The sequence below is a fragment of the Rosa chinensis genome, chromosome 7 (assembly GCF_002994745.2).
Source record: "Rosa chinensis cultivar Old Blush chromosome 7, RchiOBHm-V2, whole genome shotgun sequence".
Lineage (NCBI taxonomy): Eukaryota > Viridiplantae > Streptophyta > Magnoliopsida > Rosales > Rosaceae > Rosa > Rosa chinensis.
Window position 1 is genome coordinate 11,254,213 of NC_037094.1, and position 71,364 is coordinate 11,325,576.

General features: G+C 37.5%; 6 protein-coding genes across 10 annotated transcripts; 5 read left to right on the plus strand and 1 right to left on the minus strand.

Annotated features, from left to right (window-relative positions):
• The first annotated feature begins 798 nt into the window (after positions 1-798).
• LOC112179779 (putative pentatricopeptide repeat-containing protein At1g64310) lies at positions 799-5,655 on the plus strand. Of its 4 annotated transcripts, none has more exons than XR_002927890.2 (4): positions 807-1,146; positions 1,261-3,356; positions 3,955-4,845; positions 4,952-5,655. XR_002927890.2 is itself a non-coding variant. In XM_024318261.2 (3 exons), exons 2-3 carry the CDS (start codon positions 1,706-1,708, stop codon positions 3,972-3,974), a joined length of 1,671 nt encoding a protein of 556 aa, XP_024174029.1. In that variant the 5' UTR covers positions 807-1,146; positions 1,261-1,705; the 3' UTR covers positions 3,975-5,655. The 4 variants fall into 4 exon arrangements, 2 of the variants coding, with proteins under 2 accessions (XP_024174030.1, XP_024174029.1); XR_002927889.2 differs by having other exon boundaries at positions 4,955-5,655; XM_024318261.2 differs by having other exon boundaries at positions 3,955-5,655.
• Positions 3,975-4,984, minus strand: LOC112177404 (disease resistance protein RPM1-like). Its single transcript, XM_024315697.1, has 2 exons — positions 4,077-4,984; positions 3,975-4,029 (listed from the first exon to the last, which is right to left on the minus strand). Exons 1-2 carry the CDS (start codon positions 4,982-4,984, stop codon positions 3,975-3,977), a joined length of 963 nt encoding a protein of 320 aa, XP_024171465.1.
• Positions 5,656-11,342: 5,687 nt separating the features above from the next.
• LOC112179719 (protein LATERAL ORGAN BOUNDARIES) lies at positions 11,343-13,572 on the plus strand. 2 transcript variants are annotated; one of them, XM_024318192.2, is made up of 2 exons: positions 11,343-11,546; positions 12,508-13,572. In XM_024318192.2, exon 2 carries the CDS (start codon positions 12,537-12,539, stop codon positions 13,116-13,118), a length of 582 nt encoding a protein of 193 aa, XP_024173960.1. In that variant the 5' UTR covers positions 11,343-11,546; positions 12,508-12,536; the 3' UTR covers positions 13,119-13,572. The 2 variants fall into 2 exon arrangements, with proteins under 2 accessions (XP_024173960.1, XP_040367770.1); XM_040511836.1 differs by having other exon boundaries at positions 12,511-13,572.
• A 49,052-nt stretch (positions 13,573-62,624) lies between these two features.
• On the plus strand, positions 62,625-63,693 carry LOC112180811 (oleosin H2). Its single transcript, XM_024319375.2, has one exon. It carries the CDS (start codon positions 62,782-62,784, stop codon positions 63,448-63,450), a length of 669 nt encoding a protein of 222 aa, XP_024175143.1. The 5' UTR covers positions 62,625-62,781; the 3' UTR covers positions 63,451-63,693.
• Positions 63,694-64,540: 847 nt separating this feature from the next.
• LOC112179847 (lysM domain receptor-like kinase 3) lies at positions 64,541-67,408 on the plus strand. The gene is made up of 9 exons (XM_024318332.2): positions 64,541-65,233; positions 65,314-65,508; positions 65,591-65,814; positions 65,938-66,043; positions 66,149-66,300; positions 66,399-66,496; positions 66,659-66,797; positions 66,904-67,002; positions 67,079-67,408. The coding sequence occupies exons 1-9, from the start codon at positions 64,600-64,602 to the stop codon at positions 67,241-67,243; spliced, it is 1,812 nt and encodes a 603-aa protein (XP_024174100.1). The 5' UTR covers positions 64,541-64,599; the 3' UTR covers positions 67,244-67,408.
• Positions 67,409-67,892: 484 nt separating this feature from the next.
• Positions 67,893-71,274, plus strand: LOC112177120 (AP-1 complex subunit mu-2). The gene is made up of 11 exons (XM_024315332.2): positions 67,893-68,285; positions 68,433-68,579; positions 68,687-68,749; positions 68,840-69,016; positions 69,101-69,204; positions 69,595-69,702; positions 69,900-69,996; positions 70,100-70,197; positions 70,446-70,587; positions 70,700-70,822; positions 70,913-71,274. Exons 1-11 carry the CDS (start codon positions 68,157-68,159, stop codon positions 71,009-71,011), a joined length of 1,287 nt encoding a protein of 428 aa, XP_024171100.1. The 5' UTR covers positions 67,893-68,156; the 3' UTR covers positions 71,012-71,274.
• The last annotated feature ends 90 nt before the right edge of the window (positions 71,275-71,364 follow it).

Below are 71,364 nucleotides of genomic sequence, written 5' to 3' on the forward strand. Positions count from 1 at the left end.
TGGGGGGCTTTCCAGCAACTTCTGCACTAATTAAAGATGGTAATCATCTATGTACTGTAATAGTACCTTAATTCTTAGCATCGTTTTTTCTCCAAATTCAAACATAATATATAACAGTGTCCTTCATGGTACGAGTAGATCCACTTGGTTTACATATTGTTGCTATTGCTCAGTACTGATATGCATATTAATCATTTCATGGCATGAAATCAATTAGGTGGTAAGGGATATGATGGCACAACAAAAAGAACATTTTCAAGAAGAGAAGGTTGCTTTGGAACGGGGTGTCAAACTATGGACCTCTTTCATAGCAAAGGCAGCCAAATGTTGGGGCGGAGGTTGAGGAGCCTACAACCACCACCTCCACCCTCCAAAAGTCAAACTCATAGCCCAGCTCCACCTCCAGCACAGTAGCTAGCTCTTCTATTTTTGTTAGAATATTTCTTCCAGTGTACTTATTTTCTGTAACATTTTCCTTCAATGGATTAAAAGTACCATATTTATATCAATCACACTCCACTATTTGATTGCTTTTTTATAGTTACTACTCCCTCCCGGTTATAGTTTTAGAAAATTATCTGAACCTATAATTAGTATGATTTCATAAAATAAAATAAAAAATATATAAATAGTATGGTGCATGAGTGCATGACATAAATGATTGTAAGGATAAAATCCTTGTTACATATTTTTTTTTTTTATCAAAGATAATTCTAAGATATATATGATGATGCCATGCATGCTAGTTGCATCTACATGGGTTCCTTGTGGACAAGTTATCTGTAAAACTTGGTTGTGATTTGTGAAAGCATTTATTGAAGGGGAACATAATGAAAGGGACGGAACTAAAAGCTGAGGATTGAATTCATCATTTTGAAAATATCTAAACCACAGCAGTAGGCAAAAGCAAAACTCCTCTTCAGGCTACAGCAGCCATCCATGTATATATTGATATGCAAAGTCTATAAATCTAGCTTTGCTTCCCCATTCCTTCTTGTTTTCACACAGTGCGAGTTGAGGCATATTAAAGTTGCTTTTTCGCTGTCCAACGCCGATGATGAATGTTTTTTCCGGCAAAATCTGCGGTGATTGCAGCCCTACTAGTATTGTTGCTTCTTATGGGGGCATCTGCATTGAGGCCAGTTGGTAATACAACCTCTTTCATATGATGTTTATAATTAGATCAAATCCAATTATGTCAAAGGCCTAGCTTCAAAGGCTTATATGCAGTAATCTTTTCATGGCATGAAATTCAAATAGGGGGTGAGACATATGGCTCAAGAACAACATTTTCAAGGAGAGAAGGTTGCTTTGGAAATGGATGTCAAAGAATGTACATTTTTCATAACAAAGGCAGCCAAATGGTGGGCTTGAGTTTGAGGAAGCTGCAGCAATCTAGACTTCAGCCACCACCTGCGCCATCCAAAAATAAACCTCATATATGGTTTGTTCCCCCAGCTCCACCACCTCCACCACAATTAGCTCCCTAAAAAATGTGCTTATGTATTTATTGTAATATTTTCCTTTAGTGGAATAAAGAGACCCATTTATAAATCAATCATGCAATTTGCTTTTCAATAAGTACTACTCTTCGTATATCTTCTATTTTCACAACAATAATTATCACAACCCATGTCTCAAGTTTGTATCTTTGCCATAACCCATGTGTCAAATTGAATCTCCAAGCCTCTAACTTAGAGGTTCAATGTTGCTTCAGTTCCAATTGCTTCACCTGGACCTGTCCAAGGTTTACCAATCTTTATCAAGAACCAAACAATTGCATTCTTTGATTATCAAGACCCATCTTTCCCCTGACCCATTTTATGCAACTAGAATAGTAAGATTCTATGCAGTCAATGGTGACCTTCACTCTGCACGTAAGGTGTTCGATGAAAGTCCCAGCCGAAGTGTTTATCTTTGGAATTCCATTATTCGAGCCCACGCTCAAGCTCACAAATTTGACCATGCATTTTCTCTGTTTAATAGGATGGTTAGAAGTGAAACCAAACCTGATAACTTCACTTATGCTTGTCTTATACGTGCCTGCTCTGACAACTTTGATTTAGAAGGACTGAGACTTATGCATTGTGGAGTTACAGTTTCTGGATTGGGACTGGACTCAATTTGTAGCAGTGCACTTGTTACTGCTTATTCAAAACTGGGCCTTGTTGATGAAGCAAGTAGGGTGTTTCATGGGACACCGCAGCTGGACTTGGTAATGTGGAATTCTTTGATTTCGGGTTATGGAAATTTCGGGTTTTGGGATAAAGGGCTAGAATTGTTTAGTATGATGAGATGCATGAAGGTAGTGCCTGATGGATATACATTTGTCGGGTTGCTTTCGGGTTTAAAAGATTCGAGCTTGTTAAGTGTTGGCCAAGGAATACATGGTCTTTGTTTGAAAAGTAATTTGGATTCTAATGATCATGTATGTAGTGTACTTGTGAGCATGTATTCAAGATGCAGGTGTATGGACTCTGCACATAAAGTTTTTAGTGGTTTGTTTGAGCCAGATTTAGTTACTTGGTCTTCTTTGATAACTGGGTATTCTCACTCTGGAGATTATGAGAAGGCATTGTTCTTCTTCAGGTGTTTGAACATGGAAGGCAAGAAGGCAGATCCTATTTTGATTGCCAGTGTGTTGGCTGCTGCTTCTCAGATAGCAAATGTAGCGCCTGGTAGTGAGATACATGCTTATGTTCTTCGACGTGGACTTGAATCAGATGTCATGATTTCCTCTGCTCTCATAGCCATGTATTCAAAGTGTGGTTTCATGGGGATAGGGACTCGTGTTTTCAAGATCATGCCAGAGAAGAATATTGTTTCATACAATTCATTAATATTGGGTCTTGGTTTGCATGGACTTGCCGCTGAGGCGTTTAGAATGTTTAATGAGATACTGAGAAACGGATTAGTACCTGATGAATCTACTTTCTCTGCTCTCCTTTGTGCATGCTGTCATTCTGGCCTAGTCAAAGATGGCCGAGAAATTTTCAGAAAAATGAGAAAAGAGTTTGGCATTGAAGCAAGAGCAGAGCATTATGTTCATCTGGTGAAGCTTCTTGGGATGGAGGGTAGGTTGGAAGAGGCTTACAATCTGATCTTGTCCTTGCCAGAACCAGTGGACAGTGGCATTTGGGGAGCACTTTTATCTTGCTGTGATGCCTGTGGGGATTCTGAGCTGGCAGAAATTATAGCTCAAAAGCTCTTTGAAAGTAATTCTGAAAAAAGTGCTTATACAGTCATGCTTTCAAATATATATGCTGGTGATGGGAGGTGGGATGATTCAAAGAAGCTAAGGGATTACATTACAGAAAGACAATTGAGGAAGACGACTGGGGTTAGCTGGATTAAAGGTTGTTAGTCATATTTCTTTGTATTACTTTGACAATCTATCTTGTGGTAGGAACAAGAAGATCTTACTTTTTAACTATTTCTTTAAGATCATGAATTATGCTTCTTGCTTTAGCTTCTGGCTCTTTATGCAGCTCTTCTGGTGTTTCATAAAGAATGATAACTAAGTTGATGAATAGTTATAAGTTTGAATCTGATTGATGTGATACTGAGATTGAAGGTTAATAGGGAGTCGAACATAATATTAAGGGGCCATCTGGTTGAACTCGATGCATATTCAAAGTGGTTTGTGGCTACATTGATATATCAAAAAAACAAAAACAAAAAATGTGGGTAACAGCATCTATCTGGTTCCTCAAATGTTTATTTTACTGACATGGTTGCAATTTGAAAGCTTATAAAGGGTTAAATATTGCATATCTAATAAAGAACATAAACTCTGGTTACGAGATACAGTGAAAGACATATGTGGAGAAATTTATCCTTGCATCATGACTGTTCCTCCATGCCCAGTTTTCACATATTCTTGTACCATAGAGTTGGTAATGTATGATATCTCTGGAATGTGCTTAATTTTGTAATACTCCTCTCCACCATCAGGTTTCAGCCGTTCTGCATGATCATCCAGCAGAGGCAGCAAATGCAACTGCTTCAGTGTGGTGAGGGATTGCAGACCTTCAGGTAACATCCTCAACCGCAGACAACTGTGCAAGTGGAGGTACTTCAAGCTAGGTAGTGCTCCCTCTTCAAGTTCTGTCAACTCCTCAAGAACACGAGAAGCAATGATGAGAACCTCGAGCTTGGAAAACCCACCAGTACTACAGAACTCTTTCCCTATTTGCTTTGCATCATAAGCCTGCCAAAGGGTTAAGTTTTTCAAGTTGGGTAGGACTTGAAGTACCAATGATGGGTTCTCAGACAAATGGGAGAAGCCTAATCTTAAGTTTGTGAGCCTTTCCAAGGAACCAAACCAAGCAGGCGGCTTTTCTAGGATGCCTTTGAGGTGAAGCTTTTGAAGAAATGGTGGAGGTGAGAAGGACTCCAGGAGAATAAGTTGTCCCTGAGGGAATGTGTGTTTTGCTTCTAAACACAAGGAAAGAAGGCCTTGCATCTTCATAATGGAGGCAAATAGCTCAATGACATTCTCCTCGTCCACATCCATCACTCCTAGTCTTCTGAGCCCTGTCAGGTTACCTACTTCAGCTGCAGTGCCACCACCAGCGTGTATACCTGTCAGGGTCAGAAGATCTGTGAGTCTTCCTATTCCTGCCGGTAGCTTCATCCCAGAAATGCATTTGTTCTTGAACATCTTGAGGTGCCTCAACCTTACAAGATTTAGTATCTCAGCTGACAAGCCTGTTAAATCCCCACACCATCTAATATCCAAAGTTTGCAGGGCTTCTAATCTGCCTAGCCCCTCTGGAAGTTCATTTATATCCGTGCTTTTCAAGCCAAGAAACGTGAGGTGTATTAGGCTTCCCACTTCATCTGGTAACTTTTTGATTTTGGTATCTTGTAGCTCAAGCACTCTTAAAGTGTTCTCCCCATCAAATTGCAGCCAACTACCATCATGTTGAGATATATTTTGATTTGCTAGCAGGAACAAAGCAGTTAGTTGAAGATTGTTCATTTGGGATATGAGTTGTGTGATGTCTGAACAAATGAAAACCCCAAAGGCTGCAAATTTTCCTTCCTTCAGTTGGTCAAGACAGAACTTTTGAAGACGACAGGGGACCCTCAATTGAGTCCCTCTTGTCCGAGTGTATTCATCCTTTACTCAAAGCAGTCGCTGGTTGATCAATTCACATACATATTCTTCTGCTACATCCTCCATAGTCCTCCCTGTTTTTTCTTGTATCAATCTTTGGGCTACTAGTAACCGGATAAGTTTCCCTTTTGAAAGCTGGTAGCTCTCAGGGAAGATGGAACAGTACATTGCACAACTTTGAAGGTAATAAGGTAACTCTCTGTAACGTAATTGTAATGGACAAGGCGAAGAAGGAGAAGCTGATGTCTCACCTTTTTCACCGTTATGGCTGTCCTTGCTTTCTTCCATCTCTCCACTGGTATTTTGAACATATAGTTCTACAATCTCTCTTTGCATATATAGAAGAGAATGATAGCAATATATATAGGTTGTTAGACCTTATGTGTGATAGGATATCTTAAAGGGAAGCTCATAAATGAACTTGCCACCTTGTTTTCTTAATTAATTTCCAGCCTGTTGCGGTCTATTTCTGTTGGCCGGCAGCCTGTTGTGATGGATACTACAAAGCATATCGAAAACCAGTTTATTATGAAGAGTCAAACGGTGCTACTTGATGCAACTATGATGGTTAACAGATACATAAATATGTGTGATGGTTTTCCTGCCTAGACAGACAAAAACCTCCACATCTTCGTAGAATAAGATAAATATGTGTAATGATTTTCTTGCTTACACAGACAAAAACCTCCACATCTTCGTAGAACTAGTATGCTTTTGTCACTGCAGTAAAGGCCAATAGACTCACCTGCATTTCTCTTTCAGCTTCCCTTCTTCTGTCTTCAACCTCTCTCACCTTTTTCCCTGTTCTCTTGGATTACTGCTCCTAAAGAACTTGGGCTCATTGCCAAATAAAAAACATAGAAAAAGAAGAAGCACACGGGCCTCTGCCTCTTCAATGGAACACAAGGCCTAGCAAGTGGTTGTGTTAAAGCCCATAAACAATTTTGGGAGGAAGAACTGGTAGTGTTCATAATTTTTGTTTTTGTTTTTTTTTTAGAATAGTAACTGAGTTTTATAAATTAATCATACCCGTGCTTGTAGTCTGAGATAGTTGCCTGCTGCATTTTTTTGCCTGAAAGGTTTCTCTAAAAGGACTGTCTTGCCCTTGTTGCGGAATGCCCTATTAGACTGGTAAACTGTTCACAGTCACATAGATGATGAGTCATAGAAATTAGAATCTTGTCGATCATTTCATGAGGCAACATTCTCGATCAGCCTGCAAAACTTTCTGGAGGCTTTGCTTTAAGGGCTCTATAACCCATGTCGATCCTTGGGATTCAACTTGATCGGTCTCCCCTCAAAGTCATTGGTGAAGATGGCCATGTTAACTTAACACTAGACGGGCCCTTAAGATTCTTAAAGCCTCAGTCGAATAATTGAAATATGACATTTTATGAAATTCGTCTTTCGCACAACTTTTTTTTGGGTGGCTTGAATTTTGTAATCGTGTTATTAGTTAAAAAGTTTTTATACTAGAATAATGCTCTGGTTGGTCAAACCTAGCCACCTAGCCATCTCGTGCTAATTGGTACTTATTAATACATGTATTTTGTAGAGACTCCTGATATTATTTCGGAACGTTCTATAGGTGCTTATTGTAATAAGGGGTTTAGGCTCAACGTCCCCTCTTTGTATTCAGTTTCATTAATCAAGGCTTGAAGGTAGCCGTACAAGCCATTTATTCTAAAAAAACAAAAAACAAAAAAATTAAACTAAACTAGGTATGTAGTGTTTGATAAAAAATAAAATAAAATAAAACTAGGTATGTAGTGCAAGTGACTAAAACGGCTTTCTAACCTTTGGACAAACTCACAATTGCATGAAATGTTTTATAAATAATGCACACACACATACACACAAAAGTACACAAAAGAGGTACCCGCGGATCGATGATCTAAAACGATGACCTCACTTTGCAACCCTAAGTGATACAATGATATTGTATACTTTTTTCTCTTATACATAATATATATGGGATTGCTTAGTATCATTTGGTCTAGTGATATAAGTCTTCTCTTTGTAAGTAAGAGATCGTGAGTTGGACTAAAAATAGACTAGTTGTATATATACAGGGCCCTTCTAGTGACGGATTTTTTTTTTTTTTTGCCATTTTAAGAGATAGCTTATTAGACTCACTTTTCGACCGCATATCCACATCTCAACCGTTTAAATATTAGGTCTATATGAGTGAATCACCTCTGCAAATTTTCACCCAAATTGATAAAAGTTAAGGCATTCATAATTGCGATTTACAATTTATAAACATGAATTATTCAGGTTGGACAGATTCATTTTGTCCATTGATTTAATCTAGTTCAATATCTTAACGATCATCAATAGTTGAAAATTTGCATAAGTGGTCTATACATTAGGATCTAAAAACTGAACGGTCAAAATGTCGAAATGCTATCGTAAAGTGGGTCCCACAAGGGATCCCTTAAAATTACAAAAAAAAAGTTATATATATGGGACTATATTAATTAGGGACATTTTGTTTTGAAAAAAAAAATATTCTTCCTTGCCAGAGTTCAACAAGTAGTGCAATAATAATATATCCCTAACGTCGCTTAGAAAAAAGTCGTATACTGGTTGATGAGTGGCGATGTACACCAAAAATGTCTTAGGCGTCAAAGCTTGTCAAGTTAGTGGCACTGATTTAGGGTTGGATATGTGTAGGGGTTGTTTAATTTCTGCATTTTCTTTTTTAGTTTGTTTGTTTTGTTATTTGTTCTTCTGCTTATGCAGTCTGATTGGCTGGTCTGTGCAGTCTGTATTGTGCTTGATTTTGTACTATGAGTGGGTATTGCAGCCCTTTAGTTTGACGCAGTGATGTCGTAATATATTGAAACCTGATTCATTTCCTCTAAAAAAAAAAGATTTGATACAATAAACTCCCTTTTTAGTGATGTGCTCACTTATGAAGGACTATATAAACTCTCAAATGTTAAAAACTATGAAAAATGAAACTCAGGTACTCTTACTACATCCTCTCAATTAAAAAAAGTGGTTTCCTCAACCAACAATCTCAGCATTTTCTTCTTGCCTTTTGATATTTGGACGAGGCTTATCAGCTTTTAGTTTGAAACTTGATTCTTCGGCTTAACTTTGTTTCTGCCACCATTTGGTCTCCCTTCTTTTTCTTGGCCGACGAGACAGTCAACCTTCCCATTATCATTGGGAATAGCCGGAAGCACGAACCAGGATGATCATTTGGTATATTTTTTTTCAAAATTTCGGATGGGAAGCCGGGAAGTTTGGAATAGTACTGTCGACATTTCTAAATATCATCATGATAGAAGACTTGTATGATTTTTTTCCTTCCATGAACCAAACTTCAAGAAATCTCGATCATTCCCTTGAAAACTTTTAAAGAGTTCATGAACAGTCACGAAAACAGTGTTTTTCCTATCTTAAAAGAAGCATGCATAGTGTTTTATCCTAATATTTCTACAACAACCAATGATCAAACAAATTTGCTGGTCAATAAATCAAAGTCGTCATTAATCATTATGGTTCTATTATTTTAACCCTAATTCCAATAATTAAACACACACACACGTAAAAAAAAAAAAAATTCAAGTTAGCCAGTTTAGTTAGACCTCCCCCATTGGTCCCATAAGCCACATGGTTGTGCAATTTGAAACCAGCGAGAACGGTGTACGTAGTCTCTCTTTTTGATAGGAGGCTTAAGAAAAAAGTGATACTTAGTTTAGGAATACCATTGAAAACAAAAATAAGAGACATACATACATCAGAAATTGAAAATTGAAACCCTAGCCTTATCTTAGATCGAAGAAGGAAGAATGGTTGGGAGGTGATGGGGACTAAGAACAAGAATAGTACGAAAGACATAAGTCACTCTCAAGGCCCCGCCAACTGGGAGGGCTACAACCTCTCCCTACGACTCTTTCTCCTTTCTAGCTTACCCCTCAAAAGTTTATTTGGAAATAGTTTTGCAATTTATGTGTATACATATATTTCATGCACATAGCTCGCAGTTATATATGTACACATCTGTTCTACAATGGACATCCCACATCCACAACCACTATATAATGGAATTATCAGACTCATCTAAACCAGTTTGAGTCATCTGGTTATCGTACGTCAATATCATTTAAATAAGTTGTGTATCAAATTTTATTTATTTTTACACTTTAATAATCAATCAGTTTATAATTTGATTTAAAAACTTTAAAGAAATGATTTGGGTATCAATTATAAAGAATGAACGATTTGAATCATTAAATTACATTATATCAAAATAGGAGATCGAGAGTATGTCTACGCATACTTTATAGAACTTTATCCAAATATTAAAATCTTTAAGAAAAACAAAACCCTCTCTAGCTAGCTAGGAGAATATGGTGTATTAGACTTTTTACCATACGTACAGATGCAGGACCAAGGCAGGAAAGCAGTAAGATTTGCTTATTTTGGTAAGGTTTTGGTATTCACTAATCACTAACTCCAATATTCTATGGCTAACAATCAGCTAGCTAGAAGAGTCTTTATTATAAAGCCGTTATATCAAACTTTTAACACTATATGATGATTAAGACTAAGCTCGAGAAGTGAGTGATAGCGCTGTCTTTTTTTTTTTTTGGTAATAAGTGATAGCGCTGTCTAGGAGACATATATAGCTCAACTTAATCTCTGGCCGGTTTTCTATATATATTGTACGGTATCACTATCATGTGGTCATGTCCAGTGTCACAACTCAAATTCGATCGACCTGTGAAAGCATCCCTAGCCTGCAAACCTTCAACTTCAACCTTAGATCGATCATTGATCGAGCTATAAATCATTGAGGTATTATGTCAACATTATATACACTGTACACGTATGTATATGGAGTTGATATGTCTCATTAACCCGTTGTGGATTGGCAATTATATGTGATTAATAAGCATAATAATCAATTTATTATCTTACGTTTCACATTAGTGTTAATTTGCTATTATAGATTTTTAAAATTAGGATATATGCTAGTTTTTCTCAAATATTAATTTTGGACGGATGGAAAGAAGTTAATTTGATAAATAAAACTGATAATTTTGAAACTTAAGATTGCAAGTTGGCCATTTTATTAATTAAAAGTTTATTAGCGTTTAAACTTGGTTAAGAAATGAAAAGTAAAGCCAAGGGTGATTACTATGATGGATGTTGTGATATGACTTGGATAGGATTGAGGGAGATGTGATACTCAACCAACACCCATATATATTTACTGGCAGTACCGACCTTTTTGCTTACAAAAACCATTTTGTCGGACTCCATTATTGTACGGTTTGTAACTTTCTGATATTAAAACCATGTCTGTATTCAACTATATATATACCGGCCAGTAAATATTTGAATATCATGATGAATTTTCCTTAAAATTTCCTTAATAATGTACATATACATATATGCAGTTATACAATCATGTTTTAGGTCACTCTTAATAAAGACATACATTTATATAATATCTTGGAAATCAATTAACTATTCAACTATTATTATTTTATTGATAACTATTTACTCATTGAAATCCATCACTATATATGTTGGTCTCTACTTATCTGATTACTGTCTATATGTTTCGATTTCTTTTCGCATGTATAGTTTCATTTTTAGTTTATGAATCAATTTAGTGTATTAGGGATACTTCAAACACTGATTTTTGGAAATTACAGTGATAACCAGAAAACAAATTATGATAAAGACTTGAGGAGTAAAATTAGTATGCCCATAGTATATAAACCTTTGGTATTTTTCCATGTAACAACTGAACCATATGTATTATGCTTCTTTTTCTATATATCCTCATCTTGTTTAAGAAGTATAGACAATTTTACTGCATATTGCAACTTGCACAAAGGTCCATTTGCTCAGTATATGGTATAGCTAGCTTTTACAAAGACATATGGCAATGTTTTACTTTTTGCATATTGTGTATATAAGGTGTCTGATGTCTGAATACATGAGATAAAAAGATATAGGGTGGGATGAGGAAAGGAAGAGACACACATCCTTAACTATACTGAAATTATTATTAGATGCAGGGTCATAGTCATTCTTTCTTAGTGTACCCTGCCATTTAATTTATTACTTTGTCTTTTGCCGTCACTCATTTCATTCTCCATCCACTAAATACTCTTCGCCTTACTCCTCTCCCCCCATTACCTTTTTGTCACTGAATTTGCAGGGTTCTGATCTCTCTCTCTCCCCCCCCCCCCCCCCCCCCCCCTTCCTCTCACTCTTCGATCTCTTTTATCTCTTCTCCCTACAATTAGGGTTTCCTCTTGAATCTCTGTTGTCTTCCTTTCATTGGCTAATTTAAGGCTAGTGCATAACTCTTGGAAGGACAAATTTAAGAACAGCTGCTTACTAGCTCTTAAGTACTTGCAAGAGCTCCTCCACAGCTAGAGAAATAACAAAGGTATACATAATTTTCCTTGTCTAATATTCATTTCATTTCATCACAGAAACATAGATCCCAAACACAGGTAATTAAACAAATATGTGTAGCTTATCTTTCTATCTTCCTTTTTCTCTTTCCCTTCAATTTTTGTCGAAAGGGGGAAGCAAAAGGCTTAAAAGATCATATATACTAGATCGATCTCTTGGGTTTAGAGCTTGAACTGCTTTTTCATGTTATTGGACCTTTAACAGATTAAGATGTGTAAACTGTGGGTGAGTTGCACAAGTGAGATCCCAGCTTAACTGATTTGGAGATGATCGATCATATATAGTTATATTATTTCTATAATTGCTATCTTCTCATGCATTTTTCATGACTTCTTCTAACTAATTATTTGCTGAGTGAGCGTGGTGGGTGAAAGAGAGAAATAGAAAGAGATTGGATAAAATTAAGACAAGACAAAATTGAAAACCAAAATTAAGGAAACATGCAAAAGACCAAATTAAGAGTGATCCGGCCACATGTAAGAACTATGTAAGTTATATTCTCTTTAGAAAATTGAGAGCAATAATGAAGTTAAGCCAAAAAAATTTAGATTCAAGCGCTCATATGCATGGATTATGAATTATTGGGGGGTTTTGATGGGATGGAAATTGCAAAATCAGTGTTTCTCTTTTTTTGGATGAATCAGTGCTTGTAAATCAGTGTTTCTCCTCCTCCAAGAAATGAAATATGTTGAAATGAAAGAGGAGAAACTTCCAACAAATTCATGTTGCAATGTACACAAAAATATATATAGTTGCAGCATGATTATAGGGCTTTTGCTTAACCAAATGTTCACAGAAAAAAAGAGAAACGAGAGAAAGATTTTTCAATTAAAGATATCATAGTTTATTCTTTAGGGAAAAAAAAAGTATATATGGCTTCTCTTACTTTGAGCTTAGGAAGTAACCATAACAAAAGGCATTTGATCTTGTAGTAGTGAGCTTGTTTAGATAGCAGTGGATTATGGCTTCTTCATCCAGTTCCTCCTACAACTCACCTTGTGCCGCCTGCAAGTTCTTGAGGCGTAAATGCATGCCCGGCTGCATCTTCGCCCCTTACTTCCCACCGGAGGAGCCCCAAAAGTTTGCCAACGTCCACAAGATCTTCGGCGCCAGCAACGTCACCAAGCTTCTCAATGACCTTCTCCCCCACCAGCGGGAGGACGCCGTCAACTCCCTAGCCTATGAGGCCGAGGCACGCGTCAGGGACCCGGTCTACGGCTGCGTGGGAGCCATTTCCTTCCTCCAGAGACAGGTCCAGAGGCTCCAAAAGGAACTCGACACTGCCAATGCCGATCTCATCCGCTATGCGTGCAATGAAATCATAGCGACCCCGGGGGTGAACCCTGTAGTTCAACAACAAATTGCTCCTCGGAGCAGGTCTATTGATCATCATCAGTTTTATCAGCAAGGCAGTGCTGCAATTCCTCCTCCTGCAGCTAATTTCCAGGTTCCTTATAATCTTCCATGGAATGTTGATCTTCAAAACCGTACTTCTGGAGATCACATAAATGAAGGAGGAGGATGTGGAGAGGGAAGAATGTGATGATCAAGCTGAGATTGAGGGATTTAAGGGGCAGAGAGGCTCTCACATGCATTCACAATTCACAAAAGGTAAATAAGTAAACCCAAATTGAGTAGGGTTTCTCTATTAGTATGTGTTCAGTAAGTTGTACTCATCGTGTCTATTGCTAGCCTCACGTGTAGTACTAATACTACTCTTCTAGCCAGACGATGATCGCTTTCATAAGCTTTTCATGGGTTCAGTGCCAAATAATTCTTCTCTAAACTTCAAAAATTTATAGGTATTTTATGTCACTGTGTTACAGCATGGGATTTGGGACCTAAATAAGGCTTAGAGTTTGGCTACTAGATCTCTTATTCTCTAGTTAATTATATTAATTATTGCAACTCTGAAGGGCATGCGCATGCTGCTTATATGGGGTTGACATTCTCTGTCAGTGATTTGTTTATCTTGGAGAACAATTGAGGTTTTTGTTTAATTGTATGAAAATTAATTAATTGTTAATTTATTTGAGCATGATAATTAAAGAGGATTCTTGAGCCTAAGTATAGGCCTTACATATATGTTCGATCTCTTTTAACCCTATATATTCTCACCACACTATTATTTCTGCTTTAATTGTGTTGCTCAGTTGAGGACCACTTTACATGCATGTTCAATTTAAGAAATAATTTGAGCTGATAGCTACCTGATTGTTGATAGCCGAGAGTTTTGATCTGATCACTATATATAAATTATCCTAGGTAATCATGCTCCTACGTCTATATATTCCATTATTTCATCACACAAGCTCTAGAGACTTTAAATCTACTGGTTTCAAGTCTGATATGTTTTTTTACCTGGGAGAGACTTAAAGTTCAAAATTCCCATAAAATAACGAAACAAATCTATTTTGCACAGTATATATCCTTTTCAATCGGAAAATGTCATTCTCATTAATTGTCATCTTGCTTTTCTCTAATTTTTTTTTTCTCTAAATATTGAGAGTAACAATGGCCTTAATTTAATTCATCTTTTTTCAAATCCAAAAATTCGTTATGAGCAACTTATCCAAATGATATGATACAATATTGACACGCTAAAACTATTGGAAAATTGTAGGTAACAGAAGGAACAACAGTGTGTTTCAACCTTTTGTGCTTGCATATTCTAACTCGTTTGAATTCTAGTGTTTACCTGTTACTTCATAGTGTGAATCTGTTGCTTTCACAATTCCGTAGTGTGAATATGTGTTGCTTTCAAATTGGTATGGACCCTGTAATCTCTCGTGCTTTCAGTTTCAGAGTTGAGTTATTTTTCTTGTGAAACATAGCTCTCCACCTCCCATTTTAATTCCATATATAGTCGGAGATATATATATATATATATATCTGACCGCTACCCGGAAACAGTAGTATTGGATTTAATGTACTACAGTAGTTCTCCCCTTCATTGGATCCCACACCTAAAACAATGAAGTCGAGTACGAACCCCAAAAAATTCACCAGACAAAACAGTGAGACCCAGATTATGTAAGAGTCTCAGGTCAAAACACTGATATATATACTTACTCTCTCACACATATAATAGTTAAATTATTAGGCTCATGTTAATGCTTAATTTTTAACATAAAAAAGGCCCCAGAGACCTTATAATTAACCAGCAGATAAGCATGTGGGATAAACCCTAGATTTTTGTTCAATTAATGAACACAGAAGAAATTAGGGTTAGGGTTTTTACAAATATTCCTAAACGAACAACGGAACAAGTATAATTCCTCTGAAGTTAGTGTGCAGCACATAAATCTCTAGTTTCCTCCTAAACCCTAAACTTCTGCAAAATAAACAGTGACTTTTAGGGTTAAACAAAAGCATAAGGATATGATTAGATTCTGTCTGAGAGAGCGAGGTGACTTTGATTTGAATTTCCTTTGCTTCGACTGTCTAATCCTGTTCAAACAGTTTATGCAAGTTTTCACAATCTGTTCATCTTGAAATAAAAAACAAGCACACCATCTTTTTCTGTTTCTCATCCCTACACTTTTGTCAGTCCTCTCCAAAGCTTTTACACCCATAGAAATCAAGAAAAGAAAGTAATAAGAACTCTCAGTCTCTCTCTCTTTCTTTCTTTAAAGCTCGCTCACACATGTGACATGTACGTTCACACGAACACAATTGAAACAGATGGATTGATGTGCTTTTGGGTTTGGTCTGGGTCAGCAGAGAACCAGTAATTGTTTTCAGCATCAGCAGCTACAGCAAAGAACCAAAAAAAGAGAGTCACGTCCATCTCTCACACTCAGCTAGCGACCTTCCTCGAGATCACCAAAATCTTAAGCCAACCTGCTCGATCACCCTTTTTCTTCCTTGGAATTTTTGGTGAACCAAATCCGATCTTCTGTCTGCTATTCTGCTGATCTGATCTGATCGATCTCAATAATTTCCATGTCATATCTTCATGTTCTTGGTGTCGTAGTAGTAGTATTTTGTCAAATTATCGAACTGTGGGTTGAGGAGGGCCCTCAACTCTGTACAGTGGACCTGAACAAGTATGGCTTTCTGATCAGTGAAGTAGTCTTCGTTTTATTTTCTGTTTTCGTGCTTTTGGCTTCGTCATAATGGCAATGTTCAGAATCCATCCATCAACCACACATCAATCTTCGAAGACGTGGAAAACAAGAAAAGCTGGAGCTTCTTTGTGCTTTTGCTGCTGCCGGTGGTTGTGGTGGTGGTGAAATAGGAGAGGATTTGAGTGTTGCAGAGGGCCGGGGTTTGTACTCTGCAATTTATCTATTAGTTTACTGCAAAGGACAAACAAGACAACAGGACGTGGGGGGTTCTATTTATTTTTCTGCGGCCCCCACAACAAATTCTTTGTGTTCTCGATCAGAGTCCCACCAGGCCACCACCACCTTCGATCATCAGAGTAAAGGGGGGTGGAAGCCGCGGACCCCTACGGTGCCATTGCTACTCTTCTCAATGGTAGTAAAGTTCTGAATGATGAGAGGTTTCACCGAGTTACTCGTAAGAAAGTAAAGACGAGATATTCAATTTGTTAAGATGCTTGATTGTTTCAGTGCTTTCAGCGTATAGAATTGATGCTAGGGTTTTAAGAGTTTCATAGGTTCGACGGTTCAATCTCAGACGTTATGTTGTTAATACTAGTCAAAAATAGTATGTCAAACATATATTATTGCTACATAATGTTACAATATTTTGTGTACAAAAGAATCTTAGGACATAGTTTTCTTAAAAACTCTATCTAAGTATCTATCATTTAAATCTCTTCTAACTTAACTATAATTGATTATGAATGAGTTACACAACTTTGTTAACTTACATTGTTCTGATTAAACGGTCTAAAAACGAATACTCTTGATGTTTATGCTCCCCATCGAATCTGCATTCAATTTACACATTTCTCGTTGCAATTAGGTAATCGCGCACTTGGTCATCAGGCTTTCCTGGCCTTCATTAATTGTGTGGAATATATTTCATTTGGTTAGAGACATCATCATTTACTTCGGAAAAACTAGAACAATATAAGAATGTGATGAAATATAATAGTTAGGCAGTGGGCACCATATATCTCCTTTTTGAAATTCCCCTTCTCACTAATTAAGCAATCCATCAACTAATTAATGAAGTAATAGATGCTTACCTAGTTAAGCAAAAACTTTTATCAGCAATACCAGAGATTGATTGAATCATCACTTTCAAATTCTCCACAGATCAGTTGTTAATTGGATGCTTCTTTCAACAGAACATATCCAATGCTTTTAATAATATCTAATAAAAGGAAGCGGAGAATTGTTCTGGATTACAAAAGCTAGTAAATTAAACGGAGACAAATACAAGGTCGGATCCAATTAAATAACATGGTAGATATCACAATTGAATAGTATATAATCATAATGCACCAAACAGATTTAGCGCCGCGAATGTATCATGACCTGAATCTAATGAATATTAGAGTTCAAACAATTAGTGATACATATAGAAGAAAAAAAAAGTATGTTGCGAACTTTCTCGGATAGGACTCGATCATTATACAAGTATTTAGGAAGATAGTAATGCACGATTAGTTATAGAAAATGGTATTTGAAGTGAGATGTGGCTAACGTATACATCTTTATATTATTCCCTCTGATTAGGCTTTTTATTATATACTCAAAAGTAGTTCTTGCTTCAGATTACCAATGATGATAGCATGATGGTGGCCACCAATTGATTATAAACAAACACAAAATTATGGGTTAAAGAATTGCACTTTCTTATGGTACATATTCTGCCTTTGAGCAATCATTTATGAAGTCAAATTCTATATCTTATACCTAGATATTACAGAAGAATCCTTGCTGATATATCTTCATATCTTATGAAGAATATAAGTATATTTCGTTCGATCTTCCAAAGTGTATAGCATACTAAGGAGTAGTGGTTAAACTCTTATTGTTTGAAGAGAAGGAATACTAAGTAAATCTTTTTTTGTCTTTTCAAGAGATCATTTATGGGACTCACTTTTCCATCACATATCAGCATCTCAACAGTTCAATTCCTAAGACTCCAATAAGTAGATCACTTATGCAAATTTTCAGCCAAATTCATTACTGTTAAGGTATCAAACTAGATTTTCAATGGACGAACCAAATCTGTCTAACTTGAACTATTCATGTTTATAATTGTAAGTCACACTTATGTATGCCTTAACAATTATCAATCTAGCATAGAATTTGTAAAAGTGATCTACTCATATAGACATAAAAATTGAAAGCTCAAGATGCCAATATATGATCAAAAACTTGGTCTGATAAGCGATTCCTTAAAATGGTCACACGCGCGCGCGCGCGCACTCTTTAAAACACACTTTAAAAGTGAGTGATGTAAGGTGCAAACCATAAATATGGGAGTAGGCAGAGTTAGTATCCCCACGAGAAGTTATTCGAGAATCCTTAAGTTTTCCCAATATTATAAGACTATATAGGAACTAGACATTTTATAATGTCATTAAGCTCATGTAATAAGATGTTTTAGGATTCAAATTTAAGCACATGTGTATTATGTAAACTTATGTAATCGAATAAGATTTATAAAATGCAATATATTTTTGAACTTAAATTCAAATTTGTATGGTTATTGAGAAAAATCCTTATCAGACAAGATCAGGAAGTGACTGATAGTTTCTTGATGGAAGGAACTGCTCTAACTGCTGTCATTTAGTTTAAAAGGTAACACCACTACAAAAAGCTTATCAGACGACCGTGATTTTATGTTGTTTGATGACCAACCTCACCGTAGTCTAAGCAAGTGTTGTGTGATTAAAAGATCACACAACGGTGATTTCACCGTTGTACAATAATAGTTAGCTCTGTTTAAGGAAACAGGATGCAAGAGAGATTGTAGAGAGAATTATATGTATTCCACTATTGATAATAGGAGCCCTATATATAGGGATTACAAAGTACATATTCTAATGTTGTTTGATGACCAACCTCACCGTAGTCTAAGCAAGTGTTGTGTGATTGAAAGATCACACAACGGTGATTTCACTGTTGTACAATAATAGTTAGCTCTGTTTAAGGAAACAGGATGCAAGAGAGATTGTAGAGAGAATTATATGTATTCCACTATTGATAATAGGAGCCCTATATATAGGGATTACAAAGTACATATTCTAATGATACAAGGAAAACTATTCCGAATATGACTAGAAATTCTAGAACCTTATCTCCTATTACAATCATAGAACTAATCCTAGTTTGATAAGGCACACAAATATAAATATCCTTCAACACTCCACCGTGTGCCGCTCAAACTTGGTGGTGACGCTTCATCCGTTGCCTTGTTAAAAACCTTGCTCGAGTGAAAAACCCTGTGGGACAAAAACAAGCTCGATGAGGAGAAAAAGAGTACAACACGTCATTCACTATTCGAGATCGAACATGTAGACATCATGCCTCCCCCTGATGTCGACATATCCCCCTGATTGCTACAATCATGGGAGTTCGGATAACTTTCTCAATCTGATACTCTTTACATGTTTCTCTAAAGTGGATTTAGGAAACGACTTAGTAAATAAGTCCGCTACATTATCCTCTAATCGGATTTGAGTCACTTCAATATTTAGAAGTGTATGTTATTGCTGATAATGAAAGAACTTAAGTGATATATGCTTAGTGTTGTCGCCTTTGATGAAACCTAACTTCATTTGTTCAATACAAGCTGCATTATCCTTATATATGCATGTAGGTTTATCTGTGGTAGACTTCAAACCACAAATTCCTCAAATATGTCTAATTACATACCTTAGTCATATGCATTCACTCACAGCTTCATGTAGAGTAATAATCTCTGCATGATTATAGGAAGTAGCGACAAATGTCTACTTTGTAGACCTCTAAGATATCGCAGTGCTTCTCATGGTAAAGACATAACCTGTTTGGGAGCGACATTTGTGAGGGTCAGAGAGATACCCTGCATCAGCAAAACCCATCAAAACATCACCATCATTTTGACAAAGGGGAGGAGGGTGACGCCGACCACTTTTGGTGGTGCCGGCGCCGGCCATCTCGAGGGTCACGGTGGTGGGGACAGCGACATTATGCCTAATGGGGTCCGATCCCATTCTTCCGTTATTCCTTTTCTCTCTGTAGGGATAAAACAAGCCCACATCTATCATACTCTTTAAGTATCAAAAAATTGTTTTTACACAATTTGAATGGCATCGAGTTGGTGCAGGGCTACATCTAGCCAATAAGTTCATAATAAATGAGGTGTCCGGTTTTATATTATGTTAAGTCAATAATGCGCCTATTGCACTTAGGTAAGGAACTTTTGCCAATTAACACGTCTTCATCATCATCCTTGGGACGAAACGTATCCCTTTTAGGGTCAAGACTACGGACGGCCATGGGAGTGTATCTTGACTTTATCAAAATGCCAAAGCATTTATTGACACGGTATACAAGTTCTAAATCTAGACAAAACCGTGTTCTCCCAAGGTCCTTCATCTCAAACTCAGATTTCAGGTGTTCAGCAGTTTCTCTTAACTCTCAAAGGTTCAAATTATGTTCATCAACATAAACCGCGACAATTGCAAATCCGAAACTTATCATGGAAACGTGTGGGCATAGTTCATCATATCCTTTCCCAATCAAGTAGTCACTTTAGTGAGCGTTTCAACCTCATTGAAAACGCGCTCCGTGGTCTAGAGCCACTTGATTTAGGTAAATGAAATCCATAAAGTATCTAGATCCCCATAAAGATACGTAGTAAGCACATTTGTAAGCTGCATGTTCAGTTATTTGGAAACTACCAAACTGGCAAGGTAGTGGAGTACAATGACATTCATTACGAGAGAATATTTCTTCTCGTAGTCGATTTCAGGGCATTTTGTGAGAAGCCTTGCGCCATAAGACGAGATTACCATCTCCTTTTCTCATCACACTATCTAACGAAGACCTATTAATGTTAACAGGTTTTATGTTAGGAGGTGTTGGCATCTCAGGCCCGAAATCCTTCCTCTTCGTTAGTGAATCCAATTCAACTTGGATCGCATCTTTCTATTTAGGCCAATTATCTCTATGTTGGCATTTTTCAACTGAGTAAGGTCTGATGTCATTGATCTCAATAATCCCACGTCCTCATGTACACTAGTGTAGTTTGTAGAAATCTCTATATTCTTAGGAATTTATTCTAACATTGAGGCGTCTCCCAACGATGTCTCTTGGACATAACCACAATCTAGAATATTCTCATGAGATGGATTTTGAATATCAATGATCAATGGATCAAGTTGTGCCAAACTCGCTCTCTTCCTAGGCTAGAATCCATCGAACCTATGGTCTCCTACGCTGTCTAGCGGAACCCATGGCATATGACGTCATTATGCCACCTTATGGCGTCACAATACCACCATCCATGGTGGTGGTTTCGTGCCCATCTCCACTGGGTGGCACCATGTTCTCTTGTGGGGACATCAATCCTTGCAGGCATGTTTATAGTAGGTATATGTGATATCGTCACTTTTAGGGGATCAAGATGAGACATGGTGGGGACAGACCACGACAATTCCTGTCATTCCTGTTGAACGTTGACGTTCTAATCACCTCCTAACGACTGGAAGACTGTCACATCAAAGTGACAATCCGCAAATCTAACAGTAAAGAGATTGTCTGTCAGGTGTTCTACATAGTGGACTTATAGTTGGAGATTTATATCCAACACAAATATGCATTCATTGCAATGACCCATTTTGATGTGCTGTCGTAGCGTGATTGGCACATAAACCGCACACTTAAATATGCATAAATATGAGATATTAGACTCGCACCCAGTCACTAGCTGTAACGCAAATAAAGGTTGAGTGGCTATGGGTCGTAGACGAATTAGCATAGTTGCATGTGATATTGCATAACCCCAAGCGGAAATATTGGTGCGCATTACCAATGTCCGGGCTACCATCGTAGTCGTTTAATGGTGGCTTTTCTGCGAGACCATTGGAGTGTGTACATGGGAATATGATGCCTAATATCAATTTCCAATGATATGCAATAGTCATTGAAAATTTTCGATGTAAACTTTCTAGCATTATCAACTCAAATTGATTGAATGGGATGATCTGGGTAGTAAGCCCGTAGTCATATGATTCGGGCCAGGAGTTTATCATAGGCAGCATTACGAGTGGACTATAGCGCGACAAGTGACCAGCGTGTCTACACATCAACCAATACCATAAAACATCTAAGCAGTTCGCACGTTGGTTGAATGGATCTACAGAATCCCTTTGGATTCTATGTAAGAATGCAATTATTTCTTTAGTGTCCTTTGCATAATCAATTAATGAAGGTTTTGGTTGAGCCACAATGTCACAATTGACTTTGAAAAGTAGAGAGAGGAGCCAAGTCTCTATACATGGCGTCAAAGCCATGATTTTGCCGCGGGGGAATCAAGGCGCCGGGGTTGGCTGGCCTGGTGCATGGCGGCGGCGGTGCAATACTCTCTTTGAATCGACTTTTGATGCTTACTTCTATTCGTTCTGAAGGAGGGATGTCCGTGTGAAGTCTTTAGTATTACCGATCATCATGACCTGGGTGTCCTAAACGGTCATGTCAAAGCCTATATGTGTCGGTGTCCCTAAGGTCTTCTCTTATGATGTCATTGGACTTATTTACTTGAATAGTGGTTACATATAACCAACTAGAGCGACACATAATCTTCTCTAATACTCTTTTTCATCCGTAGTCATTAGAGGTAATGTAAAGGAACTTATGTCCATTCTTACTATGTGTCTCCACATAAAAACCATTGGCTCTTATATCTTTAGAATGATAATTCAAGTTCGAATTAAAGAATCGACACTTTATTAATAATAATAGCCAATGATTGCATCAAAGTTTCTGGACCAAAATCTAATCCAAAGTAAAAATCAAATTTAGACAAATTGTAATTACTCAATTCTTTCGGTAACTCCAATTAAACATGATCAGGAAAGTAAGAAGAGATATCAGTGGAGCAAAACTCACTTAAGTACCACTAATCTCAACTAGATTACTAGACATCATGCTTAATTGGGTGGGCCTAGTGAGAAAGAGTTAAGACAATTGTCATTTATTGATTTAAGGCATAATTTCCATTACAAAATTCTTAGAAAATAAAAGACTATATGAAAAATCTACTACATTTTATCTTCATCGCAAGATTTAAAGTCATTCATAACTCGATGTCTTAATCACCATTGATAAGATACTCCATAAAACATAGTGTAGAGGATGCTCTCTTGATTGAGGTGTATTGATGCAATATACATGGTCCCTAGGACTATGGCAAAAAATGGTGCCATGGTGTCCAACCCCTATATCCTCAAATTCATGACTCCTTTGGTCATGTATTCGCTAACTTTGGCGATTACCTTCTTGAGCATGTTGATCATATGGATCATATCGTCTATGGCGACTTCTTCTAACCATTGAACGGTGCTCATGGTAGCCATCTTGAGGGCTACCATATTCTCTATTCACAAATTGGTGGTTGTGCCTTTCAACACAAGCCATAGCTCCAATTAGCTGATGGAGATTTGTGATTCGTCCTTCGTTTGATTAAGATTCGATAGAATTCAGAGAATCTTAATTCAGTGATGGGGAAGGTAGTTAGGGTTTTCTCAATCAATTGTTCTTCTGTGATAGTTTTTCCACTGGCATACATCAATGATCTGATGCGGAGAGCTTTCGAACAATATTACATAACTATTTCAAAATTTAGAGAAGCAGAGATTATTCCATCGTGCTTCTAAGTTCGGAAGATGGTGAATGTTTACTAAAAACGTTCACGAAGCGCTACCCAAAAGTTTCTAGCGCTATCCTCATTCATGTACTCAAACTGGAGTGTCATCTTTATATGGCGCTTCATCAGGGTAAGCGCCCTGGAATTATCTATCTCAGTTTGAGAGTCTTGAGCGGTTCCTTCATAACAGGGCTCTTGGATTGTAGGCAATAAATCGAGGGTAATTAGGTGGAGCTCAACATTATGAGCCCGGATCCGGCTTCTCTGCTAGAAAAATTATTGCTAGGATCTGCTTGGAAAACTCTGTGAGCTCACCATAATCCAATGGTTGTGAAGCTGACAGCAAATATGGATAAGGAACACACTAACGTTAACGTTAACACTTGCAGGTCTCTCGACCCCTTGCATCTCCCTCTCTCTTTTCACCCAACTTCCTCCTTCCCCTTACCATCTAGTCTTGGAAAATTTAAGAATTAGTTATTGTCTCAATGACTCATTAGGAGGCGGCGATTTAACCTTGGTGAGATGTATCTTTTTGTTTTCTTTTCTTTTGTTATGTTGTTTTTTTTAATCAAATTGATTTGGGTCTATTTCAATTAATTGGATTTGGGCGTGTTTTGTTGGGAGGTTGTAGGAATGAATTCTAAATTGTTTTATTGATGGGGTAGAATTTCAAGATGACTACTTTCTTGATTAGGTTTGATGGGTGAAGCCTAAATGTATCAATTGTTTCTTCTCTTCTATGGGGTTCACAAAAGAATTTGCTTGTATTATGCTATTATAGTACCTATCTAGTGTATGATAATATGAAACGAAGTGGATGGACAATAGTTACTTAATGTTCATCTTTGAGTCTTTGAATGATTCTATTGCTGATGGTAGATCTTATAACAAATTAAGCTCATGCATTTTTTCTTTGACAAAGTAGCTAGGAGGCTCAACTTGGAATTAGAAAAGAATCAACTGAGTTTTGGTTATGTTAAAAATCAACAACAGTCTAGAAGAATGGATTTGGAAGCTATCGATGACCTGCATTTCAATCTATCTTTTGGTATTGCATACCAAGTGTTTTTTTTATTGTCTCAATCAAGTAATTTTTCTTATCTAGAAAAATAACCTAGCAAGCCTTGTGAGTCTTACTGATCAAATTCAAGTCTATTTGTGCTCTTGTTTTGTCCAATACCAAATCTAGTTTTCACTATAGGTATCTATTTCAGTAGCATACTTTTTTAGTATTAGTTGGTTTTTCCCTACTCCTTTTAAAGACGAGACTATTGTTCTTTTACTGGAAGAATGCATCTTTGAAGCCCTGAACTTTACAATAGACCATCAGTGGTTCCTTTTTGCCCCATCCCACCAACTGATCAATCTGGTTTTCTTTTTATTTGATGCAGGTTCAATTATGAAATAGAAGTGGAGGCATAGAGTTGGGGACTATTAGTTAGGGAAAGGGTGTTTGATAGGTGGAGATGCAATAGGTCAATTTGAGAATGATGGTGATAACATAGGAAAGGCTAGAGTATTTGATCATATGATACCGGCAGAGAGGCTTCAAGTTCAAAGGCTTGCCAAAATGGCCATGTTAATTACTTAAGAATTGCTTTGTCAAGAGATCTGTATGAGAAGTGAAAATTTGTTTAGGATGCTCAGATGGTCATGTTAATTACTTTTGGCCTATGACTCAAATTTGGAATGAATTGTTAAGTTTCAATGTGTATAAAGATATTGGGCAGGACTCCAATTTGGAGTGAATTATTCATTAGTTTCTATGTATGAAGAAATTCTGCAGAATATTGTTTACATGAATGAGAATTTCATTTTTTATCTTAACTTGGCAAATCACCTGGAATTGTGAAGCATAGTGTATAGATAGCAAACTGAATAACAAGTTACTATGATGCCATCATTGGCTTCCTTGTACCAAGCTAATGACCTGAAGAATGGAAAATTGTATCATAGATTGTACTTTAATACAACTAGCTAGTTAAACCATACTTCAATTCAATGAAAAGCTTTAGTTGCATAAATAATAGGCATGCTTCAGTGTTGAGTTCAAATAGCATCAGAGGCCAATCTTTCATCACCACAATATGAGTCTTTCCCATCATCTGGAAAATCTTGAGTAATGCTTGGTAACTAAAAGTTTGAGGTTCTTGAAATGGCATCCATAACATGGGAATTGGTACACCATAATTTCCAGACTGAGGACATGAAAAAAAGAAAGAAAAACAAACATGAGTAAAATATATTTGAGGTCCTCATATCACCAACTGTAGAATCGGATCAAGAGAACAAGAATGATTGAAAAATGTGTTAGCTAAACATATATGCCTAAAATACTTTAATGGGATAAAGACCCAAGAATACAAAGCTGATATTTCAAAGAACCAAAACCCAGAAAACCTAAATGGGCTAAGATCAATATAAAGGGAATTAACATAAATAAAAACAAAAATATGAAGGAATAGAGCTAGATACACATACTTAAATTATGAAAGTTCAAAGTACCAGCACCCAAAGATGAATGAAATTGGACTGAGACCAAAATAGGAAGAATGAGAAACGTTTCAGCCGTAAGGAAGAGGAAGTCTAAGTGGAGGGAACTTGTCAGGGTGAAACTTGGAAAAACACTAACATTTGTAATCGTTAGTGTGATTTATAGCTTTTTCATTATCCATATTTGCTGTTAGCTTGATAGCCATTGGATTGAGCTAGACTGATGTGGCGGGCTCACATAGTTTTCCAAGCAGATCCTAGCAATATTTTTTCTAGCAGAGAAGCCGGATCCTATATGCCCACATGAAATATCCCGTGCCCTTATAATCCAATGGCGTAAAATCGAGCTCGTTCAAGTTTGACATCCTGAAAAAGAGAAACAAGAACGGATTAGTTTCGGAGTCAATGCTTCCAATAAAACAAATATTAAGGTTTCCGAGCCTTAATGCTACCAAGAAATCGATTTCCAAGAAATTTGGATTAGACCGAAACAATGATGTTTGTATGATCAAAATCAATGCTTACGGACGCTTTTAGTCCGAAGTCTACGAACTCTCTTAGTTCATATAAATCTATGTTTACAGACGCTCTTAGTCCGAAGTCTACGAACCACTATACAAAAAGTTAATCACACAACACTAATCACACAACGGAACAGAAATCTTCTGTTGTGTGTTTAAGTAAAATCTAGTGTATAACGGTATTAGTAATGTTCCATTGTGTGAATGTCAACAAAGTGATAACTTTTTTCTCAGAACTACATTGCACAACACAATTAAGTATTGTCCGTTGTCTGAGTCTAAAAAATTTAGCGGTAGATTTCCCTCCATTTTTCTAAGTAATGGTGCTTGACATTTTCTGTTGTGTGATTGAAAACTAAACGCCAAATTTTGAGGAAGCTTGCTTGGATATGTTCCACTAGGTAAACCTTGTGCAAGTTGTAGAAATCAGACAACAGAAATTATACTTTTCTGTTGTGTGAAGTGGGAACATAGGCGGCAGAGTTTTGAGCCAAAATGCATCAGGCTGCAGATTTCCCTCCATGTTTTGACATTTTGATTTTATGTCATACACTCTTACGACAGTGTGTTGTAGGATCGACTTGAGAAGTAATATTTGAAGTTCAAATAATTTCTTTTCCTTTCATTCTCCCTCTTCCGCACTTGAGTCAAAATAAGACTTCTTCAACCCGAATCTTTCCCTTCTTCCATCAAACCCTAAAAACCCAATTTTTCATCTTCAATCCTTCCCAAGAACCCCAGTTCCCAAATCACTCCATTTCAACCTCAAGCTAGCCATTTCTTCCCTTAGCATGCCAAGCTCCACGACGACTATTGCGAAGCCATCAAACAATCAATTCCCTCATTGTCTCATATCTCTTTCTCCTATCATCTCTCTCTCTCATAGTTTTGAAACCCCAAAATTCTCCAGAAATTTCATGAATCACATTGAAATCTCAAAACACCCAAAACGCTTTCTACCCTTAAAACCTTCGCTGCTTCTTCCTCCTCCCCTGCAATTGTCTGCCTCTCTCTTCATCAAAATACCCTAAAAAGAAAGACAATGCCTTTCCAGTTCAGAATTTTCTCCAAACAGTGCCATGTGGATTTCTCCAAACAGTGCCATGTGGATTTCGTCATCACCATTTCTATCAACCTGGATGAGCAGCTGATGGGTTCTTTAGGGATGGCGCCATTGTCTCCAGCTCTTGCTTGAAAGGACATTGGGGCACTCAGGTAAGCATTTGTTATCCGCTAGTTCAATTGCGGTAATTTCGAATCAGTTACTTTTGCTACTATGGAGGAATTGTTGTTTGTATTGTTGTTTAGTTCATTTGAGGGTTGAAATTGTTACATTTCATTGCAAGATTTGTGTGGAATAATTGGTTTTAAGGTCTGAGTTTTTGCTGAGGAAGTTGTTAAATGGAGAAAAAGAAATAAAATCTTGAAATGATTAGTAGAAATTTTTCAAGGGTCTTGATTTTGCTTGAGGTCTGAGTTTCTTTTTCCAATTTGTTTGGCATATAGATGACTTTGAATTTTCAAGGTTTGCAGATTTTGGAGCTGTAATATCCAGTGCAAACAAATTGCATCTTTTCCTAGTAGGGTTGTCTAGCTGGGTAGTCTGTTGGTGTAGCTAATCTAGTATTTGCCCTGCTTGAAACCATTGAATTTCTGGAATGACTAATCTGTCTAGAGTGTAATATAGATCATAAACTAGTAACAACTTTTCTTTAATGAATGAGAGAACGAGATATGCTGAAAGAAAGACATGCTGTGATATCCCGCCCCCAACTTTGAAGCCTACTTGGATTATTGTCTTTGAGTTAGACTTTTTAAAATGTTATGTTCCTTAAATTTGTGGTGTTTTATTGATAATTTTCTGTTATATATATATATATATATATATATATATATATATGAATATGATATTTGTTTTTAATCTATTGTTACTTTTTATTTATTTATGTAATGGTTAAGAGAGAGGAAGGAGTGGGTTTTGGTTGCTGACGGTGAGGGGTGGGGGATGGAAACCAAAAAGAAGAGGAAGAGAACGGGAAAAGAAAGAGAGGGGAGGGGAAAGCGAGTAGTTGAAAAACAAAGAAGAATGATAAGTAGAAAGGAGGAGACGGAGAGGGATTGAGAAGAGAGAATTTGAGAGTTTGGGGTTTTCTCAAAGGCTGCAATTGGGTATTTCTAGATTAGAGGACAGTGAAGCTATAGAATTGTATGAGTTTCGATTGAGTATTAGAAGAAGAAGAAGAAGAAGAAGGATGAACGAATGGGAATGAGAGTCTGATTTTTCTACTCTTGAAACTGAACTATGGGAGGGCAATGGAGGAAGTTTTCAGAAGTGAAGGTTTCCATTTGGGTTGTTTAGCTTCTACGGTTGTCTTGCTTTAGGTGAGTGGCTTCTATTTTCTGAATTTGTGTTTCTGTTCTTGATTTTATGTTCTTGTTGTTCATTCTTGATCAATAGCATGTTGTTCCAAATGTGAGGTTACCTTCAAATAATTGAGTTAGTTTTCCATCTTAATGTTGGACTTCCTTGCTATTGTGAGTGACTTTGTAATTGGAATTTTGCTTTGTTATATCTTTTTCCGATTTTACTATGGAATTCTTTTGGCTTGGGTTATTTGTTGTTTGGTTCTCATTGTTCTATTAGTTGATGAAACGGTGTTCGTGAGATGGTGAGTGTGCAGCTGAGATAGGTTGGTTGTTAACTGGCTTTTTAAATGTTCTTTAATCCTTTAGGATTTGCTTGTGTTTAAGTTAAGGTGTTTCTGCCTTTATGTTTCAATGTCAGTCGAAGGTACGTTTTACCTTTTTATTCATTTCTAATGGAAGCCTTTTTGAATTCTTTGCTTCTTCCTTCTTCATTTGGTACCGATAGAACTAGCAGAGCAATAACTAATACTCTGCTCAATAAGGTAAACTAATCTCCTTATACTACTTAAAGGAATGTTTGCTCTCTCCTGATCTTGGAACATTATCATTCTCTAATAATACGTATTCTGGCATTTTTTTGTTTAAAGTTTACATAAATGCACAAATGATGAGGGGTTTTAGTTAATTTTTGGGATTTTGGTTTCTTGGGTTTCTTGAGGTTAATGTAGGTTTTTATATGGTTTTCTGGCAGGTACAATTTCAAATGTAGTTTTATATGGTTTCTTGGCAAGTACAATTTCTAATGTTCCTCAGGTAATTTGTAACATAATATTCATTTGTTTGGTCAATCTCTAATAGCTATCGTTTGTTATTATTCCTGTGTTTTTCATATACAACTCAGTACAGTAGGAAGGTGACCAGGTAAGTACTTTTTTGAGTCATTTTGATCATTGTTGGTCTTTGACAAATCAGGGAGCAGCATTGAATTGTTCTTCTTCTTCTTTTTTTATGACTTTTAAATGTGGGTACTTTAAAAAAATTCAGGAGAGAGTTGCTCTGGACTGGAATTGGACCTAACATAGCATGTAATGGTATCATTAATGCTGCTGAACTAGCCAGATACAATCAAGTGAAGCAGGTTAACTTATCATGAATATGGCCATCATTCCCTTTTGAAGTAAAACTCTTGTTACTCCATTTTAATGTGCAAAATTTCTATGCAGACACTTTTGAAAATTCCCAGGTTAAAGGCAATGTTGTCACTCATCTTTTTATTGGTCTGGGGGCAGGTTTCTATGCCAATGATTTTATTTTATTTTACTTATTCATTTTCGACTAATGCATATATTTGATCCTCTATTTTATTTTTTATTGTAGATTATATGGTTGAAAAGCTTGGCATAGAGTTTGTTTTTGCAGGTCAGTGTGGTTATGATGCTGAAAAGATACTAAGAGCATTGTAAGATGGGAATGTCTCATTTTTTGTTTCATTTTCTTCTTCCAAGTTCCGGGTAGCTGTTACCTTGTTAACATCATTTGAAGGCACCAAGTTTGATCCAGCCTTTATCATTTGAAATCCCATGTACCAATTTGGTCCGTCTGTCAAAACTACTAGTGAAGCCAATAATGTAGGATCATATAGTTTCCCAATTATGAATCACCAGTGATATGTAGTTTCCTAATTTATTACTTAGGTTTGATGTTTTCATATAAATCATCAGTGATATGTAGTTTCAGAATGATATATGCACTCTCTCTAGTTTACCCAATTTTCTCCCAAGTTAACAAGTCGTAGTCATTTTTGGGTACTTCAGCCTTTGCCATTCATAAGCCATATGCAATAATTAAGCAGATAAAGGAATGTGAATACATAGTTTTCTTGTTTTAGCCTTTTCTCCAAGTCATTTTCAAATTGTGACCACCATTTATTAATGCACTGCTCTTCGTCCTCCTGAGAAGATCTAGCTGAAAGAAGCTCCCAATCTCAGACTAGTTCTCTCCCTCCAAAATGGAAAGAAGACCAACTTCTCCGACGACTGCTATTCTTGTTTACATTGCAGTTTTCGTGGTTGCTGCTTATTGTTCTTCATCTATAACAGCTGAAAGAAGTTCCCAATCTTAGACTAGTTCTCACCCTCCACAATTTCGACATAATGTGGTCCGAGGACCATTTCAAAACCTCTGCAGATGGGCAGATCTAGTACCTCTCCCTTGACAATAATGCAGGTAAAAATGATTGAAACTTTGAATATCAATCATTTCAAAGATTAGTTTCCAGGTTCATTGCTAAATTAAGTAGCTATTATTGAATAGGGTACAGGATTCAAATGAAACATATGTATTGATTTGGTTGGTTTAGCATGAAGCTCAAGTTGGTTGGAGGTGACTCTACTGACGTTGTGACAGCTTACTATGTAAGTCCCATATTTTAACTTCATTCATTTATGTAAGTAAATCATACTCCTATTTGGAAGTGTGTACAATTATGCACTTGCAGATGTGCTACAATTATGTACAATTTGCATGGATGAGTTTTGAACACATTTCTTGATCGAGGTGAAATTTTTTAGTTGATCTGAATGTTAATATCTTTTCTCTGGCAGAAAGAGTGATCCCAAGAATTGAGCTGGTGCGGTTAGCATCATGGTGTTTGCAGTATGAACCTCATGAGAGGCGAAATGCCAAGTCTATTGTGACTGCCCTTGTTCTTCTTCAAAAGGAAACTTCGTTGAAGAGAAAATATATTATATCGGCTTTTGTTTCATGTATAGGTAGCTAGGAATGATTTCTTATTTGGTAGATTATATATCTTGAATGTATGGATGTTTGAAAAATGGTGATTGAATGATATGGATTAGAGTACTGTTTATGTGTTAATTACTATCTAATATTCAGTCATACAACACAGTACAAAACCATGTGTTGTATGATGATAAAAGAGTTCAAAATTGAGGCTTCTCCTACAACAGTCACTGGTTGGTACCCAATTTGATTACAATATTCACACAACGGATAACCAAATATAATTGTTGTATGAACTAACAACCAACAACAAAAGAAAATAAAATTCCATTGTGTGAGATTCATAACACACAACAGAAATAAAATGATCACTGTTGTCTGAGTAATCAATAGACAAGGGAGATAATTTTACTTCAGTTGTGTGTTACTTACCTTAGATAACAAATATTAAGTTATATCTGTTGTCTGTTATTAGTCTCAGACAACAAAGAATGAGTTATATCCGTTGTCTGTTATTAGTCTCAGACAACAAAGAATGAGTTATATCCGTTGTGTGTTATGAATCTCAGACAACAAAGAATGAGTTATATCTGTTGTGTGTTATGAATCTCAGACAACTGCAAATTTTCTTTTCTGTTGTCTGACTGTGCCGTGGCATCCCCGCGGATGCCATGCCAGGCACATGCCTGTGCAGAATTCACACAACGGAAATTAGTATTTTGTTGAGCAAAGTACTATCACACAACAGTGATATCACCGTTGTCTGATGTTTCAATCACACAACACTCGCTTAGACCACGGTGAGCTTGGTCATCACACAACACAAATCCACCGTCGTCTGATGACCTTTTTGTAGTAGTGAACGCTCTTAGTTCTTATAGTGTGAATCCCCATGATTTCGCTTTTATAGAATCGAACCCACGTTATAGAAATGTGGGATGTAGAAGAAGGGAGGTTGCGAGTCCTCGAAGAAAAGAAAAGAATTTAAAGACAGAAAGTAAGAACTTTAATCTTAAATACTTACTTGGATTTTTTTTTCTTGTTCTTCTTCTTAATCTTGATCTTGAACTCGAAGATGGTGGCACATGGGTGCGTAGGAGGAGGAGGACTTGCGGCCATGGAGGTGGTGCACATGTACCTAAGGTTTTTTGGTTCTAGGATTTTGTGTTGCGCAGCAGGATGCTTTGCAGAAAATATTTGGCTTCTGGTTTCAGGGTTAGGGCTCGTGCTGATAATTTGTTTAAGGAAATAAGATGCAAGAGAGATTGTAGAGAGAATTGTATGTATTCCACTATTGATAATATGAGCCCTATATATAGGGATTACAAAGTACATATTCTAATGATACAAGGAAAATTATTTTGAATAGGACTAGGAATTCTAGAACCTTTTCCGATATTACAATCATAGAACTAATCCTAGTTTGATAAGACACAAAAATATCAATATCCTTCAACAAGCTCAATAGAATAGCTATTTTTGTTGTGTGAATTTTGCGTAGGCATGTGCGGGGATGCCTCAGGCCATTCAGATAACTGAAGAAAATTTTTAGCTATTGTCTAAGATTCATAACACATAATAGCTATAATTTGATCTTTGTTGTCTGAGATAACACACAACAGCTATAGTTCTTTCTTTGTTGTTTGAGATTAGTAAAACACAACCAAAGTGAAATCATCTCCCTTGTCTATTGATGCATTCAGACAACATAGAATTTTATTTCTGTTGTGTGTTATGAATCTCAGACAACAGAATTTTGTTTTCTTTTGTTGTTGGTTGTTAGTTCACATAACAAATTCTTTTTATCAACCATTGTGTGAGCAACATTAGGTTTGTTGTCTGAACTTGGTTCTCACAACATTGTTTTGAGCTGTTGTTTGTTCATTATATATTTCATACCTTGAACATCTTTTCAAAAATAATGCTCCATATTACCACATAAAACCACACTCTAATCCATATCATTCAATTAGTAGCATTTTTCAAACATCCAAATATTTAAATTATTAGATAATGTACCAAACAAGAAATCATTCCTAACTGCTACCTACACATGGATCAAAAACATTATTCCTGGCCACTAGTTAGACCCATGAATCAAACTTGGTAGCTCATATGCTGAAAGGAAGTAATCCATAGTACTTGCTTCTCTAGCTCTAAGATTCCAATCCAAAACTCATTTACATTGCTTCTCGAGCTTTGGATCATTACTGCAGAGTGGGCATCGTTGGCTATGGTTCTAATGTCTTCCTTCCCAGTCCTCACTGTCATAATTGAAGACTGTTAAAAACCTGAAAAATGTTAATAAAGACATATATAAGCAACATAAATGAGCAAGAAAAAAGACCAGAAAATTTAAGGAAATGTTACATGACAATATATGCAGCAATAACTGACGCAGAATGAAATAGAATGATGAAAGAGAGTTAAGTGATGATGCATAATCATTTTGGCTGCTGTCATTTATGCCATTTGAATAGGTCATTAGTATTTAAGATGCTGTCATTTAAGTGCAGAGACGATCAGACAAATAAAGAACAATAGTCTAGTTAAGAAAAGATAAGTGAATCTATCAATGTAGTACGTTTTTACTCTATCAATATAATGATGGTAAAGATAAATAGTCTAGTTAAGAAAGGATAAGTGAATAAATAAATAAAATTCAAGCCCTAATGAGAATAAATTGAAGAGCAGAGCTGAACAGCTGCAAATTATGATAAGCCAATTGAGTCAAAAAAGCAAACCTTTCAATCCCTTCATCTCTAGGATTTATTTGTCTCTACGCTTTCTTAGTTCACCAACAATGTCCAAAATAAGGGATCTGATGACCTTGCTGATGACGAACCCAACAACCAATCAAAATTGGAGAGTCTCCACAACATGAGCTTTATAGGCCACTAACAGCTGTAAAGACAACAAAAGAACCAAATTATAATTACATTCACTGGATGACTTTTTCAAACTCATAAACAAAGAATTTCTTTATTAAAAAAAGAAGAAGCAAATTTGATTGCGGAGAAATCAATATGAAAGGTTTCAACTTCTCACACCTAAATGCCATATGCACAGTCATCGCCTTAAGAAACAAGCATCTAAGGCAAAACGCCATAACAAGTTATGAACATACATGACAACTAGAATTACAATAGATAATGGTGGCGGAAACTGAATAAGTTGGAACCAGAACACTTCTATTTGCCATATAAAATAATAAACCAGAACAACCCCTTGGCCTTGAATAAGCTAAACATTAACCATTATGTCATGTATCAAAACATAATTAGGGACCAACAAGACTGAGAGAAGGTACACTTAATCAATCAGTCATACTATAGTCATATACCAAATTGAGAGACAAAACTTATGAGTTCATTAAATATTCATGACTCAATTTGAGAACATGCAATCTATCATACAAAGTGCTATCATAATTGGTTGATATGATAGGATAAGCAGCAAGAATAAACCCACTGAGATGTAGATACTTACTGGAATACATGGGAACAACTTTCATTATCACCAGTTAAAATTGACTGCCTAAGTTCATAAACCTGCTTTCTCTGCACTTAAAAAAAAAGGAACTGAACAACTTCATGAGCAAGAAAGCAAGGCTTATAAACCTGTTGATCCAATTTATATATTTTCTCTCTTTTTTTCTCCTTCAATTTATGCACGCATTAGCATACAAGATGCTTTATGTATAGAATGCTAACTAATTATATAGATCTCCCTGATTTAGTAGTTTTATCACTTAGTCAACATAACTGGTGGTTTCTCCTCAGGAAAGTAGAAGAATCACAAAGTCTATAATGTTGGCCAATGAAGAAAATCTCAAACCCAAATAATTGTGATTATAGTAAGCACATGATACTCCAAAAAAAAGATATTATTTCCAATCATACTTCCAATACTTCATCAAACTCAACCAAGCTCTTTCTTCAAATATCTGATTTTATTATAAAACTGATATAACAACAAGAAGTGAGAGTTTACCCTAAACCTTGTTTCTGCTCCACATATTATTGAGGAAAAAAATTGCACGAAGTGAGCGTAAATGTCACCCAACATAATTTCACTCGTATTCATTTAGTGAATAGAGTTTTAATTATTTTGGGTTCGATCCATTCAAGACAGAATGTGTCTCTTAATTATATTCCCTTGTTACAGGAAAACACCATTTGATTCCATTTATGAAGAAACCAATTGTGGATGTGTGTTTGTTTGTTTGTTTTTGCGGCTGCACCCGGATACTTGAATGGGTTGCCTACGTACCCTTGGAGAGGGATCAAGCCACTCGTAGTTCAAGAGTTCCAATGGGTGTATGACCCATGGTATTGCTTTTTGGAATAAGAATAGTGTTTGGACGAATTTGGTGTGAATGAATCAGGGATTCGATTTACTTTGGATTTGTGTCTGAAGTCGCTTTAGGAATGATTTGACTTTTCTGGTGTTTGGATGAATTTGACTGGTGAGGTCAAGGATTTGGATTGGATGAACCAGGGAGTCAGGGATCCTGTTTGAACTTGCAGTTGCATGTAGTGGGTCACTAGATTGCCTACATACCCTGTAAAGGGATCAAACCATTGTAGTTCAGAGGAATTTGTATTTCTGGTGTTAGGAGAATTTGACTGGAGTCAATGATTCAATTTAGGACTGACTGAATTTGACTGGTAGAGTCAGGGATTTTATTTGGATTTGTGATTGCATCTAGTGGGTCGCTAGATTGCCTACATACCCTTGAAAAGGGATCAAACTGTCGTAGTTCACATGAATTTGTAGTTCTCGGTTTTGTGCCAACTTTGTGTCGACGGAAGTATGTATTTTTTTGAATCCGTCGAATGTATTTCTTTTATAGACATCCAAGTCGTAGAGTGCCTGTTAATCTACTTTGGGCACCCAATATGTCGAATCTCATATTGCACCATGTGAACGGGCTCTTATGTTGTCTCTCTTACTTGTCGACAAGGTTCTAAAAATCGGCCTGGGCGCCCGCCTAGGGGCTGGGCGCCTCCATACCGTTCATATTTTAGGCTAATCGATCGAGCTGGGAGCTGGGCTAAAAATCGGCTGCCTAGTCGGGCTAGGCGGCCTAGGCTTGTCGTCTTGGGCGCTGCTGCTGTTTTTTTTTTTTTTTTTTTCAACTCAAATGGGGTAAAACATCGAAGATCGAACTCCAACAGTCCAAGTCGTAACCTAAACTCACTGTCGTCGTCTCTCTTCTCTCTCTCTCTCACTTTCCTGCACGACCTCTCTCCCTCTCTCAGGCAAGGCCGCACCACCTCATGACCTTTCTCCTTGAGGACCTTGACTGACTGACTCTCTCTATCTCTCATGAATTTCTGGGTTGAAATCGTTAAATTGGTAAGTTGAATGTCTGGGTTTAATGTTTTCAATCGATCTGTTCAATTTTAGTGAGGCCGCTTGGGTGTAGGAGAAAGCGGGAGAGTGTAGTCAGGCGAAAGAATAGAAGAGACAGAGAGAAATTGGAACCCAGCAAAGGACTTTTCATTCGCTAATATTACAGAAGCATATGTTTGTGTGTACTTGTAGTTTGGCAGACATGTAGCAGGCAGACGTGTAGGGCTAGGGCTGTCAATTCCGACACGACTCGAAACCCGCACGAAATAAAGCGGGTTGAACCCGCACGATTAAAAAGCGGGTCAGCCGTGGGTCAACCCGCCATGACTCATTTAATAAATGGGTCGGCCACGGGTCAACTCGCCAACACGAAGTGAACCCGTATAACCTGATTATGTTATACTTCTTCTTGTAATTTTGGACGTTGGAAGTATTTAATCATAGGATTAGACAATTTGAAATATTTTGCTTTATAATTATTGGATTTAATTATTTATGAATATATATAATTATTTATATTATTCGTCTTGTGGAGTTTTTAGTGAATTTAATCAATTTATGCATTTTTTTAGTTAAATGGGTCGCATTGTTAACCCTTAAAATGGGTCATTTTGTCTAACGCGACATGACCTATTTGTTAAATGGGTTAAGCGGGTTGGAAACGGGTAACCCGTTTAATAAATAGGTTGGGTTTGGGTTTAGATTTTTGACACGATTATTAAATGGGTTGGGTTTGGGTTTGTATCTTGCGACACGACAAATACCTTGACCCGACACGAACCCAACCTGACACGACCCATTGACAGCCCTACGTGTAGCAATCATACACGTTTAGCTAAATTGCATTAACGTGTACTGATATAACACACCTACCAAAAGAGTGCACTGATGATATAACAAACTCAATATCAATGAAAGGATAACAAACGTGTGATTGCTAAATTCTTAATCTTATACTATTTTTTGACTATTTTTAAACTTGTAATTAATTGTTAGACTTTAAATATATTTATTTATATAATTATATATCATAAAAATAATTTAAAAAATTTTAAAATAAAAATCGCCTAGTCCCCGCCTAGGCGCTAGTCCCCGGGTCACCACCCGACTAGCTCCTAGCGTTTTTTAGCACCTTGCTTGTCGACGAACAAATTTGGCCAGACCTGAATGGGCTTAAAAGGTGGTCTGTATTTCTCCTGTGTTTCTAGACTTTTAGCCTCATACTGTGTCAAGCCCGAGTAGAATGATCTGGACACCCATATTTTCTTTCCAGGCCTTTTATCTTCATTTCGCATCAGGCCTTAATAAAATGATCTGGACACCCATCTTGGGCTTCGAATCAGCCCAACTAAATTTCCTCCATATGCATTGATTTAGCCTTATCTGGTGAACGACATCTCCACTCTGTGCAGATGGGAGTGCATACACCCTTGAGTCTTCACCTCTTGCATCCTGGGTAAAGACATTTTCTTCTGAGCATATCTGATTAAGAGATCAGTTTTCCTGTCTTGCACGTATTTGATAAGTGGCCTTTCTTGTTTTCACTTGTCAGTGCTATGTGTCGAAAACCACATACTCATTCATCTTTTGGTGAGTTCTTCGAGCATTCGGTGAGAACTTCCTTTCATTTTGGGGTTCTCTTCCACCTATTAAATCGGCCTATATTTTGTCTTCTTCCATTATTAAGCCGCCGTTTCCAAAAACGAAGAAAAAGCTTAATTATGAAGACTTGCAAGCATCTGCACATTGTCTTTTCTAATAAACTTGCAGCCATACATTTTTTTAATTGCTTTTATATTGATTTCAAAGCATTTGTGTTTTGTATGCAGACCTTGGTTACTTCTCCACCATTTGACATTTCAAGTTAGTGCCACATGCCAACAAGAATTAGAGAGCTTGAATTTTTCCCCTATAGGAGGTGTGATGGCTCTGTTCAATACTTGTAGGAGAAATTTGAACCAATGTCTAGTACACCGTTTCTTTTACTTTGAATAGAGAAAACAGTGATATAGCACTTCATTATTTTCTCTCATTCACAAATGAAGAGTTGCAAGAACTTCCATTCCTCTACTTGTTTCATTTTCCTAAAATTTTAGTAGGAGGACCACGGCAACGTCGTTTTAGGAAAAGCTTGAGTCATGCATGAGCAACACGTACCATCTCAAGGGAGATTTGAGCATTGAAACGAGGCTGTTCGTGAACAACCGTATTGTTTCGATGCCATTAAGCAATGGAGAGCACCTAAGAGCTGCAAACAACACCATTTCATGGGAGCTTCGAGCATTGAAACGAGGCTGTTCGTGAACAACCGTATTGTTTCGATGCGTTAAATATCATCTTGGAGAGGCTGGAAAAACTCTAATGGTTGTGGTCGTTCATGAACGACCTATTAGAGTTTGTCAACTCCATACGAGTTGGTCACTATTTTCCAGATCAATTGAAGATGCTTGTGTCGCAGGGAGGCAGGCCTATTTTCCTGTCATGAGCATCGTCTAGGAAATTTCATATAAAAAAAATAACCATGGATGCAGCTGTATACCTGCAGCTTTTGTTTTCCTTCTCTGGTAGCGAAACTTGGATCTTTCTTCTCTATTTCTCTCCTCTTTGTATTTCTGCTTTGTAGCTTTTTTCTCCTCTGCTCCGTCTTTCTCTTCACATCATTATCATTTTATAGCAATATGGTTACTCCCCAGATAGCTCTAGCCCCCCAAACTTGTAATTTGAATTTTAATTGACATGCTTATCTGTAACTACACTTTGAATAGTTTGAATAGCAGTGAACTTCTCACTTGAATTTGTCAAAAGCTGACATCTCTTTGCTTGCCGTTTGAAACTGGTCAAAGCTTTGAATAGTAATATATATCATCTGCTTGATGTTTGAATTTGGTCAAAGCCAACCAAACTTTGAATGGCAATGATCCTCATTCAAAGCCAACAAACCTTAAGCTTATCAGCAGAGATATATGAATGTTTTTTTTTTTTTTGGTTTCAACACATATGACAAAACTTGCAGGCTTGTCATGTTAGAGATATATTGTGGAATTGATCATGTTATATTGCAGCTTCTTAACATCCTGCAAAGTTATAAGACACAACTCACAAGTATGTCATATTACTTAAGGTAGAAAGAGTAGAAGGAATGGGCCCTTTAAAGGCACTCTCTTGCATCTCTCTAGCAAAAATATTTTGTAGCAATTAAGATTACACATGAAGTATTTGTATACAATTAAAAAGCATAGCAGAAAATTAAAGATCTCTTACACAGAATCACTTCAAACACTTAAAACCATAAGCATTTTGATACAATAATGTATATGAACTTATACACAAAATTGGGTCACATATAAACTGAAAGAGCAGAGTTAGTAAAAGTACCAAGTTGGCTTCAAATTAGTAGCAATGAACAACCAATATCCAGTAGTCCTAAGAATCAAAGCATTCTTTGGTCCTAGTTTCCTAACCATTGGAGACAAGTACAAAATCTCAAGCGACGTTGTTCCCAAATCCTCCTCCTGACATCAAAACCCACATCAATTTCACTACAAATCAATCAAAATGTTTTCCAATTCACCCCTTAAATTCAAAAAGCCAAAACTCACAGTGTTGATAGTGCTCTCCAGATTTTGAGCAGCATCGTAAGCAAAAAAGATCAACAGAAACACAGACATGATAATATGAACATCTCTGGTATGACTCCTTCCCTCCTCGACAGTGAATCGTTGACGACGACAAGAGGCACTATATGATGAGCACAACACTGTAGTACTTCTTATCACTGGCCCAGCACAGCTCCCCCTCGTCAGTGCAGTACAACAAGTTCGCCTCCGCCATCTCCGACACCTTCATCTTCTGCATCTCTTCAATTGATCCTAATTTAAATCTGAGAGCGAGGAGGAGAGAGAAAGTGGATCTGGAGCACTCTATCTCCTCCGTCGCTAAAAAGGAAGATGAACAATCTAAGAGTACAGAACCCTAAATCTAAGAGAAAGGTAGAGATAGATGGGGAACAAAAATCAAAATCTAACTTCGGTCTTGGTTTCCTAATTATCTTGGAGGGCGATTCTGTTCATCCTTGGCCATTAGATTGAGATTGAAAATTTAGGGTTAAGGGTACAAAAGGAGAACGAGAAAATTGAAATTGGAAGAGAGAGAGATGAGAATGGTGGTTGGCAGAGTTGTAGAGAACTCGAAGAAGATATTTTGGTGCTAGGTGATTCAAAGACATCGATTTCAAAGAATAGAGTAAGGATTTTGGGAGTGATTGAGGGGGAAAATAGAGAGGCTGTCGAGTCGAAGAATAGAGAGACTGTCTAAGTTTGTCGAAAATGTGGAGTAGTGGATGACTTATCCTTTTTTTTTTTAAGTCTATGAGACAACGTATAGTTAAAGATCTATTGTATGAATGTAAAAAAATTTTGACAAACAAGGGGAGGGAAATTTTACCGCCTGAGCCTGTGTAGGTTTCATCTTAGTGAAACTCTGCCGCCCGCAATTTTGTGCCTTGTTCAGACAACAAAAATGTAACAATATGTTGTACAAATTTGTGCATCCTACACTAGGTACACGTAGTAGGATTTCTCAAAGTTCATACAACATTTCGTTACACAACAGATAATAAAAAACTGTTGTTTGGATAGTTCAAATTCCATTTTGGGGAGCTTGTTCTTGGAGAGAATTATGTGCCTATTTCCCTTCATTATAGGCCTCCCATTTACACAATAGAAACTTTTTAACTCAGTTGTGCAATATCTTCCTTAAAAAAAGGTTTTCAATTTGCTTACATTCACACAATAGAAATATATTTAATAGATTTGTATTGTTGTATGATAGAGTTTGTGTTAACACACAACAGAAGATTTGTATTGTTACGGGTTAAGTAACTGACCAGTTACGGTAACTGACCAAGTAACTGGTCAGGTAACTGATCAGGTACCTGACCAAGTAAGTAACTGACCAACTAACTGGTCAGGTACCTAATCAAGGTAAGTTACTTAAGTCGAGTGCTGCATCTGGTTAATTATCAAATTCATGCTTCCACTGTGATTTTTAGCAGCAAATTGGGGAAAAAGCAAAAACAAGTTTTTCTGTGAAAATTATTTTCGATTCATAGCATAATTATTAAGTTTTTAGATTGTGTTGAAGAACCCTAGTAGCATTCCCGGTGTGCGTTAGGCTAGAGTAGATGGTGACCGGATGAAATTTACAATTTCTTGATTATTCTATGGTTTCTTGGAATCGAAACAATTGTTTGTGCTTGAATATGCATGATGAATTGATTGCTTGTATGGCATTGTATCTGTGATTGTGTAAAACTATATGAAGAACAAAAATCTCCCAGAAATTGTTTACACATTGTTAAAGTTGACAGATACATGAGCTTATTTTCTTACAAGGATGAATCTGGATAGAATATAAAGTAAAAGAGCTCATATGTTTTGTGGTTTTCTGTTGGCATAAGTGATTATGATGCGCAAAGCATTCTTCATTGATGTTGGCAGAAAACACTGATCAGGTAACTAACCAAGTAACTGGTCAGGTAACTAATCAAGTACCTGATCAAGTAACAAAACTGAAATTGTGTTTTGTGTTTTAAAACTATGCTTCAGTTTTATCTTCCAAAGAAGTGGTCAAGTATGGTTTTAGAATACAAAATAGCAGTATGCATGCTTGATGAAAATAAATACGGATACTTAGAAATTTTTCTTCTGTCTAAAGATGTGGATAAATTTCTTTGGATAACTTATTTTCATTGAACATGGTATATTGATAAAGAACTCCAGGATGTTATGCTTTTGCTCAAAAGTGTTGCTTAACATTGTTTTTGTTATGGACTGACATGAATGCAAGTATGGATTGTTTAGGTTTTCTGTATGTTTTTTTTGTTTTGGTTGCTTAAAGCTTAATAAAACACAGAAAACTTAAAGTTATTCTCTTTACAAATTGAGAACTCACATGAATTTTTATTTTGCTCCTTAGGTAACTCTTACATGAACTTGAACAATGTCTTGATATTAACTGGAACCAACTATAGAGCTTGGCTAGACTCTATGGAAAATTATATGGGCATGCATGAGAACATAGACTATTGCTTTACTGAGAATAAGCCTAAAGAGTTGAATGATAAAAGCACCTAGAAAGATACTGACCTTTACAAGAAGTGGCATAGATCCAATAGAATGGCTAAGAACCTCATTTGTACATCTATGTCTAAGACTGTCAGGGGAAGTATAGAAGAGCCTGAGCTAGCATCAGATATTTTGGAACTCATAGGTGCTAAGTTTAAAGAAAGTGAAAAAGCAGAAGCAGCTAGGCTAACCAAGGAGTTTCATGATTTGAAGTACATGGGTTCAGGGGGAGTTAGAGAGCATATTATGAAGATGATCAATATAAATGGCAGACTCAGGGAGCTCTTGATGGGGGTTAGGGATGAGCAGGTAGTGCATTATGCACTACATTCCTTGCCTAACAGTTTTAGTCATCATAGGACCAGTTACAACTCTCAAAAGGGAAACTGGACTTTAGATGAACTCATATCCATCTGTGTGGATGAAGAAGCTAGGATCAAGGAAGAAAAGGAACCTGCTACAGCCATAAACCTCATAGAGAAGCCTAAAAGGAAAAAGCCCCATAACAAGCTCAAGCCTACCAAAGCCATAACTAAGAGTTCAACAGCTGCAGTGGCCAAGGAAAATAGGCCATTTAGGTTCAAGTGCTACTTTTGCAAAAGAGTAGGACACATGAAAAAGGACTGCACTGGCTATGAAAATTGGTTAGCCAAAAAGGGTAAGATTTTTTCTAATACAGTTTTTTCCTTAAAAATTAATCTTATAAATGTTGAACCACAATCTTGGTGGATAGATTCAGGCTCACCTATTCATATTACTAATTCCTTGCAGGGATTCATAAGGAGGAGAATCCCAAAAAGTGATGAAGTGAACCTATGTGTAGGAAATGGCATGAGAGTGGCAGTCAAGGCTATTGGAACCTTAAAGCTCGATTTAGGATTAGGAAAATTATTAATTCTAGACAATGTTTTTTATGTACCTTCCATAAGAAGGAATTTGATTTCAGTTTCTCTTTTAGTAAAATCTGGTTGTAGACTTATTATGGATAGTAATGGAATTCTTATTTCTAAAAATTCTGTTCAAATGGGTTCTGGTGTTATTATGAATGATTATGTACAATTAAATTGTTCAATGGCTCAACAAGAAATTTTACTTGTTGAAAATAACACTAACAGTACTAGCACTTTAACAGGTGTTAAAACAACCAAACTAAATGAAAAGTCTGCATTTTTATGGCATAGAAGGCTCGGCCATGTTTCAAAAGAGAGACTGAAAATTTTGGTGAAAAACAAAATCCTAAATGAACTAGATTTTTCTGATCTAACAGACTGTGTGGAATGCTTTAAGGGAAAAATAACCAATACTAGAAAGAAGACTGCATATAGAAGCCAAAACTTACTAGAACTCATACACACTGATATATATGGTCCATTTAGGCAACAAAATATCTGTGGGAATGTGTATTTTATCACATTCATTGATGACTTTTCTAGATACAGTTATATTTATCTACTTTCAGAAAAGGCACAAGCATTGAAAGCCTTTCAAATCTTTAAGTCTGAGGTAGAAAATCAACTAGAAAAGAAAATCAAAACAGTGAGGTTAGATAGAGGGGGAGAGTTCTATGGAAAGTACACTGAATCCGGCCAACAAAAGGGTCCATTTTCCTTGTTTTTGCAAGACAATGGAATTAAAGCTCAATACACAACACCCTATAATCCACAACAGAATGGTGTTGCAGAGAGAAAGAATATGACTCTTTTGAACATGGTTCGATGTATGATGTCTACAACTGGTTTGCCTAAATTTTTGTGGGGTGAGGCTTTAAAAACTGCAAATTATATTAGCAACAGGACACCTAGCAAAGCCATAGAAAATACTGCTTTTGAGCTTTGGTGTGGCAGGAAACCTAGTCTTCATCACTGCCATGTTTGGGGATGTCATGAAGAAGCTAGGATTTATAATCCAAGTTTGAATAAACTTGACCCCAAAACTGTTAGTTGCTATTTTATAGGTTATCCAGATAAATCTAAAGACTATAAATTATATTCTGCTCATCATTCACCTAGAATTTTTGAAACACATCAAGTAAAGTTTCTAAGTGAAAAAGTTCACAATACAAACCTTGAGGATTTAACCTCAGATTTTGAGGAAATTATGTCAGATGAGAATATAAGTGTAGCTAGCATTGCCTTTAGAACAAGATGTAACTGATCAAGTCACTGGTAGAGTAACTGACCAAGTAACTGATCAAGTACCTGTCCCTGATCAAGTAACTGGTCACGTAACTGACCATGTAACTGTACTTAATCAAGTAACTGACCAAGTAACTGTACCTGGTCAAGTAACTGACCATGTAACTGACTAAGGAACTGTAACTGGCCACATAACTGGTCAAGTAACTGATCAAGCACCTAAACAAATCCCTGATGAAGAACCTCAAAATCCTCCAGTAGCTCAGCCTAGAAGATCACAGAGAGCAAGAAAACCAACTTATGGGGGGGGGGGGGAGTGACTACATTGTTTATCTGCAAAAAGCAGAAATTGAAATGGACTGTGCAGAGGACAATGATCCAACTATATTTAATCAGGCCATTGAAAGTTATGAATCTCATCAATGGCAGCAAGCAATGGAAGCAGAAATTAATTCCATGAGTCAAAATGTAGTTTGGGAATTAGTTGAACCTGACCCCAACCAGAAAGTAATGAATCTCATCAATGGCAGCAAGCAATGGAAGCAGAAATTAATTCCATGAGTCAAAATGTAGTTTGGGAATTAGTTGAACCTGACCCCAACCAGAAGCCTATAGGTTGTAAATGGGTTTTCAAAATCAAAAGAGATGCAAATGGCAATGTAGAGAGACATAAACCAAGATTAGTTGCCAAGGGTTTCACACAGAATGAGGGCATTGACTTTACTGAGACTTTTTCTCCAGTTTCTACAAAAGACTCGTTTAGGATAATCATGGCTTTAGTGGCTCATTTTGATATGGAGTTGCACTAGATGGATGTTAAAACAGCTTTCTTGAATGGTGAACTAGATGAAGTGATTTATATGAGGCAGCCAGAAGAGTTTGTACACGCTGGAAGTGAAAATTTAGTGTGTAAGTTAAGGAAATCAATTTATGGCCTTAAACAAGTTTCTAGATAGTGGTACAAGAAATTTGATTATGTGATTTCTACTTTTGGATTTACAGAAAATCTTGTGGATGAGTGTGTTTATTTGAAGACAGTTGGGAACAATTTTATTTTCTTAGTTCTCTATGTGGATGATATACTCTTGGCTAGCAGTAACCTTAAACTGCTTAAAGACACTAATAATTTTCTGTCAAAGAATTTTGACATGAAAGACTTAGGAGAAGCATCCTATGTACTAGGTATTGAGATTAAAAGAGATAGGGCACAGAGACTACTTGGTTTGTCTCAACAGAATTATGTTACCAAAATTTAAAAAGATTTGGTATGGAGAAGTGTGCAGCTGGAGAAGTTCCCATGTCTAAAGGAGATAAGTTAACCAATAAGGAAAGTCCCAATAGTGATGTTGAAAAGGAGAATATGGAGTCAAAGCCTTATGCTAGACTTGTAGGAAGTCTCATGTATGCACAAGTCTGCACTAAGCCAGACTTGTCTTTTGCAGTAGGGATTTTATCAAGGTTTCAATCCAATCCAGGCCATCAGTATTGGGTAGCTGGGAAAAAAGTGTTGAGGTATCTGCAGAGAACCAAGGGTTATATGCTAGTTTATAGGCAAGTGGAGGATTTGAAACTCATTGGATTCTCAAACTCTGATTTTGCAGGGAATTATCCAGACTCCAAGAAGTCGACTTGTGGATATGTATTCATACTTGCAGGAGGTGCTGTTGCTTGGAAAACCATGAAGCAAACTCTTGTTTCAACTTCTTCTATGCAAGCTGAATTTATTGCAGTATATGAAACTGTGTGTGAAGGACTTTGGATTAGGAATTTTCTCATGCAAACTAAAGTATTGAGTCACATTGTGGCAGACACACTTGTGATTTATTGTGACAATGAGGCTGCAGTTTTCTTTAGCAAGAACAGTAAAAGATCAAATAATTCTAAACACATTGATTTAAAATATTACAGTGTTAGAGAAAGAGTAAAGTATGGTGAAATAGCTGTTTTGAGTATTGACTATTGACACAAATTCACAGCTAGCAGATCCTTTCACCAAGGCATTGTCAGTGGCTGCATTCCAGAAGCATACAGTAAGCATTGAAATTTTAGCTAATTTAGATGCTTAGGTTCAGTAGAGAGTTAGTCCAGTTGAAGCAATTTAAATTTCTAAGGTTTTTGAGTTCTTGTATTTTCAGTTGTGATTTTTTGACTTTATTTATCACAACTTATTTGTAATGGCAGCTTATTATTATCAATAAAAAATTTTGAGATGTTTTCAGACTTTGGTTATTGCTGCAGCTTTTATTAAATGTTCTGAAAAATTGTCGATTATGTACTTAAAGTTATACTTGCTATCAGATGGCTTAAATCATGTATAGCATGATTTTAAGGTTCAAGCAATAATTTTAAGCCATCAGTGTTCAGTAAATTTGCTTGAGTTTCGGGTTTTAGAAACATAAAGAAGGACCTAATATATGTTTACTTGTTGATACACATTAACATATATTGTATCACTTCTAGTTTGACATATGTGGATTGCAGGAGCTTATGTTTGTGGTTTTGAAACTCTGCATTTTTGTTAAAATGTATACTGTTTCTTGCTCTGCATAAGTAACTGTGGTCTGACCATGTTGGAATGGATTTTCGATTTGAGTTTGTCATCTAGCACGCACTTCAGTAAGTTAAGTAGGTTTTGATGTTCTCAGGTGCAAATCATCGAGTATGATATGTGTGAGTCCAAGGGGGAGATTGTTAGATCAAATATGGACTTAACACATATCATCATAAAGTAATTGATGATTAGCTAAATGTCAAACCTAGTTAATTAACATGGATACAAACTGTAAATCAATACTAGTAACTTAATGAAGCAGTGTATCAATTCATTAAGGATAGTAATCCATTGCTTGGTCTATAAGAAAGGCTACAAGATTGTGATACATTAGGAATCTAACAATGAAACCTAAACCGACAAGGAATGCTTTAATGGGAAGCTTCTTGAGGTTTAGGTCTCATATATATACAGATGAATTGGTCCCTGATTACTACCACGTTTTGCATATTGTTTTGTCCATTGAGAAGCAAGTTGGTAAGTAACAGAAGACCATATTCAATGATCGTGTTTGCAGCTGCAGAGATGGAATCCATGCCTATGATTGCTAAAGGTAAGCTTTAGTTCTTTTGTGATTGTTGTCAAAGCTTGTATGCATATATTATGAGCATGTATATGGTTTTTACAAGAATATCACTACTCTTAATTGTTTTGTCCCATCATACAAATTGAGAGGTCAATGGTGCATCTAGGAGAAGAAAATGAAAATGGCACCATAAGTTGTTAGTATTTTGTAACCCTTTTAATGTTGTACTGATTTACTCAATGGTTTTCATGTATCTTGCATTTTAAGTTATCAAAATCAATTTTAATTCAAATGGATTTCTATAGATAATGTAGGTTCCAAACTGATTAGAATCGAATATTTTGATTTATCGTCAGTACTTGGTCACTATGGGATTTTCACGGCAATAATCCGTGATAGTGATTCTCTATCTTCCATTCTCACCGAAATGATTTTCATATAGTAAAAATAGGCTCACAAACTGTGAAAATCTAACAATTTGTATCAAAGCAATCTATGCTTGCGTTGAGATTGATAAACATTGCTTTTAATGATCATTCTAGGAACACGTTTTTTGAACTGTTGCATATAAGCCAAATACATCAGTTTATTTGACAAAAACTGCACTTGTTTGATCTTTTAATACATGAGATAATTTGAATGGTCAAGTACTGAGTCATGATTAGAACTAAACAGCATTTGAATCATTGCTTCTGTATCTGATTATTTTCTGCAACATCAGTATAAGAAAAATATTCTATTGATTAATAATAGGAACATCATAGTTAGATGGCTGAATCTATTGCATCTCTCATTGTGTTTCATAATGCTGCCCTAGTAGCCATGAACACAAGAATACATGTAATAGACTATTTGAAATTGTTTTCTCAAATACATTATACATGTATACTACATATATGCTGTCAAAATGGCTAAAGGCCTAAAGTATACGTATATAAAGTGTTTTATTTATCAACAAAAAACATCAAAGAAAATCATAAAACTTAAATTATAAATTTCCAAAGAAGTTAAGAATCAAATATTTGGTTTTATGGTTTTGCATATTCATGATAATGAACATTCATAAGTTATTAGAGAAAAGTGCATCACAAATTACGCCAATATTTTGAAGGGGAAATGATCATTTACCCAATTTTGGGGTTAATTAACCCCACTTACCCAAATACTCTAAGAGATTGCCCACTTACAAAAACACTCTAAGAGATCCTTGCCCTCTCCTTCTCTATCATTTAGTGAGAGAAGTCATCGGAAACCTTGCCGAACTCAAGTGACCAGTGGCCGGCCGGGGACTCCGGCGACAGGTGACAGGATTCAAGTGACCGGTGACCGGAATCCGGCTACCGGCGATCGGTCACCTGAATCCGGAATCCAGATACCGGACTAGTGACCGGATTCCGGTGTCTAAATTTATTGCTCCCTAATAATACCCAGTAACCATATTATTGCTCCCCAATAATCATATTATTGCCTACCAATAATCATATTATTGCCTCCTAATAATCATATTATTGCCCCCAATAATCATATTATTACCCTAAAGTGAATTACATAAACTCCCAAAACCAAAATGAATACACTACAGACACAATTGATCAATTTATATGTTCAATTGTACACGTTCACTTTTTTCTTTTTCTTTTTTTTCCTTGCCCATTCTGGAAGCTCGCAATATACCAAAAAAAAGTGCTCTGGGCACCAGATCGGATCGACCGGAGTCACTTCACCGATACTCTTCCAGAGCCGAGCAATTTTCCAGCACGGCGTTCATTCCCTTGGCTCCAAAGGTGCATGATCCACAGGAGAGCTTCTTCAAACCTTGCAGTTCTTCGTGGATTCCAGCATGCCTGTGTCGGTCAACTCGCGGCACGCGCGGAGCTTCAGGTGGGTGAGGTTCCGGCACCGCAGCGGGATGAGAGCTTCAGATCGGTGATTGATGGTGGTTGGCACCAGATCGGTGATCGGTGATTGACTGTGGGCTTGAGGTCGACGAAGATGGTACATAGGACATGCTTGCAGGCACTGGTCTCAGAGAAGAAGGTGTTAAAGGCGTTGTCGCCACTGCCGACGGTCTTGTCACTCGGCATCTGGCTGGAGAGAGAGAGAGAGAGAGAGAGAGAGAGAGAGAGAGAGAGAGAGAGAGAGAGAGAGAGAGAGAGAGAGTCTGAGAGGACAGAGATCGATGAGTTTCAATTTGATTAACAGGGGCAAAACTGTCAATAGATGTTAGATCGGGTAAATGCGGTTAAAAAACTGTTAGTGGAGTAAGTGTGTAATTTTTAAGCTGAAATTAGGTAAGTGGTCACGACCCCAATTTTTAAAAGAACATGAGTTTATTGGTCTCTGTATATGCACTTTATTGAAATGTTGTTCAAAAATTTTGAATTTACATTTGGGACACTCATTGTGTTTCTAGTAAATAGTTTAACACTTTTAATATTCATTATATGATTGACTAGATTAAAATTTATTCGAGCCATGCACTTTCCCATAAGTATCAATCAAATTGAATTGCTCAATGGATTGAAATTCAAGAAATGGAAGAGTGACATAGAACTCAACCTAGGCATACTAGACTTTGACCATCTATTAAGAGAGGAACCACCTGTAGAATTGGCTGCAAATGCAATTAATTAGGTTAAAGACAAATTTGTGCAATGGCATTGGCACAACAGAATGGCTAAGATATTTTGACGTTTCCCCCTGCCTTGGCCAGTTAAGCCCGATATGCTCTATAAGGTAGAAGTGTTTGGCTGATATTTGACCCCGCAAGCAAGGCTCCTTCCTTTGACCATGTATTAAGAGAGGAACATAATTGGCTGCAAATGCAAGTAAGGAGGTTAGAGACAAATTTGTGCAATGACACAGGCACAACAGAATGACACTAATATGTATAAAGAAAAGCATGACAAATGCTGTAAAAGGAGGAATAGTAGATTTTGAGTATGCAAGGGTGTACTTTAATTCAATTACTGAGAAATGCAATGTTTCTGATAAGGCTGAGACATAGAATTTGATGAACTCACTGGTAAGGATGAAATTCAATGGATAAGGAAGCATCGGAGAGCACATTATGAAAGGCATTGCCATTGTTGGAAAACTGAAAGGATTGCATGTGAGAATATAAGACTTTTTTCTGATGCATTTGTTGTTGAACTCTCTGCTATACTAATATAGCCTTCTCAAAAGCCTCTACAACGCACAAAAGGAAAAATGGAGTCTAAATGAAATGATTTCCCATCTGTGTGCACGAGAAAGATGAGATAACAAAGAAGGGAAAGACAATGAGTAATCAACCTTATGGCCAAACCAAAATTCAAAAAAAAAAAAAAAATTGGTAACAAGAAATTCAAGGCCAGTACATTAAAGATTGCTATGAAACTTGATCTTAATAAAGTTAAGTCTCTCTAATTCTCAGGTGCCATGAAATACTTATTCTACAAGAAAACTGGGCTCCCAAAATTTTTATGGGAGAAGCATTGAAGATAGCAAATTACCAAGTGAAAAACACTCCATTTGAACTGTAGTTTGGTTAAAAACCAAGTCTGAATCATTTGCATAAGTGGGGATGCAAAGCAAGGCAGAAGCAAGAGCTTACAATGTGGAGAAAAATGATAACCTTGGTTCTCAATCAATAAGTTCATACTTTATTGGTTATTCAGAGAAATCAAATGTCACAGCCCAGTTCGCATAACAACATATTGTCCGCTTTGAGCCTCGCCCTCACGGTTTTATTCTTGGGCCTCCTACGCAAAAACAAGTCTTACTATAGGGAGGTGAGTCTGCACGTATAAGGCACACTACCTCCTCTCCTCCGGGCGAAGTGGAATCTCATAGCCCCTTAGGGCCTGACGCCTTGGTCGGCACACTTCCGGCCGGGGAGTGATTCTGATACCAAAGGACTTCAAGTTATACTATTCAAAAATAGGAACAAGAATTTTGAAACTCACAGAGTAACATTCTATGATGAGTTATTTGATCAAAATAAAAATGCAAATGAAGGTTCCAGTAACACAAGCCAAATAAACTAGAATTTAGAAGAGTGATTCATTTATCCAGAAGTAGTAGTTGTTGAAAGTGCAATGTTTAGTGAGAACTTAGTGCATGAACAAGCAGAAAATAGAAATGAATTTCAAGAAGCAGTGAATGAAAATCAAATTTAAGAAATTAATAGTTTTTAGAACAGTGAGAATGTGGAAACCTCAGAAGTTGGTGCAAGTGATACAACAGTAACAATGAGGAGATCAACATGCAAGAGCAAGAAAATCTACAATTTCAAGTGATTACCGATTGTACTTGACAGTAGCTGAATTTGATCTGGGAGAAGAAAGTGATCCCACATCACTCAAGGATGCAATGCAGTCTAAAAACAGTGATAAGTGGAGGATGACAATGGAAGGTGAAGTTTTAAGCATGTCCAAGAATGAAGCTTGGACTTTGGTGGACAGAACAGACAATATGAAACCTATAGATTGTAAATGAGTTTTCAAAACTAAGATCGAGATATGCAAATAGAAAGGTTGAAAGACACAAAGTCAAACTTGTTCAAAGTGATACAATCAGAAAGAAGGTGCGGATTACAATGAAACTTTTTCATCTATTTCAATAAAGGATGTTTTAGAGTGTTTTTGCATTGGTATTTGCTCACTGCAAGTTAGAATTGCATCAAATTGATTTTAAAATAGCCTTCTTGAATGAAAATTTACATGAAGGGGTATACATGTTTCAACCAGAAGGTCTTATTGAAGATGAGAAGAAAGTCTGCATGCTTAAAAAGTCAATGTATGGACTCAAACAAGCAATTAGACAATGGTAATTGAAATTTGATGTTTTTGTCACTGAATTTGGTTTTGAAGCAAATAAGTTGGATGAGTATAAATATTGCAAGATCAGTGGGAGCCATTTTGTTATAGAGAATTGGGAAAATGTATTGTATTCATCTCACCATGAGGTTTATATAGGGTTACATCATGTATACAAAAGACAATACATAATAGCTATACTAATCAATCGCACATTACAAGTATGTCAATCGCATACATTACGAGTCTGTCAATCGCATACATTAACCAATACCTATTGCATGAATAGTCATTATCATTCACAACACTCCCCTTTGGATATTCCATGTCAATAGTGTTGCCTCTACTATGCTCTTCTAAGTTGCCTCGTCAAAAACTTTGCCAAGTAATAAAAACCCTGTGGGAAAAAACAACCTTTGTCGAAGGAGAAAAAGATCACAACACGCGTGAATATGGAGTAGTCGACATCCTTCAACACTCCCCCTTGTGTCGCTCAAACTCGGTGATGACTCTTTGATCGTTGCCTCACTAAAAACCTTGCCAGGTAACAAAAACCCTGTGGGACAAAAATAACCCTAGTCGAAGGGCAAAAAGAGCACAACACGTCATTCACTCTTCGACATCGAACATGTAGATATCATACCTCCCCCTGATGTCAAGGTCTCCCCCTGGTTTCTACAATTATGGGAGTTCGGATAACTTTCTTAATCTGATGCTCTTCACATGTTTCTCGAATGTGGATTTAGGTAACGACTTGGTAAACAAGTCCACTACATTATCCTCTGAACGGATTTGATTCACTTCAATATTTAGAAGTGTTTGTTATTGCTGATTGTAAAATAACTTAGGCGATATATGCTTGGTGTTGTCGCCTTTGATGAAACCTAACTTCATTTGCTAAATACAAGCTGCATTATCTTCATAAATGCATGTAGGTTCATCCGTGGTAGACTTCAAACCACAAGTTCCTCGAATGTGTCTAACTACAGACCTTAGCGATATGCATTCTCGCACGGCTTCATGTAGAGCGATAATCTCTGCATGATTTGAGGAAGTAGCAACCAGGGTCTGCTTTGTAGACCTCCAAGATATCGCAGTGCTTCCCATGGTAAAAACATAATCCGTTTGGGAGCGACCTTTATGAGGTAAGAGAGATACCCTGCATCAGCAAAACCCATCAAGACATCGTTGTCATTTTGATGGAAGGGAGGAGGAGCACGGAAGGTGGCGTTTTGCCTTGTGAAGTCTGATCCCACACTTCCATTATTTCTTTTCTCTCTGTAGGGATAGAACAAGCTCATATCAATCGTACCTCTCAAGTATCGAAAGATTGTCTTTATGCCAATCCAAAGGCGCCGTGTTGGTGTAAAACTGTGTCGAGCTAATAATTTCACTGCGAATGAGATGTCTGGTCTTGTGTATTGAGCTAAGTACAATAATGCGCCTATTGCACTTAGATATGACACTTCATCCTCTAATCTTCGTCCTCATCCCTTAGACGAAACAAATTTTTTCAGGCTCAAGACTACGACCGATCATGGGAGTACTCACAGGCTTTGCTTTATCTTCATTAAAGCGCCTTAATAATTTTTGAGTATATGCTGACTGATGGATCATAATCCCATCACTACGGTGCTCGAGAGTCTGAGGCAAAACCGTGTTTTCCCAAGATCTTTCATCTCAAATTCAGATTTCAAGTACTTAGCAGTTTCCTTTAACTCATCTAGAGTTCCAATTAGGTTCATGTCATCGACATAAACTACTACAATTGCAAATCTGAAACTTATCCTCTTGATAAACACGCATGGTCATATTTTATTGTTGACATATCCCTTCCCAATCAAGTAATCACTTAGACGGTTATAACACATCCGTTCGGATTGTTTCAATCCATATAGTGAACGTCTCAATCTTATTGAAAACGTGCTCCGTGGTTTAGAACCACTTGACTTGGGCAATTGAAGTCCATCTGGAACCTTCTCAGAGATATCTAGATCCCCATAGAGATATGCTGTAACCACATCCATAAGCTGCATGTCAAGGTTTTCGGAAACTACCAAACTGACAAGGTAGCGGAACGTTATAACGTCCATTATGGGAGAATATGTCTCCTCGTAGTCGATTCAAGGGCGTTGTGAGAAACCTTGCCCCACAAAGCGGGCTTTGTATCTAACAACCTCATTTTTCTCATTACGCTTTCTAACAAAGACCCATTTAAGGCCAATAGGCTTTATACTTGGGGGTGTCAGCTTTATAGGCCCAAATACCTGCCTCTTTGTTAGTTAATCCAATTCAACCTAGATCACATCTTTCCATTTAGGCCAGTCTGCTCTTCGTTGACATTCTTCAACGGAGCGAGGTTCGATATCATCATGTTCTATAATTCCTTGAGCAATAGAATATGCAAACACATCATCAAGGATAATAGAATCTCGATTCAATGTCTCATGTACACTAGTGTAATTCATGGAGATCTCCCTATTCCCTGTAATTGGTTCTAACATTGGAGCGTCCCCCAATGATGTCTCTTGGACATAACCATAATCCGGAATATCTTCATGAGACGGGTTATTTATGTCGATGATTAATGGATTATATCTTTCTGTGCCAAACTCACTTTCTTTCTCGGGTGAGAATCCATCGAACCTTTGGGCCTCCCACATTTCCTTACTGGGAGCCCGGCCTGAGCCACATTGCCATCACTATTAGTGGTGGAGGCGCCATGCCCAATACCCCTAGGGGTGGCGCCATGTCCATGATTTTTAGAGACATCAATCCTTGCAGGCATGTTTGCAGCAGGTATATGTGATCTTGTCACTTTAGCGATATCAAAAAACGCATCAGGCATAGAGTCTGCTACGTTATGAAGATCGAGAATTCTCCGCACTTCAATTTCGGACTGTGCAGTTCGAGGATCAAGATGAGACAAAATGGGGACAGACCACGACAATTCATGTTGTTCATGTTGAACATTATTGTTCCTATCTCCCCCAAACGACGGGAAGACTGTCTCATCAAAGTGACAATCTGTAAATCTAGCGGTACATAGATCACCTGTCAAGGGTTCTAAGTAGAGGATAATGGTTGGAGAGTCATATCCAACATAAATGCCTAATCGTCTTTGAGGACCCATTTTGGTGCGCTGTGGCGGCGCAATTGGCACATAAACTGTACACCAAAATATGTGTAAGTGTGAGACATCAGGCTCATATCCAGTAACCATCTGGGACGCAGAAAATGGTTGAGTGGCAGTAGGCCTCAGACGAATGAGCACAGCTGTATGTAATATTGCATAGCCCCAAGCAGAAACAGGGAGATTGGTGCGCATAACCAATGCTCTAGCGACCATTTGTAGTCTTTTAATGACAGCTTATGTGAGACCATTTTGGGTGTGAACATGAGGAACAGGGTGTTCAACCTCAATCCCAATGGACATGCAATAGTCATCAAACGTTTTTGATGTAAACTCTCCAGCATTGTCAAGACGAATTGACTTAATGGGATGATCAGGGTGGTGAGTCCTTAATTTAATGATTTGTGCTAGGAGTTTAGCAAATGCAGCATTTCTTGTGGATTATTGCATGACATATGACCATCGCGTCGATGCATCAACCAACACCATAAAATATCTAAATGGTCCACAAGTTGGTTGAATAGGTCCACAAATATCACCTTGGATTCTTTGTAAGAATTAAATATTTTTCTTAGTGTCTTTTGCATAGGATGGTCTCGATCCTAATTTTGCTAAAGAGCAGGCTTTGCAAAATGAAAGATGGGCTTTAGAAGAAACCAAGGAAGTATCCGGTTGAGCCACGAAATCACAATTGACTTTAGAAGTAGACAAAGGAACCAAGGAGGTATTGGTGGCGTCAATACCACTTTTGGGCCGCAGGGGGTAGGCGGCGCCAGCCCTACCTTGGATTGAATTTTGGTTCTGACTTCTTTTTGTTTTGAAAAATGGATGTCCGTGTGAATTCTTTAATATATGGATCATCATATCACGACCTAGGTGTCCCAAACGATCATGCCAAAGCCTATATGTGTCAGAATCCCATAAGTCATCTCTCATGACGTGGTTGGATTCAATAATTCGAATAGTGGTTGCATACAAACCACTAGAGCGACACATAAATTTCTCTAATACTTGTTTATGTCCGTAGTCATTAGAGGTGATGCAAAGGAACTCTTGTCCATTCTCACAATGTGTTTCCATATGAAAACCATTGGCTCTTATATCTTTAAAACTCAATAGGGTTCTTCCAGCCCTAGGAGTATATAGAGCTTCGGTGACATTAATATTTGTGCCATTTGGCAACATAAATTGAGCTGGTCCTCGACCATGAATTAATTGTGATGGGCCAGCCATCGTAGTCACAGAAGATCGACTAGGCGTCATCCATAGAAATAGTTGCCTATGTCGCAATATAGTATGTGTGGTGCCACTATCAACAAGGCATTCCAACTCTCCAGGAAACATACTGAAAAATAATAAAGTTCGGAATTAAAACATGTCCATGACATCGAATAATAATACAATACTTTATTAATAAAGATAGCCAATGATTACATCAAAGGTCCCAAAAAGTCTAATCCAAAATAAAATCAAGGTCCCAAAAGTCTAATCCAAAATAAAATCAAACTAAGACACATTGTAGTCACTCTATCTGTTTGGTAACTCCAATCAAATATGACCAGGAAAGTAGAGAGAGATGTTGGTGGAGCGAGGCTCTCTTAAGTACCATTAATCTCAATGACTTTCCTAGACATCATATTTCATTGGGTGCACCACATAAGAAAGAGTTTAATACAATTGTCATTTATTGACTAAGGCATATTGCCATTACAAAAATTCTTGGAAAATAAAAGGACTATTCTAATCAAAGTCTGTAGCATCCTTGTGCACTTCATCTTCAGTTTTGAAGTCCTCTATGGTGAGATTGACATCTCCGCCATCTTCTTCTTCTGCAAGGTACACTTCTTGCTCCCTCAGATCCCTGTATGCCTTGTATCTTGAAGCTAGTTGCTCGCTTGCCTTGCATTGCTTGAACCAATGCTCACTTGATCCACATTGATGACACATGTCATTGTGGTTGCCTCCCTTTAATTGAGGTGCACGTTGTGGGCGTTCCCTAGGAGGGTTGGCGGGCACCACCACGACCTATGACGCCTCCACCACGAGCCATGGCGCCACCACCACGACCAGGGATACCACGACCACCTCTCCCACGTGTGGCATTGCCCCCACGTGTATTCGCACCAAACCTGCGGTTTCCTTCCTTGTTAGGGCGGTTATATGGACCCATACGTCCCTCATATCCCTTATTCTTAGGGTTCCGCTCCTTGCTCCCTCTTTTGGGTGCATTATTATTCTCCTCATGAATGCTCTTAGTTCCAATGGGTCTTGAATTATAATTCCTCACGAGGATGTTATCATGTTTCTCAGCTACAGATATGAGATTGATAAACTGATAAAACCTCATGATCCGTCCAGCATTGACTTCAATGCGGTATTGCTTTGATACCACAATGGCTGAAACGGGGAAGGTGGAGAGAGTTTTCTCAATTAGCTCTTGCTCTGTGACAGGTTGTCCACAAAACCTCAACATGGACTGAAGGCGAAGAGCTTCTGAATTATATTCAGCAACAGACTTGAAATCAGCAAAGCTCAGATTGTTCCATTGAACCTTCAAGTCAGGGAGGAAGGAATCTTAGACATTGTCAAAGCGTTTTGCTAGCGCTACCCATAGCTCTCTTGTATCCTTGATCGACATATACTCCAATCTGAGTGCCTTGTCCATATGGCGTCGCATCAAGATAACTACTTGAGCATGCTTTGTAGGTGTTCGCACGAACACACGATCATGGTTAGGTGCCTGGATTATGGGTAATATTCCCTTTAAAGTGAGGTGGTTCTCAACATCGGTTACCCAACTATGGTAATCCGAGCCTGTTGAGTCAAGCATGGGAAAGTCAAGTCTAGGTTCATTCGACATCCTGAAAGTAAGAAGAGAAAATATATTAGTTTCGGAGCTAAACTTCCACGAAAACTAAAATAATAAGATTTCAGAGCTATGCTACCAAGAAAACAATTTCCAAGAATCTCTTTTGGATTAGACCAAACAATAATGTTTTAATATAGTCACAATTTGATGCTTACGGACGCTCTTAGTCCGAGCATTATGAACACTCTTAGTTCATACGAACACTCTTAGTTCGTTAAGCGTGAATCCCCACAATTCTGATTTATTAAATAATCGAACCCATGTTCGTATATTAAAAATCCTGCAGAAAATAAAGGAATTTAAAAGACAAGAAAGCAGGAACTTTAATCTTTAAAACTTGTTGAAATTCGGAACAGATTCGCTTCTGAACAGCTCCCAGTGTGCATATCTCAAAACGACTCCAATAGGGCTGAAATTTAGAGGTCAGATAGAAGAGGTAAAGATGAACAACTTTAATGAAGGAAGGATTTTGATCTGAGGTCCCAATCAAGACTTTTTGGGGCTTGCAAACAGGCTAATCTGCACAAGAATGAGCGTGTTACTGTGCTGCAGGGGCAGCAAGCGTGCGACAATGTTGCAGGGGATGTAGGAGGCACATGGGTGCTCAAGGGCTGCAGGAGCAGCACACGGTATGGCCGGCTAGCAAGGGCTAGGAGCTTGTGGCAATTTTTTGTGAAAGAAATTTCGGGTGTTAGGGTTTTTTTTTCCTTGCTAGGGCTTGGGTTGGAGTATCGTGCTGATAATGTGTTGTAGAGAATTGGAAAAATGTATTGTATTCATCTCACCATGAGGTTTATATAGGGTTACATCATATATACAAAAGGCAATACATAATAGCTATACTAATCAATCGCACATTACAAGTATGTCAATCGCATACATTACGAGTCTGTCAATCGCATACATTAAACAATACCTATTGCATGAATAGTCATTATCATTCACAACACATTTCATATTTTTGATCTTGTATGTAGATGACATTTTGCTACCAGTAGGCAGCAGCAATGTCATTCTACAGTAGGTCACCAAAGAGTTGTTGTTGAAGAATTTTGATATGAAAGATATGAGAGAAGCACATTGTGTAATTAACATAGAAATTACCAGAAATAGAGATCAGTGTACACTGAGATTATCATACAAGAATTATATTGACAAAATGTTGCACAGGTTTGGTTTGAAAAATTGCAAATCTAGTGACTCACCTACGTTAAAGGGTGACAAACTGCAGAAGGAATACATATTATCAAGTATGTTAGTTATTCACGATCATTAGACATATCTCTTTTGAGTGGAGGTTAATTTTTCAATATTCATTTACCACATAATTCATTATTTACACACACACACACACACACACACACACACACATATATAAATAGTTTTGATACTATATCAATAAAATATGCAGTTTATGATTTAAACTATATTTTCATCTTGTTGAAGTTTATTCTGGATCGAACATGCTTATACAAATCGATTACTGTGGAATAAGTGTTAATGTCTACGATTGGTTAACGTTGGTCCGATGGACGGACCGCTACTTAAGATATTCTCAGAGCTTCCGCTACCTGTCAAGTAAAATACAAAAGGCGTCAGAGGGAGACCGCGCTGGGCGGTCTTCTCTTCTCTGATGCCTAAGTTAGTCAATGTATTTGTGTGACAGAATAACAGTAGGTAAGTAGTAAAATGCGTCATTAATGAGGAGAGAGGAGATAACCTTTTATAGGTGGGGAAAATGCTGATCTCTTCCATATTTTCGATGTGGGACTGATATGCTTCAGTTCCCAGCTTCTGGAGCTTCTGATGCCATCTTGACGCGGAGCGTCGGCGGTGATCTGGAGATGAGCTGGGGCTCAGGCGGTAGCCTGCTTGGCTGTGTTTCCGTAGGTTACTCCGTTGACGGGAGTTGGTACCGCTGGTGGTAGCATGAGCGTGGCTCATTAGAGCTAATTATGCTTGACAAATGCTCATGTAAGTACAATAAGCATAAATAAATTTATCATACTTGGAGTAATTCATGTAATTATATTTGTTGTGCTATGAGTACAGAAGAATGATGTTTTATCAACCCATCATGATCTTTTGTAGTTCAATATGGTTGAATAAAACTGACATAATTTTGAGAAACAGATGGTTCTTTTTGAATTCAAGTGCACACTTAAGAAAACAACTTATTTACATGTGATGACTTTGTAAAATATCTAGTTCAACGGAAGATTGTAAAACTATATACGAACTTGGCATGTAGTAAGATGTTTTAGGATTCAAATTTAAGCATGTGTATTATATAAACCAATGTAACCAAATAAGGTTTATAAAATGCAATCTAGTTTTGAATTCAAATTCAAATCTGTATAGTTATCGAGTCAAATCCTTATCAGACAAGATAGAAAGTTATTGACAGCTCCTTGATGGAAGGAACTGTTCTAACTGTTGTCATTTGGTTTAAGAAGTAAGGATGCCTTCATTGATTTCTATCAGAACATCACTACTCTCACTCGTTTTGTCCTATCATACAAACTAAGAGATCAAGGCTGCATCTAGGAGAAGACAACGAAAATGACACCACAAGTACCACAAGTTGTTAGTATTTTGCAACCCTTTTAAGTCAACAAAATCAATCTTTAATTCAACATGGACTTCAATTCTGTTAGGTTTCAAACTTATTAGAATCTAGTACTATAATTTATTGCTATTACATATATTTGGTTACTGTGGGAATATTTTCACGACAATGATTCACGATTGTGATTCACTGCAGTGATCATTTCCATAGCTAAAGTAGGTCCACAAACTGTGAGAATCTAACAAATGTGGCCAAGATGTATATGAAAACCAAACTATCTAGGCCTAAAAGAAGATATGAAAATTTATTGACCTTGGGTGTCAACATTGTCTTAGGCCTTGGGCTTGAGCCCTTGGCATTCTCTTGGCATAGAGTGTTATCATATGATTCATATCTAGCTATCTTCCCTTTGCATCAGGTGTTGGCATTTGCTTGGCCTTGAGCTTTTGGCATTGACATTGGCATTGGTTTTGGCATGGCCTTGGGTGGTGGCTTTGGCATTTGCATCTGCATCAGGCGACTCGTTGCTATATATAATTGTTCGAAGACATCAAGTAGCACACATCGACTTTCACCCAAACGTACTAATTCTCGGAATGCTAATTTTAAGCACCAGGTTCAGGTGTTTTAGTGAACTATTTTAGTATTTTTAACCATATAATATTTCATATGTATAAGTTCTCCAATTGGATCTTGTTTGTAGTTCCATATAATGAATTAAATAATAAACGAATGTTATGACTTGTGAAGCCCCCTCACACTCTTCCTCACTGGCTACACGAGTTCCCCTCAAATTTGAGGTATTTATAAACCCTAGTCTTCCTTACTAGCACACGCGCATCTTGATCAATATACGGTAATCAGTAGTTATAACATAATTAGAGCTTTACATGCATTGCTGTAAAAGAACTTCATCCATTAATTTTGTGATAAACGGTTGAGAAATATAGGATAATTATCCATGCAAGTCCCAAAAAATGTCTCGAGTACGAAGTACCAACAAACCTTTGATGACAAACATCTTAGCTAGTTCCCACGAGTCCAATCTAAAGTGCATGCAATCCTCCACGTGTCTTCTCCACCCTCTTCTTTCAACACTCACGACCTTTATCCTTCATCTCACCGCCACTCTCCCACTATACCATCCCCTCCCCTTCTCTCATTCTCAACAATTCTTCATAGCAGATCGATCACCAAATCTTTGCAAACAAAACCAAGTAAAACCCTACTAGCAATGGCGGATCAGAGAAAGCAACATCAGCAGCAACAATACCGCGGTGTTGGCGATGATCAGCAGAGCCAGCAGTACTACGGCGGTGGCGGTGATCAGCAGAATCAGCAGTACCAGTACTCCTCGGACGCTAAGAGCCTCCTTCCCCAACATGGACCCTCCGCCTCACAAGTCATTGCAGTCATAACTCTTGTTCCTCTCGGTGGGACCCTCCTACTGCTCGCCGGCCTCACACTGGCCGGAACTTTCATTGGGATGGCCCTCTCGACGCCGCTGTTTGTGATTTTCAGCCCTATTTTGGTGCCGGCTATTGCCACCATCGGCTTGGCTGTGGCCGGCATTTTGACCTCGGGGGCTTTCGGGATCACGGGGCTCTCGTCTTTCTCGTGGTTGGCCAACTATCTGAGACGCACGCATCTGCCGCAGCAGGCAATCCGGGGCGTGCAGGAGACTTCGGGCCAGTTGACGCATAAGGCTAGGGATCTGGGCCGCACTGTCTCCGAAAAGACCCAGGAAGCTGGCCAAGCTGTCCAGGGGAAGGCCCAAGAAGTGGACCAGGCTGTGCAGAGCAAGGCCAATGTCCAAAGCAAGGCCCAAGAAGTAGGACAGAAGGCCCAGGATACTGGAAGGAGTCACGAAGGCGGTAGAGCTCGGGATGTGAAGGTGACATAGATTATGGGCAGACCTCGATGAGTCTCTCTCTCCCTTTCTAGTTTTTGGTTTAGCTATTTTGTGTTGCGTTGATGGTAGTTGTATGTTTGTTTTTATCATTTTGTGTGTGTTAAATGTTGTAAGTGTTAATAAAGGAGTGTCCTATAGGTAGTAATCCGAGCCTCATAGGTTTATTCTGTATGTCCTTGTCTTTCTATTTTCAATTTACTATTGTCGTTTGGAACGAAGTGTTTGGATTTACTATCTTTCAAGTCACATTATCTATCTCATATGGCTTATATTAGCATGAAATGATTGAATCACTTTTGGTAAAATCACATAATTTAGTGTTCGGTAGCACACTAGCACATTTGTTAGAAGCACATAATGATTCCAAGTTCGCCCTTCTTGACTATTTCTGTTGAACACTGGTCTAGAACGATTATGATGACCTACAAATTCATTTTTTAAAGCAATGCCAAACGAGCTTGAGCTACACTGAAATGTCCTGGCATGGATAGCTAAGTTGATCTCAGTGGTTGATATGGCTCAACAATATATTTCACTGTCTGAATGATCGAAACACCCAAGAAACATTATCTTTATTGATTGCATCATGCAGAGGAAGAAAGGATAAGCTAGGAAGAAAATGGAAGAGACAAAGTACAGAAAGAGAGAGCCAACATAAGATCCAACCCATAAAACTCCATGAAGCACCAGATAGCATCCGCAAGGCGGTGAAAACAAAGCAGAAGCAATGTTGCCCCTGACCTTCCCTCATATTCTAATAACTCTGTATACACATACAGGTCCTTGTCTCTTAAGACTTTCATCTTCAACTACGTGCATAATGAATTAACTGGCTACTTTATAATTTGTGTGTCTATCTCTAACTCTTATGTTCTTATCGAATAGAGTCAATAGACGTTTAGATATTGCCATCTCTCTCGACCTGTAGCTAGACCACCACCTGTTTGATAATTTGCCCAGTTGTTTAAAAAATGCTAGCTAGGTCCATACATATTGTTAATATAATAAGCAACTTAGGGAAGACAACATTCAATAATTTTCCGGCTATTTTTGCTAGCAAAGACAACCAAGTAATGCCAAAACCGGAAGCCTCATTCATATTTCTCTTAGCCTCCTAGCTATGCTGATTATTATTTCACTATGGAAATGGCTTCCCTGAACTTTCTCTTCATTCTCTTCACCATTTTGTACGCTTCCGTCCTCTCTGCCAGTGATAGTGTTGGCGCAGAGCCAATTCACATATACCCTTTTACTTGCTCTGCTTCTCATCACATCCCGAGCTGCAATTCCAAGCTGTATCACATTTCTACAGGCCATCAAATTGAAGAAATAGCCTATTTTTACAAGGTGAATGTATCCGAGCTTGAGCCCATAAACCGTGATCAAAGTCAAAAGGACTATCTTGTATCTGTGCCTTGCAGTTGTAAGGACATTGATGGCACGCAAATGTACGTGTATGATACCAATTATCCAGTTCAATCAGGGGACACATTTGAGAGAGTTGCAGGCGAGTTTTACAGTAGCCAAGCCTTGAGGGGGCAAGGCAATTTGAGCACCATACATCTTGTTTGTGGCTGCGTGAAGAAAAAGTCGCAGGAGATTGTGACATACACAGTTCAAGAGCATGACACTTTATCAGGAATTGGACATCTTCTAGATGCATACGAGTCTGAAATTGAGACATACAATAGAAACTTTACTAAAGATCCGAGTTTTCTAGATGTAGGTTGGGTGTTGTATGTGCCGAAGAATGGACTTCGAGCTAACAAGAAAGGTAGTGATTTATTTCATTTTAAAGATGTATAGTCTACTCTTTTGAAGTGCATGCTAACCCAATTTTTCCATTCAAACCAGGAAAAAGACTCAAGGTGTCTATAGTCATAGGTGTATCGTCCGCTGTTTGTTTTGTTTTGGTGGCCACCTTCATTGTGTTCCTTCTAATGAGAAATAGGATCTGTAGGAACCTAGGGGATGATTTGCACCTTGTAAACTCAAGTGCGAAGAAACGTTCCTCGCTGAAGCAACAGTTTTTTAAAAAGGAAATGGAAGGTAGAGGGAAAATCTCAACTCAATCTTATAGCATTAATAATGCCTCAATTGGTTCACTTACATCAAGTTCTTCTTGCTGCAGAAACTTTTGAGAATGATAGACCTGTTATATATACTATGGAGGAGATCAAAGAGGCTACAAATAACTTTGACGATACCAGAAAGATTGGGGAGGGTGGATACGGTTGTGTTTACTTTGCCATAATAGGAGAAGTAAAAGTTGCAATTAAGAATATGAGATCTACCAGGACAAAAGAATTCTTTGCTGAGCTCAAGGTGTTATGCAAGATACATCATAACAATGTGGTAAGAAGAGAAAACCAACAAGATTTTATTTCTGAGGAGTAAAGAAGTAAAGAAATGCCATATTTTCTTAAGACAGAACTAACAAGATGAAATTTGCTATCAACCGAATCTTATATATTCTAGGTGGAGCTGCTAGGATATGCTAGTGGAAGTGAACATCTTTGTTTGGTATATGAGTTTGTTCAGAATGGATCTCTCAACGACCATCTTCATGATCCATTGTTGAAAGGTATATAAACAAATCTTATTATGCATAGTTTCTAATATATGTCTCCGTTTATAAAATTTTGTTTTTACTTTCTTTGGTGGTTCATGAACTAGTGGAAATTTGCAGGTCGCCAACCTCTTTCATGGACTGCAAGAGCACAGATAGCACTGGATACTGCAAGAGGGATTGAATACATTCATGATCACACGAAGAAACGCTATGTCCACCGTGATATAAAAACGAGTAATATTCTACTTGATGAAGGACTCAGAGCCAAGGTACAACACAACCATCCTTGGGCCCCTTATGAAAGTAACTAGCCGTTATTCTCTATAAACCATTCATAGTTATCATTAGGTGATGGCTGTTGACACAGGTAGCAGATTTTGGGCTAGCAAGGTTAGTGGAACGGTCTAATGAAGAAGATATAGTTGCAACTCGTGTAGTTGGAACACCCGGTTACATTCCTCCTGAGTAAGTTTGATGCTTTTGCAGTACTGGTTTTTATTGTTATACTGTTTGAGCTTGCAGTACTGGTTTTTATTGTTATACTGTTTGAGAAAAAATGGAAGTTCAATTACACAGTTGTGATTAAGGTGATGAATTGACCACCCACTGTTCTACTTGTTTTTCAAGATCGGTGCGGGAGCTACAAATGACAGCAAAAGGTGATGTATATGCATTCGGAGTGGTTATAGGAGAGCTAATAACTGGTCAGCGTGCCATTGTTCGTGACAACCGAGAGCCAAAAAGGATGAAATCACTGGTCTCAGTTGTAAGTCATTGGGTTGCTTCTTAATTGAACAAGAAAGCAACTCTGTAACTCGATAAACCAGTAATATATATTATGATCAATTATCAACAGTTTGTTCTTTCCCCAGTTGTTAGAAGTATTCCAAGATAATGATCCAGAGATTGCTTTGGAAGCTAAAATAGATGGTAATTTGAAAGGAAGCTACCCCATGGAAGAAGTCTACAAGGTTTGTGCAGCTGAAACATCATCTCTTAGCATTTTCTATACTAAATATATAATTTGCTCAATGCTTTGCTTGGCAGATGGGAGAAATAGCAAGATGGTGTTCGAGTGAAGATCCAGTAAATCGGCCAGAGATGCATGAGATTGTACAATCACTCTCCCAAATTTTGATGTACTCAATAGAATGGGAAGCATCCCTTGGAGGGAAGAGTGAGGTCTTCAGTGGATTATTCAGTGGAAGATAACATGAAGACCAAGCAAGATGTGACCACTTTGAGCTAAAATGAAATGGTGAACATGTGTCCCATGATCACTTGGCCTATGGTCAGAGAAGCAGGACAGGGGTAGAAAAAGTTTATGTTCACTAGTCCAAAATCTTGAATGTAGTGCAGTGATAACTACTTATATACAAGTCAAGTTCAGAAAATGTTCAAGCAAAACCATGTTTAGAAGTCTTAGTTCAAGTGACATGAGATTTAACTCCAATTGTAAAAATACTTATCCTCGGTTTTGACTCTCACCATTTTCTTTCCCTACAAGAAACTTTTGACACCCTAAATCCAAATCTTTCATGGAAGAAGAAGAAGAAGAGAAAAAAAAATCACCTAATTGTTCATACCAAAAAAGCTAGCATTTGATCTAGTGATTAGGAATTTTGGTTTTAATAAAATGATATATAAATAATAATAATAATAACACATTTATTTTTAATAAAATACTGATATAGTTTTCAAGTTCGCATCTCTTTCGAATAAAAAAATTAAATAAATAAATAACGAATATCATAAACAATCAAAGTCAATGTTCACATGGTCATCACATGATCAGAGATTTTATGTGTTTTTTTACCCTTAGATTGGTTGATAAAAATGAGCGACAACAAGTGACGATGATCTCGAAACAATGTATTGGGCTTTCCTAATGGGACGTGACCAATAGGCCCACGTAATTCTGAATCACAGGTCCCCAGAATTCAATTCAAGACATATAGAATTTCATCATCGCCAGCTCAAATTCGCCTGAAACAAATTCAAGCTCTCAAGTATCATCCTCCCCATTTTCTCATTGGTCGCTATTAGTCGTCACCATGACGCAGAAATCGCAAAACCAGAGCCATAACTGAGCCGGTGATCCATCCAAATCCCGATCTTGAATCAAATGGCCGGCGCCGCCTCGGCGCTTTTCCTGCTAGACATCAAAGGCCGAGTTTTGATTTGGCGCGACTACCGTGGCGATGTCTCTGCTGCTCAGGCCGAGCGTTTCTTCACCAAGTTCATCGAGAAAGAGGTAAAATCCTTTTGTCTCTCGTTACCTTCTGCTTCAATTGAAACTCACGCTTGGATTGATTTTGAAATGGAATCGTCAACTCAACTTTTTTAAGGCTTGTGTTAGCTGAAATCGATTGAGTTTGCTGGAAATTTTGATTTTATTTAGGGCGATCAGCAGTTGCAAGATCCTGTGGTGTATGACAATGGAGTCAGCTACATTTTCGTACAGCATAACAATATCTACTTGATGATTGCGTCGAGGCAGAACTGCAATGCTGCTAGCTTAGTGCTATTCCTGCACCGTGTAGTTGATGTGCGTGCTCTTCAAGCTCTGACTAGTTTTACTTTTCGCATTTTGATAATGTTATTGCCGGAGAGTGATTTTCGTGTTTCTCCATGTGTTTTGTTTTATGTGTTCAGGTCTTTAAGCATTATTTTGAAGAGCTAGAAGAGGAGTCTCTGCGAGACAATTTCGTCGTAGTGGTAATTGAGCCGTAAGATCTTTTATAGATAGAATTAAGAGACAGGATTTTGATGATGGTGTATCCTAATGAGGCCTTGTGTGCTCGACAGTATGAGTTGCTCGATGAAATTATGGACTTTGGTTTCCCGCAATACACTGAAGCAAAGATCCTCAGTGAGTTTATCAAGACGGATGCCTACAGGATGGAGGTTACGCAACGTCCTCCCATGGCAGTCACAAATGCAGTGTCTTGGCGCAGTGAAGGGTTACGATATAAGAAGAACGAAGTAGGTTGATCCTCTTTTCATGTTTATTATTGATTAGTTAACCCATGTGTGGGGCCTCATGAAAGCTGTATCTGTTTTCTTCAGGTCTTCCTGGATGTGGTAGAAAGTGTCAACATACTTGTCAATAGCAATGGACAAATAATACGGTCAGATGTTGTTGGGGCCCTAAAGATGAGAACATATTTGAGGTGCATGACTTTCTCCTCTTCTTAACTTTTTTATCTAGACAAATTCTAGGACTTAGCTACTACATTAGCTACAAAGCCATTTACCTGCCTTATTAAAATGCTCTTTGCCCAACCATCATAAACCATTAGGATTTTGGCAATACAAACTTCAGCATGACTATTAGGTCGTTCATTTTGAGTTAGGGTACTGGATACTGATCAACATAAATCCCATCCAGTTACTTAAGGCTTATGTAGGTTAAGTTGAGCTTAGTAAGTGAATATTTAGCCTGTATTTACAATTGCTAATAGAATTGAGTCTCACCCTCAGATTTTTGATGTTTACTTGTGTTGATAAAGAGTAACTTTATCTTAGACACTGATGGGACAAACTTGCTTCATTTTCCCCAGTGGTATGCCCGAGTGTAAGCTTGGACTAAATGATAGAGTTCTGCTGGAGGCTCAAGGTCGAACAACAAAAGGAAAAGCCATTGATCTGGATGATATCAAGTTCCATCAGTATGTTCCCTTATGTAGCTATTTCTTATATCTATGTCTTTATAGTTGTTTTCTTCCTCGTTACATAGCTAGTTTGTATATCTGCTGCTTCATATATCATTTCTTGTTCATTAGGATTTATTATGTTATAACATGTTCTGCTGTTTCATATGCTAATAGCCTTTATCATTTACTTTTATTTTACCCCACCCTGTTAGGTGTGTACGTTTGGCTCGTTTTGAAAATGACCGCACTATTTCCTTCATACCCCCTGATGGAGCATTTGATTTGATGACATATAGACTCAGTACTCAGGTATATTTCCCGTTCTATGCATCTTTAATACTGTACTTTTCCCTTACATTTGTTTAGAATATAAAGCAGAGAAGATGATTTACTTTTCTATAAATGGTTTCAGGTGAAGCCTCTTATCTGGGTGGAAGCACAAGTTGAAAAGCATTCTAGAAGTCGTATTGAATTCACGGTAAAAGCAAGGAGCCAGTATAAGGAGCGGAGGTAAAAGCATAGATACATCTTCTGTAGTTTAAAATGTTCACTTGAGGGATTTTTTAGATTGTGACTGTTTCTTCTTTCTTTATTGGGTTAGTGCTCAAAGCGTTTGTTGAATCAATTAGAAAAAATGATTTGGGCTCTAAGTTACAACTTTCAAAAGCTTAGCAAGACCACTAATTTTGTTACTCATAAAAACATCCATGAATACCACTTTAATATTTCTGGCTGTAAGCTCTGTTGACTTTGTACAGCACGGCTACACATGTTGAAATTGATTTGCCTGTTCCTGCTGATGCTACCAATCCTAGTGTCCGCACGTCAATGGGATCTGCTGCATATGCTCCTGAGAGGGATGCCTTAGTCTGGAAAATCAAATCTTTTCCTGGTAATAAGGTGAGACTTGGTTTACTAATTCCATGTGATTTGTTCGCCTTCCATCTAGTATATTATTGTTTATGCACACCTTCCAACATTATTAACCATGTTTGTAAATAAAAATGTATAGGAGTATATGTTGAGGGCTGAGTTTAGGCTTCCTAGTATTATCGCTGAAGATGCAGTTCCGGAAAGAAAAGCTCCCATTCGTGTGAAGTTTGAGATACCATATTTTACGGTCTCGGGAATTCAGGTGTGTTATCAACATCATTATTTTCATGAATGGGATTCTTGCTGTGATTAATTCAAACTAATGTGCCTGTCTGCCATTTGTATTTTATAGGTCCGGTACCTAAAAATCATTGAGAAAAGTGGATATCAGGCTCTTCCATGGGTGAGATACATAACAATGGCTGGTGAATATGAACTGAGACTAATCTAAAGGCAACTTGCTTGTTGTGCTGCTTTCAATCGCGTAAATAGAATACATTCCACCGGAGAATTCCTTCAATTTCATCTCCAGTGATCTTTTTATGCTGTATTGGTTTTTGTTTGATTATACCATTGGTTTATAGCGCAATAGGTTACCAAAGAAGTTTTTCAACCAATTTTTCTGTTTTGCTTTTCTTTTTTGTTATAATGGACGGCAGATTTTGTTTCTGACCCAAGCTTTTTCCTTATTTAAAGTTAGTGATAGGAAATTGTAAATGTTGGATCCTTTCTTAGCTCCTTTGTCTTTTTTATTCATTGTGTATCATTTTGACAGAAAGATTCTGTGCCTACAAATTTATGTTA

Coding starts and splice junctions, on each gene's coding strand:
- LOC112179779 (XM_024318262.2), top strand. CDS start 1,706: ATGTTGCTTCAGTTCCAATTGCTTCACCTGGACCTGTCCAAGGTTTAC. Junction 3,357..3,954: donor TGGGGTTAGCTGGATTAAAG/GTTGTTAGTCAT, acceptor CTCCACCATCAG/GTTTCAGCCGTTCTGCATGA.
- LOC112177404 (XM_024315697.1), bottom strand. CDS start 4,984: ATGAACAATCTTCAACTAACTGCTTTGTTCCTGCTAGCAAATCAAAAT. Junction 4,030..4,076: donor GGAGCACTACCTAGCTTGAA/GTACCTCCACTT, acceptor TGTTACCTGAAG/GTCTGCAATCCCTCACCACA.
- LOC112179719 (XM_024318192.2), top strand. CDS start 12,537: ATGGCTTCTTCATCCAGTTCCTCCTACAACTCACCTTGTGCCGCCTGC.
- LOC112180811 (XM_024319375.2), top strand. CDS start 62,782: ATGGCGGATCAGAGAAAGCAACATCAGCAGCAACAATACCGCGGTGTT.
- LOC112179847 (XM_024318332.2), top strand. CDS start 64,600: ATGGAAATGGCTTCCCTGAACTTTCTCTTCATTCTCTTCACCATTTTG. Junction 66,044..66,148: donor TCATGATCCATTGTTGAAAG/GTATATAAACAA, acceptor GGAAATTTGCAG/GTCGCCAACCTCTTTCATGG. Junction 66,497..66,658: donor CCCGGTTACATTCCTCCTGA/GTAAGTTTGATG, acceptor TTGTTTTTCAAG/ATCGGTGCGGGAGCTACAAA.
- LOC112177120 (XM_024315332.2), top strand. CDS start 68,157: ATGGCCGGCGCCGCCTCGGCGCTTTTCCTGCTAGACATCAAAGGCCGA. Junction 68,580..68,686: donor TCCTGCACCGTGTAGTTGAT/GTGCGTGCTCTT, acceptor TTATGTGTTCAG/GTCTTTAAGCATTATTTTGA. Junction 69,205..69,594: donor AAGATGAGAACATATTTGAG/GTGCATGACTTT, acceptor CATTTTCCCCAG/TGGTATGCCCGAGTGTAAGC.